The sequence below is a fragment of the Lactuca serriola genome, chromosome 9 (assembly GCF_051521515.1).
Source record: "Lactuca serriola cultivar US96UC23 chromosome 9, Lser_US96UC23_V15, whole genome shotgun sequence".
Taxonomy (NCBI): domain Eukaryota; kingdom Viridiplantae; phylum Streptophyta; class Magnoliopsida; order Asterales; family Asteraceae; genus Lactuca; species Lactuca serriola.
This window is the reverse complement of record NC_136416.1, coordinates 172,287,403-172,359,491: the sequence shown is the minus strand read 5'-3', so window position 1 is coordinate 172,359,491 and position 72,089 is coordinate 172,287,403. Positions and strand designations below refer to the sequence as shown.

Here is a 72,089-nt window from a genome sequence, read left to right as displayed (position 1 = left end):
TTCAATGAATCTTAAAAGATCTAGGAGTTTCAAATCCAATTAAAAACTAATAATACATTTCGTTTATCTTGGTGGAAATTGGTGAATCGTCATTCACCTACCTTCAAATATTTTATAGCTTGGATTACGACATCCCTCTTATAAGTTATAAAATAGTTTGTTGGGTCCTAGCCTTAATATTTCATATTGGGTGTCGTATTAAGGACTTTAAATCAATTATCTTGAATATCTCCCAAAAAGATGTCTGGTTTAGACATTTATGATCTTCCCAAATCTCTTGAAACAAGCTTTCCTAAATGAAGATGATGTCCCATGGAAATCATACTTCTTTCACCTCCTTCAATTATTCACCCAAACCCACAAGTTCTTGAAAAGTTTAAGGTCACTCAAGCCGTATTGGTAAGTAAAGGTCTATGTGTGGTCACATCTTGGAGATGTAGTCACATATTGAAAAGCCGGGAGAGTTGGGTGTCAAAGTCTTGAGAAAGTTGGTGGCTCAACAACTTTCTAAGTCACATAGTGAGTTACTTTGGGACTCCTATGAAACAGACTATGACAAGACCCTTAATGATCTTATCTATTTGCTAAGATCAACTTCCTAAAACTTTATGGGCATTGACAATGAAGACACTAGAAATATAGAAAAAGCATTCTCTTCCGAATGGAAAGGGATCGGCCATAGTCAACTCGGTTGACCAAATGGTAAAGAGAAAAGCTAAGTCTGTGATAGTCCTGCATACCATTACCAAAGGGTCCATATGTTTATATTGCCAAAGGAAGGGGCATTAGTTGCGAAGCTGCCAATTTTACCTAAGGATGTTAAAGTCAATAAGTTTGACTCTACTTTAGGTAAAGTCCACTATCTAACTCTGGTAAGTTTCTATTATGAGATTCTTGATACATGATGCGACTGGGTCACATGTTGATGTTTAAAGAATCAAAGAAAAGTGAAGGAACATAAAGAAAGAATATGTTGAATCTGATCGCGTAGATGGATTTCTATCGCATAGTTTGAAGATCGGATTCTTGAGTTACTTCTTAGGAGTTATGATACATTGCTTAGGAATAGATAACAACAAAGTTTTCATGCTCTTTTGCATTGTAAGGATAGTTTTTCCGCAAAGTTTTTAAAATAAAAGGAAAAATGATGATTTTATTTATTTTTAAAATATCCTTATAATGGCATTTGAGGGAAAAAAAATTGTTGCTTATATGATTCCATTAATAGCAAGAGTGGAAATATGAAATTGATTCTTTCATTTGTGGTAATGTCTAAATTTACCAAATAAGGAAAGATCCTCATCACCCAAGTTTCAGTTGGACCGGAACATGGAATCATGCAAGTTGTATAGCATGATGAATGAGAATTTTTCATCTTTGGAAAAATTAAGACTAGTTCCTTGTTCACATGTATATGTGAGTCAAGTGAAGGACTAAGGGATCGAGTACACATTCTTGTGCACTGGTCAAGTCCACCACAAAAGATCGATAATAGTATTCGTCATAATTTACTAAAGCTCAGTAAATATGGTTATACTTACAAGTGTAAGTGTAATTCTGAGACATTGGAAAAGGTTCCAATGTATGGCACAGCGAATAAGAAGAATCAAATTAGGTAGAAAGATAAAAGTTTCTCAAATCTGAAAAGATGGGAGAGTACTTTAGTATCATGTTTATGAGCATCTTAATGATTAAGATATCATATAACAATTGATCCTCTAAGGTCATCTTAGTGCATTCTTATGACTAAGAAGAGGAGTCATGAATTGTTGAAATGGTTAAATCAAAAAGATGAGTCACAGTTCGTTCCAAAACAATTCTTAGAGTTATACTCTAAGATTGTAACTTGAGTGATATGTCTTAAATAAGGTTTAAAACACTTGTCAAATGTAAGAGTAAAAGTTTTCTACTCTTGTACATTTGAAATTGGTAAGTTGTGATGTTTTGGATAAAACAAAGACCAACTAAGGCCAATTGTGTGAAGTGTTTGTCTTGATTAGAATCCACACTATCTCTTGAAAATTTGACAAGAGAGTCATATATGTCAAGAGGACAGTGGGAGTCTTAAAGGTCTTGAAAGTCTCAAGACCTAATCAAGAATAGAACCTGAAGTTCTTCACTAGCACACGACTTAAGGTTCATAACCTATCGTGTTGACATATTTTGTGCCCATTCCAATCAAAGTTGGCTTTGCATGTGAGTTCTTAGAGTTCTTAATTGGTTGCACAACAACTTGGAAGCAATGGCAGACCCTTGAGCTGCCAGGTGGCAAGAAATTAAGATTGAGTTCAATCCATATGAGTTTGGATTTGTCATTATCCTTGTCTTGTGGCTATGGTTTTGACAATTCACATGGATAAGAACACATACACCATTAAATCTAAGTGTCATAAGGTTTCTCTCCGATTCATGAAAATGATGGTGAGGAAACACTTTCACTAAGTATATTTTAGCTAGATAGCAATGATAATATTTGCATTCTCAAAGTCGTTAGTGGAGCGTGTGTGGTTTACTGGCACACTAACATGGACTTGTGAGAAGTGGCAAAGGTATAAACAATCAAGTCTATGATTACGACATCCCTTTTCATAGTTCTTAAAGTTGTTTAGACACACCTGTGAACTATATAAGATAAGGTGTATGGTATTGATAAAGTTTTATCAAAGCAATCTAGTATACTTTGGTAAGAAAGACAATAAAGTATTGATTTCTAGAAGTCCAACTGATTTCTGAGTACATGTCAAAGCTAGTGGGAGCATAAGTGTTATGCTAATAATCATCATGTTAGTTGGAGCATGATAATTATGATAAGTATTGCAAGTTAGCAATGTTAATTATAGAAAACAAAAGGTTTCAATTGGGAAAGAGTTGTTTTGCTATAATTAAGGGAGACGAAATTATACTTCGTCTCAAATCTATAAGCTTAGATCGTGAGATTTTAATCAATTTAGTCAAGTATATATATTAATGATATGTTGGAATGTCTCAACATAAGAAAATTCTTTATATGAGTCCATTATTTGCGTTCTAAAATTCGATTATGATTACAACATCCCTTTTCATAATCTGAATTATGAGAACTTGGCAAATAGAAATGGAAATGTTATAGCAAAAGACTGGTTTAGTCTTTATGTGAGACATCATGAATCGTGTCCCATATGCTACGAATATAGGATCGATTACATGTGCTATATTCATCCTTTCTAAAATTATCCAAATGCCTGGGGCATTTAAAAGGATAAAGGTCTAGAACTGGATGTGACTAAAATGATTAAGCAATTGTTGAGGACAATCTAAGGTTTACCAAAGATTGGTTGCTCAAAGACAGTTGGAAGTATAGTGATAATTCTGGAAGGACCATATTGACATAATCTGTAAGAAGGCAACTCTTGTTCAGAAGTGATAGTCAAAATGGAATCTGGAAATGTTTCAAAGTTGGAATTTATTCAATCTGTGTAAGATTAGGAAACTTAATGCAAGAAGGATGTTTCCAAGGAGTTGATCTCCGTTGGAATACTCTGTAATGATTGTTGCCAAGTCTGGTTGAATTTGTGCATAATCATTACAAGAGGATCAATGCATATAAGTTTAGAATCTAACAGATTTCAGTAAATGGCATGAATTTGGAATTCTTGCATTTGCAGTAAGGGTTTGGGACTGTGAAAAGATGATCATTGGAGTTATGCTCAATTGATCTATTTCACAAAGTAAAGATCATAGACAAACATAGTATGCATACTTTGTATATGGCATGACTAGTGTTTAGAAAACATAGTGTACATGCTTGGAGCATGGGACAACTATTGTTTTAAATTCAAGAATAAAGTTGATAGCTGAAACAGTATACAATGAATAATGTGTAATCATATGGTGATAAATAAAAGGTGTTTTATTTATGTTCATAGGTTTTGATACCATATTGGATTCAATTATTATTATGTTTCACTTTGCATGTTTTAACTTCCAGAATAACTAGGTCATTTCTCTGGATGACTAAGTTATTCAAACCATCCACAGTCGGTCATATGTTGGAAGTAGATATGAATCAAGATTGTTATGGGTTGTCTTGTAGATGTCTAAGATGTTGGACAAAGGGCTACAACACTCATGAGTGCTCATAAGTTCTGAGTATTGTATTCAACCCGCGCTCATTGGAATCACTTCATGGATTTTATCACAAGTGATCATGAGACGATAATATCTTATATTCTTCAAACCTAGAGATATGAGTTGTTACTATGAGTTGGTTGTACATTGATTGCACAAAAACGCATTCGGTAACTCGATGTTATAAAACGTGCCTTTGTGTATGATTCAACAAGTAGTAGAACAAGCCATATGAGTCGAAGTTTATCCATTCCTTTTACCTTCAGGATAAAAGTGATATATGTGGTGTAACACGCAAAATCAAAAAGTCCAAGAAAGGAAAGAAAACCCTAAGTCAAGGGGTCAACTCGTCGAGTCCAGGGAGGAACTCGACGAGTCTGAGTGGGATCCGGATCGAGGAGTAAGTGACCGACTCGGCGAGTCCGGTATGAAGAGAGAAACCCTAATCCCGGGGGTTATACCCTATATAAGGTATGTTATGTCCTTTCCTCAGCCTCTATATCATCCTAAGAGAGCCTGTAAATCCTGGAATTCGTGTGAGCTTCCATCATCTGAGAGAAAATAGCTTTAGAGGAGGGAATCTTTGAAAGGGACTTGAAGATCAAGAGGGTTGCTTCAAAGGAGAGGTGTAGATTCAAGAACTATTTTAGTTTGTGCTCATCTTGGAGGTAATAAGTTGTTATCTTCCCTCCTTTGCATCTAGATCTATCTTGGTTATGAGTTTTGGGGCTTTTATGCCATGTCCTTGAATCATTTCGAGTTGGAGCCCAAATCTGAAGTTGCTACTTCAGATCTAAGTGTATTCTGGCCTAGAAAATCATAAAGCATCAGTCTTTGGGTTGGTTGTTAAGCCTCTTTGTCTTAAACCCTAGTTTTTAGTGTTTTGAGCCTTGATCTCCTTAGTTATACGTAAAGTTTGCAACTTTACGTGGGGAATGGACTTTGGAAGTATGGATCTATGATTTGGAGCCCCTGCATGGCTCGAAAAGCCACTGAATGGATTAAGAACTGAAGCGACTCGGCGAGTCACATGGGTGGACTCGGCGAGTTGGATGAAGTTGGGCAGGAACTCGGCGAGTTGGAAGAACAACTCGACAAGTCTGTTGAAGATTACCTTGGACTCGGCGAGTCAAGTTGCGAAACCCCAAACCTTCGAGTTAAGACTCAGATCAGTGAGTTGAGTGGGGACCCAGTAAGTTGGACAGGTCAGGACTCGGAAATCAGTAGACTCGGCGAGTCATGGTCTGACTCGGCGAGTCGAGTCGCGAATGAAAGGGATTTCAGAGCTTATGAACTCGGCGAGTCAGTGGGCTAACTCGGCGAGTAGGGTCAACCAGGAAGGTTGACTGTGACCATGACTTTGACTTTAAACAAGGTTGACTTAGTTGACTTTTGAAGGACTGTCAGGCTAGGTATTATTTTGATATTGGTAGTTCAGAGAGCTAGAGGAGCAGCGGCTCAGAAGGTGGTCGGTTAGTAGCCAGAGGGTTATCAGCAGAGCTCAGCAGTTCAGGTGAGTTTCCTTCCAGTAGGAACAGGTCTAAGGCCACAATGTCGGCCCGTTTAGCTAGCAGTAGTTTCCGGACTTCGGTCCGATGCAGTAGTTAGTATGTTCGATGCCTTCGTGGCTCAGACACGATGTATGTGTTATGTGTTCCGGGCTACGGCCCGATGCAGTATGCAGTATACGTATGTTCATGCTAGTTGATATGTTTATGTTATGCTATGTCCAGTTAGTTTCCGGACTTCGGTCCGATGCAGGGTGTAAGGCCCCAGTTAGTCCGAACTTCGGTCCGATGCAGGGGACAAGGTCCCATTCAGTTTCCGAACTTCGGTCCGATGCAGGGGCAAGGCCCCAGTTAGCCCAAACCTCGGTCCGATGCAGTGGGCAAGGCCCAGTATGTGCTTTATATGTTATTGTATGGTATCTGGTAGTTTGGGGGAGCTCACTAAGCTTCGTGCTTACAGTCTCAGTTTTTGGTTTCAGGTACTCAGTCTTCAAAAAAGGAGCTCGGAGAGGTTGCAGTGCACACACCATAGTCAGTTAGCCTGGGAATGTTTACTTTGATAAAAAGATTATGTTTTGGATTAATACTCGGAAATTATGTTATAACTTATGATGCGGTATTATTAAATATGGTTTTATTAATGTTTTTAAAAGAAATTTTTAGTTGTGATTTTTGGGGCGTTACAAGTTGGTATCAGAGCCTTGGTTTGAGGGATTCGGACATACATGAGAGTGTGTCTGGACTCAAACTGAGGAATCGGTGAAAGGTTTTCAAAAGAAAAACATTTTTGAAAGGAATTTTTGGTAAAAAGGAGTTTGAGAAAAGAAAAGAGTTTTAGAAAAAAGCGAAAAGAATATTTAGAAATAAAAGAACTTGAAAAGAGAAAAAGGGTGTGGTGCATGCAATCAGCCGAGCTCAAGTAAGTACTCCCAAATTACCCATACAAGTTTATGATTATCAGTTTCAGTTGCAGTTTTAGTTCCAGTTTCAATAGAACAGCATGCTAGTATAGGACAAAGGATCTAGGAGGATGGCTTATGTGCCTGCTTATGTGTTTCAGCCTTATGAGAATTGTATGCTAGTATTTAGTAGACAGTAGTAGGATAGCCTGTTTAGGTTATGCCTGATAGTATGAGTTCAGCATTGTATGTGTTGAGTTGAAGACTCGTTTGAAGATTGCGTTATTGGGCTTGGCTAATAGTCCATCTATTTTGTACTCCGGTATTGGGCTGTCCAACCGTGAGTTTGCTAGGTTTATTATATAAAGATATGCTTGCATGCATATTAGGTTAACAATTGAGAAGTAACGATTACGATAGGTTTGCATATTTATTCGTTCTTGTAAACCTCCAACCCTCTACAGTTGATGTTCTTGATCGAGCTCTTCTGAGGGTTTTGTTTATAATCATTCGACTCGTTTGATTCATCGTTGAATTGTTCATACTTTTGCTTTCGTTCTTGCTGTTTAAATATTTATTTATCTGTTTAAGATCTAATCGATCGTCAAGATTAAGTTTTAATCTTATCAATTGGTATCAGAGCAGGAGGCTGTGTAATCGATACACTTCTTTTCTGTGAAAAGGTTTCAATTAGGGTTTTTCCGCAATTACTGATATTTATTGAGCCGTCATCTCATTATTGACGTATCTTGATATTTATTATGTTGCCCTAATCTGAGTTATTACAAGTCTGATCTTTGAACAGGTTTTTCGATCATTATGGACAAGTCGCAATCGAATCCCATCAATATTTCCAACAGCATCGGTTCAACCACGAAGATTCCCATCATATATACCCATGATTATGAAGTCTGGGCGCATCACTTCGAAGACTACGTTATAGGTTCTGAGGATAATGGATACCTCATATGGGAAGCAATCATTAATGGACCTTTTTCTCACTCTGCAACGTCGAGGATTATTAAAACTCAAAAGGAGTATAATGATCTGCTGAAGGATGTTAAAGATATTGCGCAAGATGAAAAGGACAAATTCCAGTGCAATATTAAGGTGTTACGATTGATCAGATTCTCCCTTCAGTCCGACACCTTCAGGTTGGTAAGCTCATGCACGACGGCAAAGGAAGTTTGGGATAGACTTCGTGAACTGTACTCTACAGACGAGGATCTTGAACACTCTATCCAAACCTTGCTCTTATCTGAGTTTGGAGAATTTAGGCAAGGAGCCGAAGAATCTGTGACCCAGACGTTCGATCGCTTCAATCATCTTCTCAGCAAGATGATCAAACATGACATCGAAAGGAAGCTTATAGAGCAGAAGGTTACGTTTCTAAATGGTCTAAGGTCAGAGTGGAGAGCAGTGGTGTCCACGGTTAAAGCCCATGAACAGTTTAAATCTTACTCTTTGGCGAAACTGGTGGGTATTCTCAAGTCCCAGGAGAAGATTGTGCTGTAGGAAAAGAACGTTGTTTCAAGCCTAGGTTCGTTGGCCCTCCTGTCAAAAAGTAAAGCTGTGATGGAGGATGAAGACTTCAACCTAGAGGAGTATGACCTCACATCTGAGGATTATGCTATGATGGTGTCTAACCCCAAGAAGTTCGTTAAGAAGAGATTCCCCAGCAACAAAAATCGAAACTGGCAGGGGAGTTATAGTTCAGAAAAGGTTAACAATGAACCGAAGGTTGAAGAGCCCAAGAAGGAACCGAAGGCAGATGGTGATTCTGGAGTGAGCTGTTACTACTGTGGTGGTAAAAACCACTATGCTAAGGATTGTGTCCTCAAAAAGATGGCTGAAAAAGATGAGGAAAAGGATGAGGAAGCTTTGCTGCAGAAGAAGCTTGATGAGATGAGAAAGAAGAAATCTACCGCTAACCCTTCCATGAATGCTCTAATTGTGCAGGGTTCGGTTGTTGATGACGAGTTCGGTGGAGTAGAAGTTTGGTCAACCGACTCCGAAGATGATGAAGTGAGGAAGCCTTCGCATGGAAAGGTGTATGTGGCTAAAGAGGAGAGTAATGGAGGCAGGTGCTTGATGGTGTCTGAAGTATCTCAGATGAGGGGATACAACACTGATGGAGGAAGCAATGAACCGAAGGAGCAACCTGATATGTGCTTTACGGCCAAACCGCTCAGCGTGCAGTTCAACGAACTCGATGAACTGATCAAGAAGGTACAATCAGTTTTTGTTTCATTTAAAGTACCACAAAGCTCCTATGAAAAAGAACTAAAAAGTGTTAATTCACGAATCTCACATCTAGACAGTAGTTTAACTCAAACTCGAGTCACCAATTCTAAACTAACTGATCAATTAAGCAAGGTGTCTTCGAAGAGTGAGGAGCGGCGCATGTGGATCGAGTTGAAGGAGTCTGAATTAGCTAAAATAAAAGACGAAAACATTTATTTACAGAGAGACAATTTAAAATTGTTAAAACAGCGTAATGTTTTTTGTTTGATTGCAAAACGTCTTTACACTAATATTACTCAGCTTCACTTGGATTGTGAAATAGGACAAAAGATCCATCGCATGATTTTGCCCTTCCTTGAGTTTAAGGAGGATGAAATCGATGCTGAAGCCTATAATTGTGAGAATGTGATATCATCTGATGACGTCAATCCGACCTACATGTATGGACTGGACAAAATTGAATCTTTCATTAAATCCAAGGACCACAAGGACATGCTCAAAAACCTTTTGGATGAAAATGATAGACTTAAATTAAGAACCGAAACCATACAAAAATTTGATTCTTTAAACGCCAACTTGAGCTCAGAAAATAAAATTGATGTTGAAAATGCATCTGAGCTTAATGAGGATCTCAACATGAGTGAAATTTCTGTAGAGGACACGGTCGACTGCTCAGAATTTGTAAAAAACGAAACTGAAAACCACAAGAATCTAATTTCTGAAAATTCAGTGGAGTTCGCTCGATTGTCCCAACAAAAGTCTCCGATCTTAGCAGAGAAAGCGGTTGTATATCAAAAGGTCAGGACCACTCCAAATCAAGTGTACAAGGTCACAGGAGTAACCGAACATCAGACTGCTGAACTCACAGCTATTGTAAATGAAGATAATGCTGATGGATGTGATGAGTTCTTTTGGTCAGCTCCAATCGACAATGCAGATGAAACGAAAGGCTTTTCAGAAAGGACTTCTTGGATTAGTAAAGGTCGATACATACCAGAACCCTTAAACAAGCCAGATAATTTCGATGTGCCAAGTGGTACGAAAGACATTCCTCAAGAGAATGGAAGTTCGGTAAAAGAAGACATTCCCTCAAGTTCCTCAGCTCAAAGTGAAACTCCCACAGTTCAAAGTGAACCGGCCAAGGAGAAACCGAAAACGAACGCCAATATCCATCATCAACCGAAGCAGATGAGGAATAAGAAACGTGAAAGGAACCAGAGATACAGGAAGAACCTCTCTGAAAGGAAACAATTCTGGCAATCCCAGAATGCTTATTTCTCACATCAAGACAAGAATCTGCAGGTTGAGGACAATCCTGTCAAAAGGCATGAGAGCCACAACAACCGAAAGCCAAGGTTCGGCTCACAGAACGACTTCAACCGAAAGCAAAGGTTCGGTTCTGAAATCAAAGGAAATCAAAACTCTAAGGTCAGTCTCACCAATGATCAAAAGCAAAAGGGTCACCTAGAGTCTCCAGCAAAGAAGTCATCTCAATCTAAGCCCACTCCTTCTCATTCATCTAATTCTTCTAATTCTTCTAATTCTTCCAGTTATTCTCCATCTTGCTCTAAAGCTCATTCTGTTCATTCTCAAAAATCTCATTCGGCAGCTGAACAAAAGAGCAAACAGAAGGTTTCTGCATCCAAACCAGATTCTAAACCGAACGCACCCAATAATAATAAAATAAAAGTCTTTACCATTAAAAAGAAAGATGAAACAACACTCATAAAACGAACATATCTTGTTGACATCTCTCTTACTATTCCTGTACCTGTGAAAGGCTCACGTGGACCCAAGAAACTTTGGGTTCCTAAATCTGCTTAATTTTTGCAGGTTATAAGTGACGAGCAGTTTGACGAAGAATGGTACATTGATAGTGGCTGCTCACGTCACATGACAGGGAGGAAAGAGGAGCTCAGGGAATACAGGTCTCTTTCAAATGGTGGCAACGTCAAGTTTGGAAATAACTCTTTCGGCACCATAAAGGGATACGGAATGATAACTAATGGTGATTTTACTATAAGGAAGGTGGCTTATGTGGAAGGACTGCAACACAACCTCATCAGTGTATCTCAGCTTGTTGGAGGAACAGGTCTCAAAGTATCATTTGACGATGAAGGTTCTGAAATTATTGAGAAGAAGACGAAGAAAGTAATACTCAAATCGGAGCGTAAGGGTGAAATGTTTCCTCTAAACCTTAAACCCATCAAGGGAAACCCAGCTATATGCTTGTTATCAAAAGCGCAATCTGACGAAAGCTGGTTGTGGCACCGAAGACTCTCGCATCTCAACTTTAAAGATATCAACAAACTTGTCACTGGAGGTCATGTTCGAGGTCTTCCATTGCTCAAGTTCGACAGAGATCATTTGTGTGCTGCATGCGAAATGGGGAAACAGAGTCGTCAAAGTCATCCGTCCATAATCAACACTAAAGTTGTTGAACCACTCGAATTACTTCATATTGATTTGTGTGGTCCATCATCTATCGAAAGCATCGGTGGTAGCAAGTATATTCTTGTTATTGTTGATGACTTTTCACGATTTACATGGGTGTTCTTTTTAAAGCTCAAATCTGAAGCGACACATAAGATGAAAGTGTTTATCAAGCAAATTGAAGTACAGCTAAAGAAGGTCGTTCGCAACATCAGGAGCGACAATGGTCTGGAATTCAAGAACAGGGAATTTGAAGAATTTCTAGCAGAAAAGGGAATAAGTCACAACTTCTCAGCTCCCTACACACCTCAACAGAACGGAATTGTCGAAAGACGAAACCGATCTTTATGTGAAGCTGCCCGAACTATGCTAAGTTTTGCTTCCTTACCTCTTTATTTTTGGGCTGATGCTATTTCTGCTGCTTGTTTTACTCAGAACAGGTCATATCTAAACAAGCGCTTCACGCTCACACCTTACGAGATTCTCAACAACAGAAAGCCCAATGTGAAATTTTTCCACGTCTTCGGCTCACGGTGTTTCATCTTTAACTCTAAAGAACACCGCAACAAGTTCGATGTCAAAGCCGACGAGGGAATCTTTCTCGGTTACTCTCTCACTTCCAAAGCATACAGAGTCCTAAACAAGCGTTCGAGGAAAATCGAAGAGACATATTACGTGACCTTTGATGATAGCTATGTCAAAAAGCTTCAGGCCAAAGAAGACACATCTGGGGAAATCTTTCCTCAAACTGGCCAAGTCACAGTCTCGATCGCTAATCTATATGAGAAGTTTATGGAGCTCTTTGACGAACCAGAGAAAGCTACTCTCTCAGAAGCAGGTGCAGCAGACAACAAGGTAGACCATATGAAACAAATTGTCGAAGATGCTGCCAGGAGAATGAACGAAGGAGGATCGAATTCTGATGAACCTCTATCCAACGATGCTTCAGTTGAGGGGGAGCCAAGCTCACATGTTGAGGGGAAGCCAAATTCTCCAAATGCTCCAGAAAGTCCAACTCCAACCGAAAGTACTTCTCTAATCGAAAGTGCTTCATCAACCGAAGGTGCATCAACGCCTGAAAGCCCAGCACCACAAGAAACCTCTGAACCTCAAGCTTCTCATAGCTCATCTATCGAGGGGGAGCATGTTGATATGTCGCTCGACTACGAAAGTCAATCCGAGCCAGAAGAAATGATCAATGTTGAACTAGACCCAACCTTTGATCCAAACTATCCTCCTCTCACCAAATGGACCAAAGATCATCCTATCTCTCAAGTAGTTGGTGATGTCTCTGAAAAGGTTCTGAACCGATCACAACTGAAGGCAAAACAGACATCCTTATTTTCTAAAGTTGAGTTTTGCATGTTTAACTCATTCATATCCAAAGTTGAACCGAAGACAGTTAACACTGCTCTCGATCACTCCGATTGGGTTCAAGCGATGCAAGACGAACTGAACGAATTTGAAAGGAACAAAGTCTGGCGCCTCATTCCAACTCCTCCAGATGCCTCGGTTGTTGGTCTCAAATGGGTCTTTAGGAATAAAATGGACAAGGAAGGGAACGTGATAAGGAACAAAGCTCGTCTGGTGGTAAAAGGATATTGTCAGGAGGAAGGGATTGATTATGAAGAGACTTTCGCTCCGGTAGCTAGGCTCGAATCTGTGAGAATCTTTCTTGCTTATGCTGCTCACAAAAACTTCGAAGTTTTCCAAATGGACGTCAAGTGTGCATTTCTTAATGGAGAACTAGAAGAAACAGTGTACGTAGAGCAACCTCCTGGGTTCGTGAACGAAATGTATCCAAATCATTGCTACATTTTGGATAAAGCTGTGTATGGTCTCAAACAAGCTCCGAGAGCCTGGTATGAAACGCTCACTAAATTCTTAAAGATGTCTAAATTCAAACAAGGTTCGGTTGACCCAACCTTCTTTCGCAAAAAGGAAGGTAACCACCTTATGATAGTTCAAATTTATGTCGATGACATCATCTTTGGCTCAACGAACCCCAGCCTAACCGCTGAATTCAGAAAGCTGATGGAGACTAAATTTGAAATGAGATCAATGGGTCCTATTAACTTTTTCCTTGGTTTAAATATTAGACAGGGACCCGAGGGCATCTTTATCAATCAGGAAGCTTACACGAAGACTCTCCTAGCAAAGTTTGGTATGATGGGAGACTCCAAAGTTAAAGTCCCAATGGCATTCGGCACCAAGCTAACTCCATCTCTAGACAAACCGGCTGTTGACATCATGCTTTATCGTCAAATGATAGGCTCACTAATGTATCTTACTGCTAGCAGGCCTGACATCATGTTTTCTGTTTGTTACTGTGCTAGATTTCAGGCAAACCATCGCGAACCTCACATGGTTGCAGTCAAGAACATTCTACGCTATCTCAAGCGAACTACCTCCTTAGGTCTTTGGTATCCATCCAAATCAGGCTTCTTCGTTCAAGCCTACTCAGATGCAGACCTTGGAGGATGTGGACTCGACAGAAAAAGCACCACTGGCGGCTGTCAATTCCTTGACGGGAAGTTGGTTAGCTGGCAATCCAAGAAACAAACATGCGTGTCGTTGTCTGCTGCCGAAGCGGAATACATAGCCGCTGCATCCTGCACCTCCCAAGTGATTTGGATCCAGAGTCAACTTCGAGACTATGGACTCAATATGAAGAAGATCCCACTATATTGTGACTCTGAAAGTGCAATTCGGATCTGTCATAACCCAGTGCAACACTCTAAAACCAAACACATAGCACTGAGGTATCACTTCATCAAAGATCATGTGGAAGATGGAAACGTTGAAGTACATTTTGTTCGAACCACTGATCAACTGGCTGATGTCTTTACCAAAGCTCTTCCTGAAGCATCATTCAACAGAATTTTACAAGGGCTAGGTATGATGGAATCAGAGTCAGTACCTCAAACTACCTCTCAACCTCAAATGTAAGAAGCGAAATTGACCGAACGTTCAGGTTCGGTTGAATAATCTGACCCGCTCACCACCACAAAGGTAGTTTTCTTGGTTGTATATGTCTTGTACAAAGTTGTTTATCTTATTGTTAAAAGTATTTTCTGATTGTTTGTCTAAATTCCTTGGTTTCTCAAAATTTTCCAAAACCGAAACCTACCGAAGGTTCGGGTTCGGTTTCACAAAATTTTCTTGAACCGAAACCAACCGAACGCTCGGGTTCGGTTTCTCGAAATTTTCTTGAACCGAAACCAACCGAACGCTCGGGTTCGGTTTTTCAAAATTTTCTTGAACCGAAACCAACCGAACGCTCGGGTTCGGTTTTTCAAAATTTTCTTGAACCAAAACCTACCGAACGCTCGGGTTCGGTTTTTCAAAATTTTCCCTAACCGAAACCAACCGAACGTTGGGGTTCGGTTTTTCAAATTTTTCCAAAGTTTTTTTTTCTTCTTACTCTTTCCAAGTCTTAATTTTTTTTCTTTTCTTACCTATTTATTATTATTTTATTATTTTTATTTCTTTTATATCTATCAAAAACACCAAAAATATTTTTCTCTTTTAATTTTCTTTGTATGTTCGTTCGTTTATGGGGATATAACTGTTGGATTACTTAAGTGTCCCTAGAAGCATGCTGCTGTATGTGTCCCAAGCCTCATAAGATTTTGAATAATAGCCTTAATGACTTGGGATAAACAAACCTTGTCTTCCCAATTAGGCTATCAAATTTATTCTAATCGTGAGCTACCTCACTCTCTTTTCACATAAGATAAGAGTTTTCTGCTTGGTCCTTATTTTCGCAGCAGAGGTACTTCAATTTCTTACACCATCTCCATTACATTTCTCCATTAAATTCGTTTCATCAACGTAACCCTTGAGACTCTCAGAAATTACCACTGAGGTTTATGGTTACACAACAACTGTGTTTATGATCTCAGTTTCGTGCCACTACGAGCTGAGTGAAACCCAAAATTCAACACCAAATCTGCATTGACGGTGAACAATAAATTTGCTCAAGTTTTCACCAACGAATTGACGGATGTATCCTACTGAAATCTCAACTTTTTATTTTTGTGTGATTCTTATGAAATTGTTAAACACCATAACATTTCTTCCCTTGGGATCCAGTTTTTAATTTTTTTTTTTTTTAAGATTTTATATTTTCCAAGCCAATTTAAAATTTATTCCTTCCTACTTGTTCAACAGACTACACCGGTCTCACAAGTGCTTTGTTCACTTTCTTTCTTATTTCAAGATTAGAATTGTTGGATCAAAGCGAAAGCCACCCTTACTTAGCCAATTAAAAGAAGCCGTTCAACATTTATTAATAAATGTTTGATCGTCATTCAACGGGAAACCACATTAACACTTTGAGGTCTCTCTTGATCTCGAAGGAAGAGATTCGTGCCCGGGATCATTTGTTTCGTGTCATTCTTGACATCACAGTCATTCCTAAAAAGAGTTGCTTTATTTCTTTTCTTTTTACACTCTTTGCACGAAAATCTTTGATTTTCCAATATTCCGTTACTAATAATTACATGCTAAATTATTGCTTTGGTGGTTAATTTTTAAGCTGTGGTCAAAGATCATCCACGTGGACATTTAATTCAAAAGCTGCCATTTAAAGGATAAGACAAAAAGTTGCTGACTCAGGCGGGAGTTAAAAGGATTGAATTTCAAACGACGGTAAAAAGGGAACGCGTGTGAATTTGGAACGTCCACACTTTTACTGACATCATGGACACGTGTGCGAATTTCAAGCGACACCTCTCTGGCACTTAAAGGCGCATGAGGATTTGAACCGGTTTATTCTGAAACGGCGCTTGGTGGGCGGCGTGATCCTAGGAATCTGACACTCTCTCTCCTACGTGATCATCGCATGCCTTAACTGTCACGCATAGAAGATATGAAACGATTTTTCTCTCTCCTTTTCCCCACTATAAAAGGCAGTCTCTACTCTCATTTACCTCTTTACTGCATCCGGAATTTCCAAGAGAGCAAACACTCCCAAAAGCTTCACTGTTCATCTTCTTCTTCTACCTTCAACAATGGCAGAATCATCCTCAGTCCATGCTACTTCACACATCCTTCCCATCCGTCCACAACAATGCTTGGTGATCGACCTCACTCCTTCGTTGTACGACTCTTACATGACGCCGATCATCGAGTGCTTGAAGTACTCTCAGATCGCTCCTGTACTCACTAGGGTTGAATCTGTGCCCATGGAGATTCTTTCGCAGGTGTATGCGACTGCTCATTACGACAAAGCAGTCGAGCGGGTATTCTTCGAGGTTGCTGATCACAAGACCTCCATTTCTCGCCAACGATTTGGTACACTGCTAGGGTTGGCTGCTAATCCTTCATGAGTTCATCCGGAGTCGATTACGCTTGGGCATCTCTACAACATGTTTTACAACATGGGGTACACGGAGGCGCTCCCCTCCGTCGCAAAGTTTAAGAAGTCCTGCCTGCCGCCACAATGGAACGGTCTGTTTACAGTCCTCTTCAAGGGCTTATCTGAACGGAGCTCAGGATCCGATGGTTCAAGTCGACTGTTCCTGTCGATCATGTATGTTGTTTACAACGGAGTCAATCTAGACTTTAGGTTGGTCATCTGGCAACAGCTCATCCAAAGCCTTTCTTCCTCTTCACAACACTCTGAGGTGTCGTACGCCCGGTTCTGGACGATTATCTCAAAATGGGCGATGGACAAATTCGACATTCCCATTGCTGCAGGTGCATCGATGTCTTCGATCGGTACGTTTCATACCACGAAGATCATCGTCTCTGATGCATCTAAGTTCTCCTTCATTGGCTCTATTCCGGAGACAATGTACGGCGATGTTCCCTCCGATAGCAGGATCATCCGGAAGATCAAGGAATTCAAGGTGTCTGGTCCTAGGGTTCTTACACAGGAAATGCTCAAGTCAATCCATGACGCTGACAAACCTGTCAACAGGGGCAAAAAGGCAGAAAAAGGGAAGCAAGTGACCAAGGCTCCTAAAGGTCCTTCTCCCAGGAAGAGGAAACAAACCAAACCGGCACAGTCCCTGCAACCGAAGAGAAGGAAGACTCAACCGAAGCGAAAGCTTGTAATAGCTTCCTCTTCGAGTGATTCAGAAAACGAGAGTTCGGGTTCGGACGGCTCTCATAGAGGCGAAACCCCTCCCAGAGGCAACACCCCACCCCAATCACCTACCCCAGACATGGAACTTCATGTCTCACCAGTTCCTTCACCTCCTCCAACCATCCCTACTTCCATTCCCACCATAAACCCCTCCACCACCCTACCTAAAACCTCTTTCCCTATACCACCACCCATTTTCACATATACCACTACCACAACTGCTAAGGTTACAACCAACGTATCTGATACGGGGGTTCATACCAGTGCAACCGAAACACCACCCATAACCGAACCACCTCAAACCGAAACCCATCATACAACCAAACACCACAACACCCCCAGCTTCACCTCCTCCACCATCTCTAGATCATGCCTCTGATGGAGATAATCCATTTCTTGGCGGAGACAACATGACCTTCGATTCGGTCTACTTTAGTCCGTTTTAGGTTCTTAGTGACGATGAGGACGATGCTCCAGTGACAAAGAAGCATCTCAAGGAGCTAAACGAGAAGGTTGACTTACTTCTTGCGTCATCCACTAACTCTCAGTCCTCTCTCTCTGAAGCCGCTCTTCAGAAAATTGTTGACGCCTTCTCCTGGGCTCAGCATGATTCTGTTGCTTCAGCCACAGCCGCTATAGACGCCTCCACAAAAGCCTGTGAGGCTGCGACCGCAAAAGTCGATAAACTATTCTCAAATGCCTCTTCCCTGTTGAAGTCCTTACAGGAGAGTGCCGACGCTACCAAGGCAACTTTGGAACCAATCGTTCAGCAATTGGCCAAGTTCGTCTCAACGGAGTTACAGTCATTCGCTACCTTATGCCAATCCATCAGCGATGACAACTCGGCCCTTCGTGCCTCCATTGACGAGCGCCTCGCTAAGCTTCAGGAGGATCTCGCAACTGAAAATTCACTAATGGACATTTTAGCGAGCAAAACCACCGCCCTTAAGGTCAAGAGCACTCAGATTTCAAACTATCAGCAACAGCTTGAAGCTCTTCGATCCGAACGGGAGGTTATAAAAACTTGTGTTTCGAATGTACACGCTACCCTATCTAACATCCTGGAAGCACACGATCCTATTCTCAATCACTCGGTGAGGCGAACCCTTGCTGAGAAACTTACTCCTGCCATGGACCTTCTTAGCAAAATCGAAGGCTTACCCAGTTTCGTGTCCAATCCGAAACAAGGGGGAGAAGGGAAGAAGCCCGGATCGAAACCACCTCCTTCCTCAACAGCTGCTCACACAACCGAACCACCTCCAACTGGTCAAACTTCGGGTTCGGGTATGAAGGATAAAGGGAAAAACATAGCTGAGGAAGAAGATGAAGATGAAGATAAAGAAACCATTGCGGACCTGTTAAAGCGCAAAAACAGTCGCAATGTGGAAGACGATAACATTCGTGTGGCGCGAGAGGCTGAAGAAGCCGAACGCAAGCAGAAGGAAGCCCACGATCTCCTCGAGAGCAGGAAGACTCTCTTCCTTGCCTGGACTTGGGAGAGAATGATCAAGGAGGCCATAGACACTCCTAGCATCCTATGGCTCGAACCGGTGATATCGTTCGACTGCAATAACTCTGTCGATTCGCAGTTCGATATGCCGTTAACTCGAAAGGCGTTTATCTTCCACGCCTTCTCCAATATTTATGAAGTCCCTCATCCGAACGCTGAGGTCGATAGGGAGCTTATCGAGTTCTATCTGAAAGCTGCTCAACCACAATATCAGACATGGAGCGCTCAGAAGATCGTGAACGTTCGGGTCTTAAAACCTTATACCGAAGGGAGATTCATCAACGTTCGGTTCAGGGTGATAAGAGGGTCTGCCAAAACCGAACATCTTATATCTTTGGCAGATTTACCGAACTTAAAACCTCATGATTGGATTGTGTTGCACAACATCCTTTTGACGAACGAAGCAGAATATGGTCCCATTATAGACCATCTCAAGAGGATGATTGTTTGTTACATCATGGAGGTTGCCCTTATGGATCAGGAGATTGCCACAGTCTTCAAGAAGAAACCGAAGATAGCTCCTGTGGGATCGGCCAGTGATCTCAATCAAATGAAGATGGGCAAGATCAATCCGAGACGTAATTCGGTCATGTTCACTAGAGCAGAAGGACATAAATGTCTCTTTGCTTTGGCGGATAAGCATCTTTACACCAACACTTGCCTTGAGCATGTTTTGTCAATCATCCGAAGGTGTAAGGAGAATGCAGCAGATGATGTCAAGTACTTCAACGACATGATCCAATGGTACATCAGATTCAGGCAAACGATACTTGCTCTGATCTCTCGTCTATTTGAGACGGTGAAGAAGAAGGTACCCGGTGTTGCTGCTGGCCCAAGTAAAAAGTGAAGATCTCGCTCCAATTGACGCAAAGGGGGAGATTGTTGAGTTGAAGACTCGTTTGAAGATTGCGTTATTGGGCTCGACTGATAGTCCATCTATTTTGTACTCCGGTATTGGGCCTGTCCAACCGTGAGTTTGCTAGGTTTATTATATAAAGATATCCTTGCATGCATATTAGGTTAACAATTGAGAAGTAACGATTACGATAGGTTTGCATATTTATTCGTTCTTGTAAACCTCCAACCCTCTACAGTTGATGTTCTTGATCGAGCTCTTCTGAGGGTTTTGTTTATAATCATTCGACTCGTTTGATTCATCGTTGAATTGTTCATACTTTTGCTTTCGTTCTTGCTGTTTAAATATTTATTTACATGTTTAAGATCTAATCGATCGTCAAGATTAAGTTTTAATCTTATCAGTATGCTAGTACAGTTTCTTGATTATGAGAATAGTTTGCCCGAGTATGTTTCCTTTATCCGAATGCTGCTTGCTCTGTGCTTAGTAGGACTCTGAGTGATGGGAGTTAGCCATTAGGTGAATACGTCACATCACATGTGACTCTGAGCCCATGGCTTTCCCACTAAAGACCATGGGAGAGCCCATGGAAACCGGATGTAAGACCATGTGGAGAGCCCATGGCTTTCATATTAAAGACCATGGGAGAGCCCATGACACTTAGGTGTAAGACCATGTGGGGAGCCCATGGCATCCTAGAGTAAAACCATGGGGACGAGCCCATGGCATACCTATATGTTGTATGCATGGCTTATGTGGTTTATGTAGCTTTTATAGCTAATATGACTATGTGATTATGTGGATTGTGTGGGGTATACTCTGGGGAACTCACTAAGCATTATTTTACAGTTTGTGGATTTGTTTTAGGTACATCTGAGCCTAAGGGCAAGGGCAAGGCTTGATGACGCGGGATGCACTCTCTCTTAGGCATTTTTATGGGACACTCTGATGTTTGGAATAATATTCTTGATGTTATGAATTCGAAAACAAATGTACTCTAGATTTTATGGCTTATTGGAAATGTTTTTGACTATTTAAAAATGAAAAATTTCTTTTGAAAAATTGGGTTGTTACAACTTAAGGACTTTAAATAGGGTGAAACACCATAAAAATTAGGGTTTAATCAGCCACCAACTCGTCGAGTTTTCCCTCACCAACTCGTCGAGTTGGTCCAAAAATATGCACGACCCAAAAGTCTTCAACACATTGATTTGAGGCCATTGCCTTCGCCTTCTCGCGATCCTCTGAGGTACCTGAAACATAATCCAAAACTATAAGCCCAAAGCTTAGTGAGTTCTCCCAAAATATAATTACATAACAAGTAGCACAAAATATAATAACAACATGCAATGGGTCCACAACTTAACATACTGGATTACCCCTGAGTCCACAACATAAGCATGGATTGCCCTCGGCCCACAGCTTATGTCTGGTTTGCTCCCCAGCCTGTTTAGTCCTTGGACTGAATACCGCTAAGCCCTCAGTACGAGTATGGCATGCCCTTCCCGACCCTCAACTTGTATCTAGAATGCTTATGAGTCCTTAGTATGAGTATGGCATGCCCTCCCTGGCCCTCAGCTCATAACTGGCATACTCTAGGGTTTGTTAGCTACAACACGGAGCAGTACAACCTCAATCCAACCCACACAATATGTCGAGATATAACAGATAATATCATAAAAAGATAAACAATCAGTATCACAAATATTCCTACAAATCTACCAGACTACATACAAGACTAGCATGCATATCTATATTATACTGAGCATATCCACAATATCAGGTTATCAAACCAGTGGGACGGCCTTTGTTACTTCGAATTGAAAGTACAGTGAGGAAAACTCACCTCACAAGCAGCTAGACTGATACAATCTAACTCTGAATCTCAGCTCCTGACTCAAAGCCTACAACCATCATGACCAACCCATCAAAACCTCAAAATACCCAAAATGCCCTCAAAGGTCCAACTTGGTCAACCATGGTCGAATTCAAAGTCAAAGGTCAAGGTCAACAGTCCATGTTCACCCAACTCGTCGAGTGCACCTATCAACTCATCGAGTTCCTTTAACACTCAGAAAGACGAGAAAAACCCCAGCCAACTCGCCGAGTTGGCAGGAAAACTCACCGAGTATTACCCTATTACACATTCAGTCCTTTTTCTTCTAGTCCAAGACTTCAAGATGTAGATCTAGCACCCACGAGCTGGAAAGTCGTGTAAAGTTGCCAACTTTACATTCATGCATACCCCAAGAGGCTCTAACTCTCAAGGAAATCGTAATAAGGGATTGTAGGCATGAAGGGGGCCTAGAAATCGATAAAGTTAGCAACTTTAAGCCAAAAGAGGCCATCAAACGTCCAAATATAAAGTGATAACTTCATGAAATACTCAACCCCATGAACAATCCAAAAATGAGTCAAATACAACAATAAACTTCCAAAGAAGAGATCTAAGCAAATAGATGAGTAGGCTTTCGACTTTTTACCTCAAAAGTGTAGCTAAACTCAAGGACATTATGGATCTATAGCTTCCCCCTTCAAGCTAGGCATCACCAACTTCAAGCTCTTTTAAAATGAGACCAAAAGAAGCAACTTTTAAGCTCACACACTCAACTTGGGGTAAGATGCACAAATTCTAGGGTTTCTGGGCAGAGGAAGTGATTAGGGAGGCCATCAATAGGAATTAAAGCCTTTAAATATGGTGCAACACCCTAAAAATTAGGGTTTCTTAATCAACCACCAACTCGTCAATTTTTCCCTCACCAACTCGTCGAGTTGGTCCAAAAATATGCACGGCCCAAAAGTCTTCAACATGTCGAGTTAAGGCCATCAACCCGACGAGTTCCAAGGGGAATTTGTCTTTTTAAGGAATAAATCGCATACCTGGAAGTCAGGATGTTACAAAATCTAAACCCGGTAATAGAGCTTACATTGTTATAAAACACACAATCAAATAAAACAGCCACATGTAATAAATTTAACGAACATTATGTGAAAAACTTAAGTAATTAAGATCTTAGACACCTTAATCTAACAAAATGATCCTTAATGGTTTTGTTTTAAAATGCTCTAAAATAAACTAGTTATTGTTATAAAGCTTCCTTTGCGATTTTTATGAAAAACACTCTATTTTATATATCAAAACCCATCAAGATGCTTATAGATCTAAACATGGGGAATATTTGACTTACACATAGATAAATGTTATCCTTAATCGGTAGTTATCTAATATAGTATTAGGTATAGTATGAATTATGTAACGAGATGTAAGTAATCAATATACAATTTGACCACCCTTTAAGAAAGATGTCTCTAGCCCCTTTGATAATTGAACCTAACAAAATCTATTGTTAGACCTATTGTTTTTCTGATTGCCACTTTATGTTGTAACCATTGCAACATGTATACTTGTTTAATTTTTAACATTACATTTAGTTCTCAACAATTAACTCGTCATTTTTGTTAGTGTCTATACAAATTTATAAATTAAAGAATAAGGGGGTGTTTAGATAGGAAAAAAAGAGGGTGCTTATTGCTTATTGTTTATTCCCACCACAATAAGCTAAGTTTAAGTCTTTGGATAAAATCATTAAAAATAAGCTTATTGTGTTAGGAATAAGCTAAGGGGTGTTTGGATTAGCTTATTGCTTATTAGCTTATTTGTGGTGGGAATAAGTAATAGGCAATAAGCAAGGAGGAGATGCTTATTAAAATTAGCTTATTTCTCTTATTCCTAACACAATAAGCTGATTTTTAAGGATTTTATCCAAACACTTAAACTTAGCTTATTGTGGTGGGAATAAGCAATAAGCACCCTCTGTTTTTCCTATCCAAACGCCCCCTAAATAAGCTAATTTTAGTAAGCATCTCCCCCTTTGCTTATTGCTTATTGTTTATTCCCACCACAAATAAGCTAATAAGCTAATCCAAACACCCCCTAAGTATATATGAAAGTAGGACTCTTTTATGCTTTAACAAAGACCCACAAACCACGATCTTGCTCAAAAATCAACATTGTACCAACATATATCCATGACTAGTAGATAGACATTATTCTTCTTTAATGAAGACAAACTATGAGATAAAAGGTTAATCATAACAAAATAGTAGCCTACCATCATCATACCATCGAGGCATAAGGGCCCTAAGTAGCAATGACATGGCCATGACTGCACTCATTTTAGCAACATTCATAAAGGACTTAAAATTGAACCCTAATAGGCTCGTATACATATCTTCAATGATAACAAATGAGTTTTCCTCTATATTAATGAGCTATTTCCTATAAAATATGTTATTCCACCCCCGTCAAACAGATAGATAGTTCCTACAAAGAGAGCTTTCAAGTGATAGTCGAAATGTCATTCCCTTTGTGGGGATTATGAGTGGCTTTGGTAAGAGCATCTCACTCATTACGAGCAAACCAATCATAAGCTTGCTTCTTCTCTGGCCTACCACTCCTTTAAGGTTTGAGGGAGTGGTGGTTTTTTTTGTTTAATTTTTTAACAACTATTAATTTTTAAACAAATATCTATTTTGTTAAAAAATATTATTTTTTAAACAAATATTAATTTTTTTTAACAAATACTTATTTTGTTAAAAAAAATATTAAAATTTTAAGCAAATATTAATATTTTAAACGGATATTAATTTTTAACAACTACTAGTTTTTAAAAACACAAACATAATAATATTAAAAATACTTGACTTATAAGATAATTGACTTAAAACTTAAGTTAAAACATAAAATATTTATAGCTAAACTTTGTTGGTGATTTTATATCACTAACATTATTTAAGTGTATTGATCAATGTTACTTTGATGATTATTGAACAAATTAGTATGGTGCGTAATGCACATTTGTTTAATTTTGTCTTTGTTAAAAGTATACTGCTATTTAGGGCGAAGCCTCTGAACTGACAAGGATTCGTGGGCAGCGCCCCCGGGAGCGGGGTCTAAGGGGCAGAGCCCCTGGTTGGGGTCGAGCTGGTTATAGACCCGTTTTTATGTCAGCGTGGAAATTTTTTATGTCTTATGTTGCTATATAAAAAAATGTCTTAGAAATCTGGTTTTTTGGAATAAACTCGGTTTTGTGACCCTGGTTATAGACCCTTTTTGTATTAGTTTGTGACAGGTAATGTGACAGTTTTTTGGACATGAAGTTGTTTTCCTGTAACTACCGTATGACAGTTTTAAGACAGGAAGTTAGTTCCTGTTAAATGATTAAGTTTGAAATTTTCTTAAGTACAGATCTTCATAACATCTTCTTCATTCTCCATTCTAGAAAACAGTGATTTTTATCCGATTAGAGATTTTTGAGTGTACCCTCGAAATGCTTTAATCTAAAAGTGTTTCACAACTCTCATTGATCAAAGTAATTATATACCCTAATTTTCTAACAAAGTTAATACTATACTTAAAACATAAATGACTTAACTTAAACTAAATAAATAACTTCGAACATTCTTATCCCAATTAAAATTTTGGGCAATATCTGCCTTCGTATTGTCCATAATCCTACAAGTCGTCTTTGACAACCTACTATCATCTTGCAAGAAGAGTTTTAGCACTTTTTTTTTGTATGATTTCATCCCTCTCCAAAATTATTGTTGATTTTGGCGTCCCACATTTGAAGTTGATCGCTTGCGGCGTCAACGTCACTAGATGAACTAACAATTTTGAGCTTCTCTTTTTTCTTTATCGCGACCCATAGGACGAGGTGACACTTTGTATGGGTCCGTATTGTTGAGGTAAAATCCGATATGGCCATCAGAAGATTGGCTATGGTTTGTCTTAGACAATTTGTTTTTCTTGAAATTGCACCCGTAAAATCTTCCGCCGATTTAAGACAAAGCCATTTTGATTTTTTGTGCATAACTAGCCAAAAAGACTCATTTGCAAAAGGTTTGTTATATTTTGCTTGGTAAATGGCATGGGCATTTGCACTATAGCCCGCTTCATTGGCACCACTTTGTCAATTTCGGAAGGTATTCATATAAATGACATTAAACTCCATGGAGTTTTTGTTGGCTGTCACACCCCTGGACCAGAACGGCGGAAACGTCCGGGGGCAGATGACGTCATTGTACAGTGTCATAACAATTGAATAGTAGCAATCAAAGCATTACAACCATTGTATTGAATATTTAATAAGTTTACAGTGTGCTCAAAACATTGTTTGCATGATATCCAATGCATATGACAAAAGTAAATACGTGATGCGACGAAGTCCCATCCACCAAAAACTCTTGTGGTTACCTGTTTACTGGTTTCCTAAGAATACAAGTGATTTTGAAAAGTGTCAACAATTAAGTTGGTGAGTTCATAAGCATTTTGTATGAGAAGGATTTTGTAAATGTTTCATGTAAAATGATAATGTATACTTCCAGAAAATCCAATATTTTCTTTAAAAATGAGATGTAAGTCTTAATTCCCAAGACTAAAAATGTAAGTAATGTTGGACTGAAAAATGGTGTTATGAAGTTTTATCTTTATATAAAACTAATTGAATGTGTGTTATCCCGTAAATCAAATGTTTTGTTAATACCCTATGTGAGTTATTATAACCATACAAATGCGACTAGTTGGCCTGCTACGACGTTCTTCAGGCATCGGAACTGTTATGAAATTTGTCACCCTAGACTAGCCGGTCTAACTGTAGCTAACAGATGAGGTGCGGGGTTGTCAATCTCATATACATCTATACACAAGTGTCACGCTCTCCCTACAAGAGACTTTGGTTATAATGCAGGACTTAATGTGTCCTCTGGTAGGTATGATGAAGCCAAATGTCTCACAACCAGTATCAACCGATTTACGTGAATAGAAACCCCTTCTTCTTGTAGATGAAATAGTTATACCTTTAAATAATTATATGTTTCTTCCGAAATGAAAATGTGGTGTTTGTGATTCCCAAACTATACCAATTATAGTTTATCATGTTTGTTATAAAAAACATTTATATAATCCTCCATATAAATACATAGTAATTATATTGTCTAGTTTCAAAATGTAAGGTCAAACATCATATTTTTGGGTTGTAACCCACAAAATAGTGAAATAATTAGAATGTACTCCTTTTTGTTAGAAAAGCTATATTTTGGTAAAAAGCCTCAAAAACCATGTAGTTTTACAATCATAATGTTCTTATGATTTTATAACATAGATTATGTTTTGTTTTTGTTAGTTTTGCATTTCAAAAATTAATATATCACAAATATTTTTATAAAAGCCAATGATAACCATATCTCATGCAAATAATGTTTTATTTTCACATAGTAATAGATCATGAAAATGTTGATGTTAAAAAGTTAACTTTACTTGTATTCCCCCTAAAAACATGAAAAACTCGAAAATGTGGGGGTATGAACTCACCTTGAGTGTGGTTGTGGGTTGTTTGAAGAGATGGTGTGAAGATCTCCAAGCCTAAACACTTGAATGAGGTTGATGAACAACCGTGGAAATGATATTATCCAAAACTCTAAGAATAAACTTGGAGGATTTGAACTTGGAAGATTTTTGGCTTGCTTCTTGAGAGAGAATGGAGTAACTTTAGAGAAAATGGAATGGGTGGGGGTTTGTGGGTGTGTTCTGCTGTAGTTAAGGAGGGAAGGAATGATATGATGTTTGCCTAGTTAATTGTTGGTTAATAACATTGATATTTGCTAGGTATTATTTTGCATGGGAAAATGGTGAAGCATCAAGTCATAAAGTCAAAATCTTTTTATCTTTATTCCCACTAAAATCACCCTAAAACTACCAAAATCCCAAGTGATTTCGGCCCACGCACCAACCCGAATCACATGTGATTTCGGTGTATGTTCCAACCGAAATCACTTGTGATTTCGGTCCTAGTGCTAACCGAAATCACTTGTTTGGTGGGGTACTACGCTGAAATCTCTAAAGCAAAGTGTAATTTATGATTGGTTCTAACTTGCTGACTTTTCAAAGGCTCCTTACAAGTACGATTTTCAAAACATATATATTTACTTATACAAATAATGTCCTTTTGGTTTTCAAAGTTTTATTGCAACAAAGTTATGTTGTGGATTCACTTGTACACGGTTACAATTTAGACCTTGCTTGTTCCAAAAATTTTCGATTGTCACATTGGCCGACCTCCATTTGGAATAAATTTGCTCATATGAGCGATACTATTTTCCCATCCGATTACAAAAACTTTTCCAAACTCTTTACTTGAAAGTTTTTCCATCTTGGTTATCGCCTCTTGTCGAATCTTCTATATGTCAAGCCAAGCTTTTGCTAACATCTTCTCTTCTATGGCGATCCAACCTTGAGCTGGGACCATTCCTTTTTCTTTTTGTTATGAGATGGGCTCCTTTTTTGGTTCTGCTAGTGGAATGGAACCTTCGTCGGAAGAATCGGTATCTTAATCGAGTAGGCGTCGCGGTTGGCTTTGGAAATTTGGTTGTGAAGCAAATTAGGTTTCGACAAACGTCTTAAATGGGTTAAATTCGATTTGGGTGGTGTTTTGGTATTGAAAACTATTTTGGGTTTGGAAAATGTTTTGTTGTGGAATTGGTATGTATTGAGAATATTGAAACATATTTGGAGCCATGCTAACAAAATGGTAATTTGTTGGAGAGTAAAGTGATTGATCATACGAAGGTTTATAAGGTATCGGTGATGCAGGGTTTAGTGAAAAGATTTGGTGATGTAGGGTTTAGTGAATGCGAGTTGTCGGATTTTGAAGAATTTTTCTTCCTTCTTGGGGTGGTTGTTTGTTTTGAGAAAGACATGATGAAATTTGAAAATAGAGATACGAGGGAAAGAATTGAGAGTTTGTTTAAAATAGAGAAAGATTGAAAATGTATTTATAGTGGTTTAAAAAAAATTGATTTGTTTTTTTATACAAAAATTATATATATATATATATATATATATATATATATATATATATATATATATATATATATATATAAGAGAATCTTTTTTTAAAAAAATTTGGTTAAATAGACTTCAATTGATATCAAATTCGGTCAAAAAGCTGCAAACATCCATCTCTCTCTACGCTACTCCACCCATGAGAGTACGAAGGCGAGCCCCCTTGGTGTGTGCCGAGGGCGGTGTAGGCGACGATGTGTCTCCAAGGTGAGCAACTAGCGCACTCCGCTTGGTTTGGTCTAATGGGAAATTAAATCCAAAAATAGGTGGCTATGTGAGTCCATTAGATTTTGCAAAAACACATCGGGATTTATAGGTGACCTCACATAATTGCAATCGATCATGGGTCTTAACTCTTAAGCTTCTTCGTGATAGCAACCAAAAAGTAAAGATGTGGTATATTCTTCTTTAACCACACCAAGTGATGTGAGATGACAATTTCACCATCAAATTGAACATAAAGTGAAAAATTACAATTCGGTCTCTCTAATTTTTGCACATTCTAAAACTAATTAAACATTTAGTTATTAAATATTTTTCTTCCTACAATAATTATAACCAACGATAAAATTTCCAATCATTCTATAGCTATTTTTTATTTTTCTATGTTACATCATACTTATCTAGATGCATGTCCATATATTTTTGGTATAATGGACACTTTAGTCTCATAGTCATCGCGTTTTTTTAAATGGTCTCCATGAAAAAATCTTAACATATTTTTTCCGTTTTAACGTGTTAGACTCTCAACGGCAGGACACATGTCACTCTTTATATGGCCCCACTCCATAAATAATTACACTATAAGTCAAATCGTATACTTAATCAAATTGATAATTATTTCCAATTTTCAATTAAGGCTATAGATCTTGATTCAAATAAAATGAATTGTATAACAATTACTTTTTATTTTTTTAGTAATTAAATAATAATAAATAATAAATACTTGTTATTGCAACAAAACAGCCGTCTAATTTTATGATGTCGTGTCGATTTAAGCAGCATTTAACCATAACACTAATCTGTTATCTTCCCAACAAAACAGTAACATGAAGATTCAACGAAAATAAAAAAATAATACGAATCAAATCGACGACCACTTTGTTTTGTTCTTCGGTCTCCCACCAATTCTTTCTTCACTGCTATAACTTTTCCCTATTATTCCTTTCAACGTGGATGCTCAGAGTCAGATTCAAACAAGGTGATCAATTTCATGAAATTATTTTTATTCGATTTTGATTCGTTTGTAATGGGTATGCGATCATTTTTGTTGTTTTGTTGTGATTCAATCTGTATGCGTTGAAATTCGATGCGTATGTTTCTGGGTATGTCTCTTTTTCCTAATTCTCTGGATTTTAAGATGCGATTTGTTCTTGTCGAAAATGTAATCTCGTTTGAAGATTCTGAATTAGTTCTGTGAATATTGACATTTTGTTCATATGGGTGTGTGATTTGATTTGATGTAATTTGATTCTGTTTTCGATCTGTGATCTGGTTTGATTCGATTTCAATCGAATTTACGCATGGAAACACGAACAATGAAAAACTAATTTTCCTCTTTTTTTTTTGTTCAACAGTGTCACAATCAATGTCTGAAGATCTTCTGAAACTTACAGGCTCTTGAATTTTCCGATCAAGATCCAACAAATAAATCGACAGATCATGCTACGATTAAAAGAAATCAAGTCATTTCATACAGAAAAACGATGGGCATTCCCTCTCGCAATAACATCGATTGTATCCTTATTCCTATTAGCGACCTGTTTCAACATGGGTCTTCTTCCACCATTGTACAAATTGAATTCATATTTCCCAATATTCAACTCTCGTATTTCCCCAAATCAATCAACAACTCCACATTTCGCCGAAGATAAATTCAAATCGCCTCCTGTATCATCCTCTCTTCCTTCCACACCTCGATTTGCTTATTTAATTTCTGGATCAAAAGGGGATTTGAATAAACTATGGAGAACACTTAGAGCTTTATATCATCCATGGAATCATTACGTTCTTCATCTTGATCTTGAATCGGAACCCAACGAGAGAATCGAGCTCGCGTCACGAGTTGAAAAAGATCCCATGTTTGCTGAAATTGGGAATGTTTATGTGATCAAAAAAGCGAATATGGTAACGTATAGAGGTCCAACAATGGTGTCGAATACTCTTCACGCATGTGCGATTCTTCTTAAAAGGAATCAAGATTGGGATTGGTTTATAAACCTCAGTGCATCCGATTATCCTCTAGTCACTCAAGATGGTTAGTAAATAGTAATCAACGAAAAAGAAAGCTTCAATTTTTATGTGAAAATGAGATTTTGATTCTTGAATTTATATGCAGATCTTCTTTCTGTGTTTCGTGGTATAAAACGAGACTGGAATTTTGTTGAGCATACTGGTCAGTTGGGGTGGAAGGAGTAAGCTTTTTCGGACTTGAAGACACGAAATTTAAATGTGAAATTATTTAGAAATTGAATTTTATATTTTTATATGCAGGGATCAAAGAGCGATGCCATTGATGATTGATCCTGGATTATATGAGAATAAGAAGTCTGATATTTTTTGGGTGCAACCAAATAGGCCTCTACCAACTGCGTTTAAATTGTTTACAGGTTAGTTTTGTTTCAATCATTAAGCAAATGAATATCATTCTTTATGGAAATTTGAATGAATAGTTGAAAACCATTGTATTTCGATTTTTGTGTCCAAAATACTGTAATTTGTTGGCTAATATATTTATGGAAATTCGAAAGTCAAAACTATGGAATCACAATGAATTCGCTAATTAATCTAATAGGCATCACACAAAATTTTCGTTTGATTTTTCCTTTTAAAGCTCGAAGTGTCGTTATTTTCTCAAAATCTATTTACGCAACATGCTTTTATTTCCCATTAACGTATTTAGCAAAGAATAAAGTAAAGGATTCCGGATTTTTAACCTACAACATACATGAAGAAGGGTATAGCTTAAAAGGGTTGTACGGTACAAACGGTAAAGCTTATAATGCCAATATGCCATGACCTTAATCGGGTTATTTAAGTTAACGGATTTCAATTTTAGACCCTATTAAACCTAACCCTGTTTATCTTATTCGGGTTTAGGTCGGGTTAATTATGTATGTTTGTTGTCCGTTGTCATCTCATTTATTGTACGATGATAATTAAATTTTATTCAGATAATAAAATCTTTGTGGAAATAGGTAATATTACAATTTTGTATGAAAAATAAAACACCCCTAAGGAATGAAAATTAGTCGTTCGTTCCTAGCCAAAACAAAGAACTTTTTTCATTAGAATGGACTGACCATTCTATTCGTTCTCAAATAAGATGATTCATTCCACTGGAAAGAAAAAAGAATTTTGTTTTGTCAGATGGAATGGAATCGATTAACCACTTTATGTTTAAAATCAACTGTTAATCTTTTTTTTTGTAGGATCCGCATGGATGGTTTTATCGCGTCCATTTGTAGAATATTGCATATGGGGATGGGACAATCTTCCAAGAACAATGCTCATGTACTACACAAACTTTGTCTCCTCACCCGAAGGCTACTTCCAAACCGTAATATGCAATGTACCCGAATTCATTCCCACAGTCATTAACCACGATATGCACTTCATATCATGGGACAACCCTCCAAAACAACATCCACATGTCCTCAATACGAATGACACGTCTAATATGCTCAATAGTGGGGCCGCATTTGCACGTAAATTTGACCAAGATACCCTTGTTCTTGATACAATTGATAATGAGTTGTTAAATAGAACCAATGGGAGCTTTACTCCGGGTGGATGGTGCAAAGGTGAACCGAATTGTTCTAAAGTTGGGAAAGTCACACGGGTCAAGCCTGGACCCGGGGCTAAACGGCTTAAGAGGCTTATAAACAAGTTGATTAAATCAGCTAAAAATGGAAATCAATGTCGATAGGTTTATATATTTTGATTTTTTGAGATAGAATATTTTGATGAGTCAATTGACATAGTTTTGATCGTATCTTATAGCATTTTTGGGTGTTGGTCATTTGTGAATATATATATATATATATATATATATATATATATATATATATATATATATATATATATATATATATATACACAAACACACACACGATCAACAAGCCCAATATCGACTCGTGATCACTTTTTGTTACATTCGTGTCATGGTATCAATATGCTTAGACAACATTTGAGATTTATTGTGTGTAGTGAATGTCGAGTTTTATAGATCTAGTAGACATTATTAATTTAGTGTATTTTAATTGTTTTAAGTGAGCTTTTATATATCTAATTACTTTAGTTGTATAGTTGAATGTGAAATGTAATAATTGTTTGAAATATATTTATAATTTTAAGTATTTTTTTAATGATGCTTGCTTATAAGTTTTTTTTTTTTTTTTTTTGAAATCTTTAATAAAATGTTTGTTTTGATGATATTTAATTTGATTTATTTATATACGAATTACTTGGTATTTTAGAAAATCTAAATAGGTTACTATAAAAAGTACTTTGAAGACAATTTATAATATCTACGAAATTTTACGATTTATACAATATTAAGCATTATAAATTTACAAATGGAATACATAACTGCTTGTAAATTTAAAATTTAAATCCAACGAAATACTAATTCTTATCTACCATAATCGTCCTCTAAAATAGCAAAAATTGTCCCGAATTTTTGTCTATATGTACAATTCTACATGTAAAACTAAATCATCTCTAAGAGCTTGATATCTCCCATGGAGTTTGCAGCAACCAAAACCGAAGATTGATTTCGCCAACAAACAGATGACACAAATTGTTCATTGTCATCCACTTCATCACCAGAAATTGGATCTATTGTGTTAAATTTGTATGAAAATGCATGCATAGGGAAAGCTTTGTGGTAGATGAAAACCTGTCACATGTTTTAGAATAATATCAACATTCAATCTAAGAAAAACTTAAAAGACAAATAGGGCCAAATCCAAAAAGGGTATTTAGGGTATCAATTAAAACTTGGAACCATCGGGTCTCTGGCCTAGTGGTATCAGGTATGTTAGAAAGATGTCTATCAGCTAGTTGGTTAAGAATTCAAGTCACGTGGTGGACAAATGGTTGGAAATAAGAGTATGATTAGTTTTATTTATTTATTTTATTTTTTAAGAAAAACTAAAACTTGGAAAGTACCTCGTTTGTTTCTGAACCGGTTGCGATGTAACCCTCGGATACAGATAAACCGACAAAGTTCTGGAGAGAAAAAACCAAAATTGATGAAAATACCCTTGATTTAGTATATGTTTGGTGGTAAAAAATCGACTCTTGAACTTTATATTAGTTGAGGGGCCTAAATGAAACTTTTTAATAGTTGAGGAGCCTAAAAACCAAAATTCACTCCCCACTACTGTAGGAAGGTTCAATCTGACCCTCAACTAAAAAAAGTTTCATATTCTTTACTACATGCTAATAAGAAGTTCAATTCAGATCCCTTTAACTATGAAAAAGTTTTACTTAGACCCCTCAACTATAAAAAAAGTTTCATTGGTGAACACAAGAAGTTCCTTTCAGGCCCTATAAAAATGTTTCATTAAGACCCCTCTACTATAAAAAGAGTTTCATTGGTAAAAACAATAAAAAAAACTAACCTTTACATTCACATGACCCGTGAACGATTGAAGCGGAGAGTCAACAACATGGGAAGAACACTCAGACAAATCCCAAAGCTTCAAAGTGTTATCGGTTGATGATGATACAAGAGTTCCGGAGTCTATAAACTTAACATAACTAACAGTTTTATCGTGTCCAACAAACGTGCAAAGTGGTCTACTTGTATTCCTAAGATCATAGTAATACATTCTATGATCCGCTGATCCAAATGCTAGTGAGTTCCCTGAATCCGGAGGGAATTGAACACAACAAACATTTGCCTTTGTCTTAATGGTCCCGACACTTACTCCCTACACATGTAAGAAAAAAACTTAGTATACATGCATCATCTACATCGTAATCTAGATAGTACACCCCATATGTTACCCATGATATGATATGATATGACATGACAAACAACTTTTGGCATGCATAGGAGCATCCGCCATAAGAGAGCTTTTCGTGATATGTAAGCGCCAACTCATCAATCAAAAAGAGCACAAGAAAACTCCAAAACTATAGAGCTATTTCATCAACTTATTTAACTTATAAGTTTACAAGATTGAAAATCTTAGAGTGGAGAAGCTCCCTAGGGAAGAGGCTTTTTCAAAAAGAAAAAAAAATTGCATTGCCTTTTCAAAATGAAAATTTCGCACAAAAGACGTGAATACCCTTCTAGTTTTCATTATTGAAAATAGCCCTAAAAAGTTTGTCCAGTTCTATATAAAAATGTGGTTTGCATTGATAATTTGATAATTGTAGTACGTTTAGTTTGAAAGCGGACATCCACCAAGTGCAAGTATAGAATTGCCTGATTGATATTCCAGAGCTTAATGGAGCCGTCATCACTTCCACTTGCTAGCAGGGTGGGATCCGCTGAGGAGAAGTCCACGGACCATGCACGACTCTCATGCTCTCGCATTTCTGTAAATACTTGATTTCGTGTAACATCCCATACCTAAAATGTTCCAAATTAGCAAATACAACAACATATTTTCATTTACTTATTTATTGTATTCGGAAAAATCTACGGTGTTATTGCAATGTCATCCATATACAAAACAATTTTAAATGTTTCATAATATAACACTCTAATAAAGAAAAAAAAAGTACAATTGTATATTTGCTAAGGTTTTTTAAAGAGTAAATTACACAAATAGTCCCTATGGTTTAGGGTAATTTGTGCGTTTGGTCCCTAACTTATTTTTTTAACTCGGAAGGTCCCTACTGTTTGTTTTTGTTACATGATTGGTCCCTGTCTTACCTAAAAATACTATTTTTCCCTTGATTTTTTGATTTATTTAAATAAACACACCCTCAATCCCACCCCTTCACCTTACCTTACCTACCTCACCATTTTTTCTTATTTAAATAATAATATTTTTAGGTAAGATAAGATCAAACGTGTAACAAAAACAAACAGTAAGGACCCAGCGCGTAACAAAAACAAACAGTAGAGACCTTTCGAGTTAAAAAATTAGTTAGGGACCAAGCATGCAAATTACTCCAAACCACAAGGACCATTCATGTAATTTACTCTTTTTTAAAATAAAAAAAATTTGAAAGTGTAAGGTACCTGTACTACACCTTCGAAATTACTGGAAGCAATCTGCCCTTTAATATATCGATTCCAACATATACTGCTAAGCTTCGAGTTACTTCCCATTTCAGCAACAGGGTAATTAATGTCACGATTCCCATTCAAGATCGAATCATATTCAAAAACTTTAATCTTCTTATTCACACCAGCTGTTGCAAAAAAGTCTCCATCGCGATCAAAACTCAAAGAACACACAAGGTTCGAAAAACTCAAGAGATCTGCTTGTTTATCGGCTTTGACTTTCAATTTACTAAAAGATAAATACTTGCACAATCCATCCAAGAACGAATTCATCCATCGATTTTGCCTACCCACAATCCGATCTCTTGATGAGAAATCATTAGCCGAAACAATCGATTCTTTACAATCGATGCTAATTGGTTTAATTTCTTGTTTAATCGCCCTGCGCCTGGTCAAAAAGTAAGCGGATTCAAGCTTCCTTAAGTTTCTCATCAATCGAGGGGTTTTAGAGATCAAATTTCCTCGATTTTCAGATGTCTGATACTCGTCTTCGTGAGTTATTGTTCTGATGCGTTTTCTTGATTCTGGGTTTGCGGGATCATCATCGTTTATAGATCGATGATTCAAATTTGATTCTAGTTTTATGTTGATTGATGATTGCAATTTCACAACTTCTTGCAAATCTGAAGTTAAAACGGAAACAGTGCTTCGCATTGAATTTGCAGCTTCTTGCTTGCGTTTTTGCATCATCGAAAGAAATTCTAGCAATAACTCCTGTTCTTCGATTCGTTCTTTTAGTTCTATTTCTGCTACACGTTCATCTAAGTTGTCTTTAAGTCCATTAAGAAACTCACTTTGTAATACTTCACTGATCGCATACATAACAAAATATCAGCACAAAATCATCCAATTTAGGTCTAAATGAAAGAAATAGCAATGTCCTTTCTATCATAGCATTCTACTTTCATTTCTTTCTATTATAGCATTATAGTTTCAATTCAAACTACAAATAAATGAAAGTAGAATGTTGTAATAAACAAATTAATGAAAGTACATTGCTATTTCTTGCATTTAAATCTTCGGTTTTGGGAACTCACTCTATTTTTGGCCTACTATCTGGCTCGGGATGCAATAACCAAAGGCAAAATAAAGCTTCTTTTGGCCATTTAAGTAGCAATTGAGGTGGAAAGACACGATGTCTCAAACTAGACATTGTCGCATTCTTCTCTTCAACCGAGCTACACGTACAATACAACTATTGACAAAAATACCCTCAACGGGTTAGTTAAAAAACTTCCATAAAAACTTGAATACTAGAATTGAACATAAATACAAACTAACCTCAAAGAGAAGAGCCCCGAGTCGATAAACATCAGAAGCACAAGAGCTTTGACCACCACTTGCCTCTTCCGGGCTCGTGTACCAATTACTTTCCATTTGTTTCATCGGGAATGGTCGGAATCGCTGATTCCGTTCCTCTTCTAAATTCTCCAAACCCGATTGCAAATCCGAAACCGTCCGCGAGACATTTACGGGATTTTGGGCGGAAAAGGAACACGATCCCTTAACATCGGAATCGGAATCAGAGCAAGCTACGGATTCGATAAACGAGACGCGGTTTAACGAAGATATGATAAAGCAAGAAGGGCGAATATTATGAACAACAATTCCTTTTGAATGTGCCAAATTGACAACTTCTACAATTTGTATGAATATATGCAAGCATTCAAAGGCATCAACGACTCGGTTTCGGTTGTCTATCCATTCTCTTAAGTTAACACCGTTGTGATTCCCCTGGAATCGCTGTTTCCATTCTCCGGTTATGATTCCGGAGTCATGACCCGTAATAGTACCGGAAGGAATTGAGTGAGGGTTTCTATTTGAAGCTTCGGAAGAATCAAAATTAGACATCTGATTACCGAATTCATATGAGTGGTCCATTATCATCCACCTTTTAAAGATCACACCAAGATCATATATAATCTTATTTTAGCTCCATAAACAATCTTCTAGAAAGTTCTAAGCTTTAGAACAATTACAAAATCCCTTTTCTCCTGAAAACATTCATATAATGAAAATCTTTGGATATAAATTATTTAACTATATAAAATTAAAGATCAGTTTTTAAACTAGGTGCAACAAAGGAAGAAGAAAGATACCACTAAATCACCATGGAAGACCCTTGAGGTTTCTTTAGCTTCTGGAAACAAAACCACAAATCACAATAGCGTTTTTCAAACTATAAAAGTGGTCTTCCCTTTGTTACCATAAAAAGAAAATAGAAGACAAAATCCCCAACAAGATTCTGAAATACCCAATTGTTTTTTCCTTAAACTGAATAAAAAACAGAAGGTGGTGATATAATATTATTTCTTTATGAAACCCTAGAAAGACTCATCGTCTCTAACCCACTTATTCTACATCAACCTACGTGGCACTTCCATGGCCTCTAACCTTTTCACCAATCGATTTTTTTAAAAGATTTCATTAACGTGTGATGACCAGAAATCCTGGTGGTGGGGTTTAATCAGATTATAAAAAATCGTATTAAAGATTTGGATGCTAGTTAAGCCAATTACAAGTGATTAACTTACATAAAACTTGATTAGGAACTAATTAAATAGAAGACAATGAAGCATGCTGAAAAAGGGAAAGGGATCTTCACCAATCACCATGATCAATGGAAACCGACGAATGTCTTTGATGCTCCAAGTTCCTTCATGAACGATGATTGTCGGCTGAACTGAAGCATGGTGTCAGAAAAAGAGACATAAAGATGATTTGATCATTCTTTGTTGTATTTCGATTGCTTGTAGAAGATCAAGTTAAGTAATTAATGCAAGAGAACTCAAAGAGTTTATCATCGTTTTGATGATGAGTTCGAAGAGGATGCATGAAATCTTTCTCTTTTACGGTTTCTAATCCTGGAAAAGAAAATCTTCGATGAGTAAAGATCTTGTTTAGACTACAACTGATTTTACAAAATCATAGGAAAAGTACATTGTGAGGGACCTTCGAGTATGCCCATCTTTTAGCACATGGGTTTGATTGTTACCAAATTCGGTCCGATGATGTTTGTATGTTGATGAGAAAATCCGTCCGATGATGTTTATAGGTGGATGAGAAAATCAGCTAATCGTTGGAATTGTTTTGGAAATAAACTTCCACCAATAAGTTATAAGTTATTATTGATATCCATAAGCGAGTGGTTGCTAGAGAGCAGAATCCAAACATAGTTCACCATAATCAGGGCAATAAGGGCGATGAATGTCGGCGCTAATAACGCATTTTGTTGATACTATTGCCTTTAGTGGAGACATGTTGTGGCTAACAGGTTTCCTTTAATGTCTTGTAGCTGTAGCATCTGGTTACTGATACGTATTTTTTGTAATTAATATTTCTTAAATTATGCTTTTTTGCCTTGGATTCGGCGAGTTGAAGAACCAAATCGCCGAGTAGGAGCGGGATAAGACGCGGGGTCTGAGCTTTGAACTCGGCGAGTAGACCCTGTTTGGGCAAAAAACCCTAACTCGGGTGTTTGCACCCTATTTAAACGCTCTAACTTGGCCTCCTTTGTCCATAACACTTCCAGAGAGCTGTAGAGCGAAACCCTAGCCCCTATATTGTTCTTGTGAGTGATTTTGGCTTTGTGAAGGAGGTTTGGAGCTTAGAAGAAGAAGGAGGAGGTTGAAGAGTACAAGGAGAGGAGGTAGATCCGAAATCTACACTGTGAGAAGCTTTCATTCAGGTAGAAAAGTTCTTACCTTGATCACTAGTTCATTAGATCCCCTTTTTGTCCCAAATTGGTGGTTTTCAAGCCCTAAAACCTCAAACTCCATGTGTTTATGCTCTATGTTCTGAAAGGACTTCAGATCTGGACCTTATGGGCATCTTAGAAGTATAAAGTCTCTGTGGTTGTAGTGATTGAGATCCCTATTGAGTGTATGACCTCATAAAGAGCTTGGATTTGCCTTTTGGAGCTTATAGGGCCATGCATGCACGTAAAGTTTGCAACTTTACGTGATAAGCATGCCCTAGGAGCATAGATCTATGGTTTAGAAGCGTTGCATGTCTCCGATTTGGTCTGTATGGGTCATAGGGACTCGGCGAGTCCCAAAGTGGAACTCGACGAGTTCTATGAAGATGGTCTTAGACTCGGGGAGTTGGATAAACAACTCGGCGAGTCCTATGAAGATTGTCTGGAACTCGACGAGTTGTTCTTAAAACTCGGCAAGTCATATGAACTGTTACTGAGTAAGAGGGGTTTAAGTGTTGAAGGTCCAACCCATCGTATCTGCACGCGGAATTAGCAATTCAACGTGTAGCAATAGTCCCAAAAGCCCAAATCCCCATAAAAGATGCTCTGGTGAGGATTTGGAAGCGAGTAAGAGATCTGCTCGTGGGGACTCGACGAGTTGTTCTTGGACTCGGCGAGTCAGATCGCGAGTCGGTCCAATCGTCCCAAGCAGTGAGTTAAGGGTGACTCAGTGAGTGGGAAGAGGGACTTGTCGAGTAGGACCGGGTTAGTAGGAGGAGGACTCGGCGAGTCTGTGCCTTGACTCAGCGAGTCCAGTCAACTGGAAGTTGACTTTGACCAAGGAGTTGACCTTGGACCAGGGGTGGGTCAGTCATTTGACCCAAGGGTATTTATGAGTGGCTAATTTATGTTTATGGATTTATAGTCGGAGGATTACCGGTGCAGCAGTCGGACGTCTAGCAGTCAGACTTTCGGTAGCTACTTTTTAAGGTGAGTTTCCTTCCAGTAGCAACGGGTCTAAGGCACCAAGGTCAGCCCGTATAGACGATATGTTAGTGTCGGAGTGTGGGCAGAGCCCACATCTCATAATTGAGTTTGATTATGATATATGCCAGTATTATAGAATTGTTTATACTCGTTGTCTGTGTGATGCTTGTATGTTATGGTTAAGCAGTTGAGTGTGGGTGAGGTCCGTATCTCTCTGATAGTGGAGTGTGGGTGAGGCCCGTATCTCTCAGATAGCGGAGTCTGGGCGAGGCCCGTATCTCCCAGATAGCAAGAGTGTGGGCGAGGCCCGTATCTCCCAGATAGCGGAGTGTGGGCGAGGCTCGTATCTCCCAGCTAGTGGAGTGTGGGCGAGGCCCGTATCTTCATGAGTGTGGGCGAGGCCCGTATCTCCTAGCTGTTCATTGTATGTTTGTATGGTATGAGGTATTATGGGGGAACTCACTAAGCTTCGTGCTTACGGTTTACAGTTTTGTTTTCAGGTACCTCTTCTTCAAGGGGAAGGAGCTGGCGCGGTAGCGGTACATCATACATGCACCTTGTTTTCCGCACCATGAGTCATTCAGGGATTTTGTACTCTGATAGTGGATCGTTTTCATGTGTCGGTTTTCAGACACGATGTATGTTATGAAATGGTTTGACCATACAGTGTTTTAATTACAATCGTTTTCTAAAGTATTGATTTAAAAAGAAAATTTTGGACTTGAAATTTGGGTCGTTACAAGTTGGTATCGAAGCCCTGGTTTGAGGGATTCGGACACACCCTCGGGGTGTCTGAACTCAAATCGAGGGATTAAAAGAATTTAAAAAAAATGTTTTCTAAAAGTTAAGAAAAGAGGTTTTTTTTAGAATAAACGAAGTGTGTGATGTACGCGACCAGCTGAGCTCAAGTAAGTATTCCCCAAAGTACCCATACAAGTTTATGTTTCGTTTATCAGTTTCAGTAGAATAGCATGCTAGAATAGGACTAAGGATCTAGGAGTGATGCCTTATGTGCCTGCTTTATGTGCTTCAGCTTATGAGAGTTGCATGCTAGTATTGAGTAGACAGAAGTAGGATAGTCTGTTTAGGTTATGCCTGGTAGTATGAGGACAGACTTGTTTAAGTACTTCCCCTGCGTCCGAATGCTGCTTGCTATGTGCTCTGTGGGACTCTGAGTGATGAGAGTTAGTCATTAGGTGAATACGTCACATTACATGTGATCAGGGTTGGATAAACTTAGAGTATTGGATTTGGCCCTATTGCGCAGCTCTCGTTTGAGTCTAACCATTGTAAGGACGGGTCTGTTACTCGAAGGATTATCTGAGCCTCATCACACGTGATGGTATTTAGGTAATGGCTAATTGACATTACAAGGAGGCCTTCAGCAGCTGAGGACCGGGCAGGGTGGAGTCAGAGATTCCCTAGGACAAACCTAGGACGAGTATAGCAGTGATTAGAAGTAGAGAAAGGGATCTGGTGGAGTCAAGGCAGTCCTTGAAGAAGGTACGGATAGATGTGGAAGGTAGTATGGGCCCGTACTACTGAAAGTAGAGGATCCGTACCCAAACTAAGGAAGGCTGAGACAAGACCGGGGAATTGAAATAGATGTGATCCCTTAGAGGTATCAGTATCACTAATGGTTGCATGTGTGTATTGCAGAATGGTGGTACTACGCCAGAGGCCAGCTGGTGGCAGTTCTGGAGAAGGATCGGGTTCGGGATCAGGTTCCGAGCCAGTAGATGAGAGGCTACACGAGTTCATCACGTCAAAGATCACCAGAGGCATCCTTGAGTCGACCCCCATCATTTTTGGGTCGATCAAGGAAGGGATAGTTGAGCTGATAGAGGACCGCCTCAGGGCGTTCAGGAGTGACATGACATCTGGCCAGTCAGGATCTCGCACACTGTCCTTTAAGGACTTCAGGGGTAATGGTGCGCCGGATTTCCACGGGGCAAAGGACCCCATTGCTGCCAGGCGATGGATTGCGGACATTGAGTCCGCACAGCTGACCAGTGTCTGCCCCGAAGGGTCGAAGGTGAGATATGCAGCAGGATGTTTACAAGACCGAGCTAGGGATTGGTGGGAGTCCGTCGGTAACTCATTGGGAGCCTCGGCTGTTGAGGCTATGACCTGGTCGGACTTTGTGACCAGGTTCAGGGCAGAGTTTGCGCCGGCTGTCGAGCTTCAGCAGCTGGCCAGGGAGTTTTTAGACATGAGACAGACTACGGAGACGGTGGCGGAGATCACCGCCAAGTTCCGGGAGAAGGCATTGCTGGTGCCCCAGTATGCGGGAGATGAGGATATGAGGAGGACCCGCTATCATGACATGCTACGGGCTGACATCCGGGAGCATGTTAGCTTTTCAGCTTGCCCTACCCTGGAGTCCATGATCGCCAGGGCAAGGGAGAGGGAGATTGATTTGGAGCATATTCGGAAGAGGAAGGCAGAGACGGGGCAGGTGGTTGGGGTTTCGGGGAAGAAGCCCAAGGGATCAGATGGTAGGCCAAAAGGCCAAGGAGGGCCAGGCCGCTGCGGGAAATGCGGCAGTTCGCACATGTAGATTGGGATCGTTAGGCTACTACAAGTGCGGCAAGACGGGGCACTTCAGTAGGGATTGTACTGCCCCTGTCTCGGTTGTTCAGACATCTGAGTTGTTGTGTTTCCACTGCAACCAGAGGGGCCACAAGAGAGCCAATTGCCTTCAGTTGACAGCAGCATCAGCACCGGTGAAGGCGCCAGCTCCAGCGACTCTAAGGATCACAAATGGCCGGCAGGGCAAGTCAAAGGCTCCAGTGGTGAGGAGTCGGGCCTTTCAGCTGACTACAGAGGAGGAACGCGCCACGCCCGATGAGGTGACGGGTATGATTTCTTATTTATGCTTTATGTTATGCTGCTGTAATTTTGATATGCTATATGTATGTGCTCTGTTTAGGATCGTTCCATGTGAACAATATCCCAGTTTAGGTGTTGTTTGATTCGGGGGCTACCCGATCGTTTGTTTCTCTTGCGCTTAGCAAGAAGTTTCCTGAGTCTTCGGGCACGTTGGATTGCCCTTTAGAGGTGGAGATTGCCGATGATCGATTGGTGCGAGCATCAGCAGTGTTCAGGGATTGTGTCCTGAGGTTGTTTGAGGAGCACTACTTGGTGGATTTGGTTCCCATTCCGTTGCGTGGGAACAAGGTGATTATAGGCATGGATTGGTTGAGCCCTAATGGGGCGGTGATAGATTATGCACAACAGCTGGTGCGAATCAGGACCCCAAGTGGGGGAGAGTTGGTGATCCACGGTGAGAGGCCACAATGTGGACCCGCGGTATGTTCAGCCGCGAGAGCTAGGCGCTACCTTCAGCAGGGTTGCGCGGGATATGTCGTGTATGTTATGGACACCTGGGAGGTGGGTAAGGCAACGGTGAGCAAGGTTCCGGTGGTACGAGACTACGCTGATGTTTTCCCCGAGAAGCTTCCGGGAATACCTCCGGAGCGACAGGTAGAGTCCAGGATCGACCTAGTCCCCGGTGCGGCTCCGATAGCCAAGGCACCGTACTGGTTGGCTCCTCCTGAGATGCAGGAGTTGTCTACACAGCTGCAGGAGCTGTTAGACAAAGGATTCATTAGACCGAGCAGTTCACCATGGGGAGCCCCAATTCTGTTTGTGAAGAAGAAGGACGGGTCGCATCGGATGTGTATAGACTATCGGGAACTGAATAAGGTAACGGTGAAGAACCGTTACCCCCTTCCGAGGATTGATGACCTCTTTAACCAGTTACATGGAGCATATTGGTTCTCCAAAATCGATTTGCGTTCGGGTTATCATCAAATGAGGGTCAAAGAGGAGGATGTGCAGAAGACCGCGTTTCGGACGCGCTATGGCCATTATGAGTTTGTGGTGATGCCGTTTGGGCTCACCAATGCCCCTGCCATGTTCATGGACCTCATGAACTGCGTGTGCAGACCTATGCTGGACCAGTCTGTGATAGTTTTCATTGATGACATCTTGGTTTATTCCAAGACGCAGGAGGAACACGAGGGGCATCTGCGAGAGGTGTTGGAGACCCTGAGGAGGGAAAAGTTATATGCTAAGTTCTCCAAGTGTGAGTTCTGGTTGCACGAGGTGCAGTTCCTTGGGCACCTTGTCAACCAGGACGGGATTTCGGTGGATCCGGCCAAGGTGGAGGTCGTGATGAGGTGGGAGGTTCCGAAGTCTCCATCTGAGATTTGGAGTTTCCTGTGATTAGCGGGCTACTATCGGAGATTCATTCACGACTTCTCTAAGATAGTCGTACCCCTGACACGGTTGACTAAGAAAGCTGTAGTCTTTCGATGAGGGCCTGAGCAGCAGGTAGCGTTTGAGGTTCTGAGACAAAGATTGTGTGAGGCGCCAATCTTAGCCCTTCCAGAGGTCGTAGAGGATTTTGTGGTATATTGTGATGCGTCCATTTCGGGGTTGGGCGCGGTACTGATGTAGAGAGGGCATGTCATTGCCTACGCTTCGAGGCAGCTGAAGCCTCACAAGGCGAACTACCCAACGCACGATTTAGAGTTGGGGGCGGTGGTCTTCGCCCTCAAGATTTGGCGACATTACCTCTATGGGGTTCGGTGTAGCATTTACACGGGCCACAAGAGCTTGAGGTACCTTATGGACCAGCCAAACCTGAACATGAGGCAGCGTCGGTGGCTTGATGTGGTGACGGATTATGATTGTGAGATCCTTTACCACCCAAAGAAGGCCAATGTGGTGGCCGATGCACTTAGCCGCAAGGAGGTGCCAATCAGGGATATCTGCATGCGGATGACAGTGGTAACTCCGCTATTGGAGCGGATTCGGGAGGCCCAGCAGGAGGCCATAAAGGAGGAACATCGGAAGAGTGAGCGCATAGTGGGTCAGGTTTCCTCCTTCGATTATGATAGCCGAGGATTATTGACACTACACCGTAGGGTGTGGGTTCCGTATCTCAGAGGCGTGCGCCAAGTCTTGATGGAGGAGGCGCACAAATCCTGATTCTCCATTCATCCTGGGGCAATGAAGATGTATAGGGATCTTCATCTAGACTATTGGTGGCCCTGCATGAAGCGGAATGTAGCTTGGTACGTTGAGCGGTGTTTGACCTGCAGGAAGGTCAAGGCCGGGCATCAGAGACCACATGGAAAGATGCAGCTGTTGGATATTTCGTTGTGGAAATGGGAAGATATTATAATGGATTTTATCATAAAGCTTCCCAGGACCGCGCGAGGGGTGGATTCGATATGGGTCATCGTGGATCGATTCACCAAGAGCACCCATTTTATTCCGATTCAGGAGAGCATCTCGGCCGAAAAGTTGGCCGACATCTATATCAGAGAGATAGTGGTGCGGCATGGGGTGCCAGTATCAGTGATTTCAGATAGGGATGTGCGTTTTACTTCCAGGTTTTGGAAGAAGTTTCACGACAAGTTGGGCACTCATCTGTATTTTAGCACCACCTTTCACCCGCAGACAGATGGTTAGAGTGAGCGGACCATACAGACTCTTGAGGATATGTTGCGGGCATGCGTGCTAGACTTAGGTGGTAGTTGGGATACCTATCTTCCTCTAGCTGAGTTCTCATACAACAACAACTACCACACGAGTATTGACCGTCCTCCCTTCGAGATGTTGTACGGGCGGAGGTGCAGGACCCCGATATGTTGGGGTGAAGTTGGCCAGAGGGTCATGGGGAATACCGAAGTGGTGCTCAAGACGACCGAGAAGATTCAACAGGTTCGGAGCAGGCTTCAGACTGCAAAGAGTTGGCAGAAAAGTTATGCCGATAAGCACCGTTCAGACTTGGAATTCCATGTCGGGGATATGGTTCTTCTAAAGGTGTCGCCATGGAAAGGCATCATCTGATTCAGGAAGCGATGCAAGTTGGGCCCAAGGTACATCGGGCCATTCAGGGTTGTAGCCCGGGTAGGCAAGGTAGCGTATAGGTTGGATCTGCCAGTCGAACTCAGCCAGATCCATAGCACTTTCCACGTCTCTCAGTTGCGGAAGTGTCTGTTGGACGACTCGGCCGTGGTGCCTTGGGAGGATATTCAGGTCGACGACAGCTTGAATTACATTGAGAGGCCAGTAGCAGTCCTCGACCGGAAGTCAAAGGATTTGAGGAACAAGAGAGTGGAACTCGTGAAGGTGCAATGGCAGCACCGGAAGGGTTCGGAGTGGACTTGGGAGCCGGTGGAAGAAATGATGGAGCACTACCACGAGCTATTTCAGGAACGAGTAGCAGACTTCGAGGACGAAGTCTAAAATAAGTGGGGGAGATTTGTAGCACCTGGTTCCTGGTACGTATTCCTTGTAGTTAATATTTCTTAAATTATGCATTTTTGCCTTAGACTCGGCGACTTGTAGGACCAACTCGCCGAGTAGGAGCGGGATAAGACGCGGGGTCTGAGCTTTGGACTCAGCGAGTAGACCCTGTTTGCACAAAAAACCCTAAACCGGGTGTTTGCACCCTGTTTAAACACTCTAACTTGGCCTCCTTTGTCCCTAACAATTCCAGAGAGCTGTAGAGAGAAACCCTAGCCCCCATATTGTTCTTGTGAGTGATTTTGGCTTTGTGAAGGAGGTTTGGAGCTTAGAAGAAGAAGGAGGAGGTTGAAGAGTACAAGGAGGGGAGGTAGATCCGGAATCTACACTGTGAGAAGGTTTCATTCAGGTAGAAAAGTTCTTACCTTGATCACTAGTTCATTAGATCCCCTTTTTGTCCCAAATTGGTGGTTTTCAAGACCTAAAACCTCAAACTCCATGTGTTTATGCTCTATGTTCTGAAAGGACTTCAGATCTGGACCTTATGGGCATCTTAGAAGTATAAAGTTTGTGGTTGTAGTGATTGAGGTCCCTATTGAGTGTATGACCTCATAAAGAGCTTGGATTTGCCTTTTGGAGCTTATAGGGCCATGCATGCACGTAAAGTTTGCAACTTTACATGATAAGCATGCCCTAGGAGCATAGATCTATGGTTTAGAAGCGTTGCATGTCTCGGATTTGGTTTGTATGGGTCATAAGGAGTCGGCGAGTCCCAAAGTGGAACTCGACGAGTTCTATGAAGATGGTCTTAGACTCGGGGAGTTAGATAAACAACTCGGCGAGTCCTATGAAGATTGCCTGGAACTCGACGAGTTGTTCTTAAAACTCGGCAAGTCATATGAACTGTTACTGAGTAAGAGGGGTTTAAGTGTTGAAGGTCCAACCCTTCGTATCTGCATGCAGAATTAGCAATTCAACGTGTAGCAATAGTCCCAAAAGCCCAAATCCCCATAAAAGATGCTCTGGTGAGGATTTGGAAGCGAGTAAGAGATCTGCTCGTGGGGACTCGACAAGTTGTTCTTGGACTCGGCGAGTCAGATCGCGAGTCGGTCCAATCGTCCCAAGCAGTGAGTTAAGGGTGACTCAGTGAGTGGGAAGAGGGACTTGTCGAGTAGGACCGGGTTAGTAGGAGGAGGACTCGGCGAGTCTGTGCCTTGACTCAGCGAGTCCAGTCAACTGGAAGTTGACTTTGACCAAGGAGTTGACCTTGGACCAGGGGTGGGTCAGTCATTTGACCCAAGGGTATTTATGAGTGGCTAATTTATGTTTATGGATTTATAGTCGGAGGATTACCGGTGCAGCAGTCGGACGTCTAGCAGTCAGACTTTCGGTAGCTACTTTTTAAGGTGAGTTTCCTTCCAGTAGCAACGGGTCTAAGGCACCAAGGTCGGCCCGTATAGACGATATGTTAGTGTCGGAGTGTGGGCAGAGCCCACATCTCATAATTGAGTTTGATTATGATATATGCCAGTATTATAGAATTGTTTATACTCGTTGTCTGTGTGATGCTTGTATGTTATGGTTAAGCAGTTGAGTGTGGGTGAGGTCCGTATCTCTCTGATAGTGGAGTGTGGGTGAGGCCCGTATCTCTCAGATAGCGGAGTGTGGGCGAGGCCCGTATCTCCCAGATAGCAAGAGTGTGGGCGAGGCCCGTATCTCCCAGATAGCGGAGTGTGGGCGAGGCCCGTATCTCCCAGCTAGCGGAGTGTGGGCGAGGCCCGTATCTTCATGAGTGTGGGCGAGGCCCTTATCCTCTAGTTGTTCATTGTATGTTTGTATGGTATGAGGTATTATGGGGGAACTCACTAAGCTTCGTGCTTATGGTTTACAGTTTTGTTTTCAGGTACCTCTTCTTCAAGGGGGAAGGAGCTGGCTTGGTAGCGGTACATCATACACACACCTTGTTTTCCGCAACATGAGTCATTCAGGGATTTTGTACTCTGATAGTGGATCGTTTTCATGTGTCGGTTTTTAGACACGATGTATGTTATGAAATGGTTTGACCATACAGTGTTTTAATTACAATCGTTTTCTAAAGTATTGATTTAAAAAGAAAATTTTGGATGTGAAATTTGGGTCGTTACAGTAGCTAAGGGCATCCATAATGCATTGAACTCCATAGAGTTCAATGGATATACACATCATCATTTTACAATCCATACAACTCTATTATATTTTTTCTCTACAATGCATTGAACTCTACAAAGTTCAATAAAATGTTACAAAATGCAATTTATAGTAAATATTTAAGAATTAAAATTTTTCTTTTTCCCATTGAAGAGTTCAATGGTCATTGAACTCCAAATCCATTGAATGCCAAGGTGGCATCTCATAATTGTTGAGTTTCATCCATTAAATGACACAGGGACTTACCACCTCATTCAAATTTTTCATTGAACTCACCATTCTGAATGCTCTAAGGCCTTCTGATATGTATACCACGAAGGGTGTTCTAGGTGGCCACGATAGTGGCTCGTGCACACTAGCTTGGACCTTCGTGCTTCTTCGTTAGCACGTCGTGCTCGTGGCCCATCATGGTCGACACCAAGGATTAAAGCGCTCAATCAAAATTCATCCATGTCTAACGGCTAGTTTGCGCATTTACTCAATATCTTTTTCTTAAATTACCTGCAAACTTTCTTATAAATACCAAAACACAATTCCTTATATTTTACATAGTTCTTCTCTCATTTTGTTCATAATCACAAACTTGTGTTGCTAGATCTTTCAAAAACAATTGCTCTGAAAAAGATGAATTGGTCAAAGAGAAGAGGAAAAAGAGAACTTAACACTAACAAGGGTGTCAGTTTCGGAAGACTCAGATAGTCGAACATCTAGTAGTTTGGGGTAAAAGTTGGAAATGGTTCCATGATTTAATGGGTTGTCGAAGTCGTAATCTTGATGCAATATGTTCGAAGTTTCGCGATATGAGGGTAAAATGTCGAGAGTTCGTTGTTATGATAATGCATCAATATGAAGACATTAACCACAGACCATTTACACACCACAAAGTTTGGCTAAAATTTAAGAATTTCTCAAAATGGAATAATTAAAAAAATAGGTTTAGAAACTGGTTTAAGTTGTTTGTGCTTGCATTTTTATGTTTTTTTCTATTTTATTTTAGTTGTTTTTTTAAAGTTATGTAATGTTTTTTAATTGAATAAAAAAACTATTTTAAAAAAAATATGTCTTTATTATATTTGCATTTTTATATATTTTTGAATTAAATTTAATTAAAAAAATAAGGTGGAATGGTATGATAGTGGTAGGTATTTCATGGTTTAATAGTAAAGATGTGGTAATGATATGGCACCTACCACTATAGTGTTAGTGATAGGTATAACAGATGATCTAATGGTCAAATGTTGCCACTAAAGTCATCCGTTATACCCACCACTAACCACTATAATTGTAGGTGCCACATCATCATCACTAACCTTCACTAAACATATGAGATACCTACCACTAAACACGTCATTCGACCTCATTTTTTTAATTAAATTTAAATCAAAAATACATAAAAATCATATAATTATTTTAATATTAGTTTTTTTTATTAATTTAAAATACCAAATTACATTAATTAAAAACTACATTAATTAAAATAAAAATAACATTAAAAATAAAAATTACATTAATTAAAATAAAAAATTAAAAATAACATTAAAAATTAAAAACCTAAAAATACCAAACTTCTAATTTGTGTTTTAAGCAAGGTTATTCTATTTTGGGGAATTCTTCAACTTTTGCCAAGCTTTAGACATGTCCAAAATGTTTTTGATTAGTGTTTTCATATTGCTCCATGGCTACATTACCCGAATCGATATCGGCTTCGTGTACGTTGTTTATAATAAAGTTGTAAATTCTATCGAACTCGGAACATTTAACGCTCATATCGCGCCAGTTGGGACTTTTTGGACAAGAAATGGTTCCTTAAAGCTAAAATGGCAAGATCTATAACATATATGCATAAAGTTTGAAGCTTTTTACCTTATGGAGCTTTTAGGGCACCAAGAAACTTCAGATCTACTAGCTTATTCTTCTTCTCCAACTCCTTGATGCAACACCTTCATCTCCAACTACTCAAAATACACTTTGTAAGCTCACACACTCAAGGAAAAGATTAGGGTTTGGGGAAAATAGCTCTAAATAGTGGAGGCTGAGGTAAGAGAGGGTTATGAGCTCATAAGATTGTTTATATTGCATCAAACCCTAAATATTAGGGTTTCCACATGACGTGAGTACGCCCAACGTACTAGGGCGCGCCTAGTACGCTCAGTGTACCTAATGTACGCTTTGTGTACTCTCTTGATTTCCAAAGTTACAACTTTAGGCCTTAGGCTTCCCAGGGGTCGACTCCTTTAACCCCCAGGGACTACAAATGACAAAATAATAACAAAAGATAGGATTCGGAAATACCTGCAAAATCTCGAGATGTTACAATTCTCCCCCACTTGACCTAGACTTTGTCCTCGAAGTCTGCAGCGGTAAACAGATCCGGGTGGTGGTTGTCGAGGCCAACAAAATTAATAACCCTAAATATTACACACTAAAATAGTGTATAGTGGTAAAGGGATCGTATCCACGGGAATTGGTTCAATTTTATAACTCTATGAAAAATCTCTTTGTAATAATACTTGTAAAATGACAATAAATTAAAAATAGGGGGTGGTCTTTTGAAATACTTGAAATAAACTAGAATTAAACTCAGATTTAATTAAACAATTTCAAAAAAATAGAGTTTGATGTAAAATCAACAAGAGAAGGATGGTTGACTTAAGGTTTCCTCACTTTGACTTTTGATGAACATATCATTAGAATCCAATGGTGCAATACTTGATATAAATCCTTAATTTGGTTATAGTAATCCAAGAAGCTTGAGATTACCTAGACTTTTCTTAGTTGTTAAAATGGTTAGAGAAGCTCATAGTAATTTACTTAGTCAAAGTCAAAATTTCCATTAAGCATGTAATTAGTGAAAGTCAACTAGCATTAAGAACCAAAAAGTCACCAAATCCAAGAGGGGTCGAATGCTTTCATCACCATGTTGGAGGAAATATTTTTATGATTGTGTGAAGCAAAAACAACACAAAAATCATTTGTTGCTTGCTAATTTGAGGATTCTTTACTTAATCAATAAATTAGCCAACTAATCACCACAAACACATTTAAATTCATGAACTAAAACATACAAGTAGTGATAAGATGTTAAAACACAAAACATTTCCATAAAGATTTAAGAACAAGTTCATGGATTCTTCAACATTCAACAAAAGATCAAAGGATTCAACAAAAGTCAACCAAGATTAGTTTAGCTAAGCATGGCTAAACTCAAAGAAACAAAGTTAGAGAAGATTGTACCAAACATTAAACAAGAATTAAGAGGTGAAAAGATGATGTTCTTAAGGTGTTCTTGGCCTTCAAAAATCTTCAAAACTCCAGAGAGAATTCCCAAAAATCGGATGTATAAGAGATTAGAAAAGTGGCACACCAACCTTCCCCATAGAGCTTAAAAGAAGAATTTCTGGAATTTCCCCTGTAGGGGGTTGTGCGACCCGCGTGCTGTTGCGCGGGTGGCCCCTGGATGTAGCATCTTTGAGGTTTGGGCCTCCATAGCTTAGCCCACTTGGCCCAGTTCCCAAACTCATCTACATTGCAGTCCTTGGTCAAGTGTGGACCACTACATCTCTCGCAACCCACTCTTATGGCATGTATTGAATGGTCCATTTGTGTTATCCTTCGATCCAAATTATTCAGTATGGCCATTACAGCTGCTATTTCTTCAGTTTGGGCCCCTCCACCGCCTTTGATTCCATCTTGCCTAGGGTTGTGGTATTCGCGAGAGTGCTTCGCGAATTCTTCAATTATCTCCTTGACCTCCCTTGGATTTTTCTTTGTCAACGGTCCTTGAGAATCAAGGAGTTGTCTTGTCATAACGTTGACCCCATCATAGAAGATTGACATCTCTTGTTGCACATTTAGATCATGCTGAGGGCAATTTCTGAGCAAGCCCTTGTACCGCTCCCATGCTTCGTATAATGACTCCCCCGGCTGTTGCTCAAAGTTGGCTATTGCCTTCTTGAGTTTGGCTATCTTGGATGGCGGGCAAAACTGGTCCAGGAATTGCTCACGCATTTGAGCCCAAGTGGTAATTGTACTCGGTGGAAGTGCTTTTAACCACTCCTTAGCAGCTCCTTTGAAAGTGATGGGAAGCATCCTAAGCAAGACTGCGTTTCTGTTGACATTTGGGACATTGAAGTAATCCGCAATGTCGTTGACTTCATCTAGATGCTTAAAAGCATCCTCATGATCTTTCCCGAAAAATGGGATGTCCTTCAGTGCAGTCAATATGTGCCCCTTCAACTCGAATGTGGCAGTGGCAGGTATTGCGGGTTGGACTAAACCGGGACCCACATCTTCTCGGATCCTCTTCTTGTAAGCTCCCATGGACATCTCTTTAATTGCTGCCATCTCGTTCCTCGGCTCGTTCTCGGGTTCGCTTGTGTGTTCTTCAAATTCTGGCTCGGTATCCCTTTCGGACTCGGTTTGGACGGGCGTATGATCCAAATGCTCAAGATTGCTCTTGTGCCTCGAGGATGAACTTGACTCTCCTGTCTTCTTTCCCGACATCCTTGAAAAAGCTGACTTCAATTCTTGTAAGGGCGTCTTTTTCTTGTGAATTGCGGACTCGAGATCTTCAAGTGGTGGCACCAAGGGTGTGTTTGAGCTTCTGGTCATGAACTCCTGTAACTTGCTAAACTAAAAACATAAAACAGAACTAAAGTAAGAAAAACTAACTAACAACTAAAATCTAGTTTTTTAAATGTCCACGTCGTGACAGGTATCTGGCCACGTCATGGGCTCTGTGACTGACAGAAAAAAATTTTATTTTGCTGAAAAATTAACTTTTTGTGGTTTTTTACTCCACAAGAAGGATCGATTAATTTAATGCAAATAAATAAGCTAAAAACTAAACCGTTCCCTGGAAACGGCGCCAAAAACTTGATGTGCACAAAAGTACCTACTAATTTTAATATTTATAACCTAACAAACTTAACTAACTATGCACTTATAGGCAGTGTACCTAGTCAGATTACAGTATAGTTTGGGTAAGTCGGGTGTCGATCACAGGGAACGGTGTTACTAATTAATTTACTTATATTAAATTAACCTAATTATTAACAAGTTTAAAAGGGGTTTTATCTGATTTTACAAGATCAGATGAACTTTAATTCAAATTCAATAAGTAAAAACACACTCTTGTTTAGTTTGAATCCACTTCTTCCTTATGGCTAGCTAATGATTACGGATTATTAAGTTGGTTTTTAGTTGTATTAGTAACTTAGTTCTAACTTTACCAATAATTAACTAATTCATGTCAAACAATGTATGTTCACACATGATTAAACACAGAACTAATTATGAATGTAAATATGCTATGTAAGATTTGTAATATAAACGCAATTATAGCCACAATACGCGTTCTCTAGCACAGATAAGCTTATTTACTTTAATTACTAACTAAGATTGGTCAATCCTAGCTCTAACAATTTAATGTTCACTAAATCATTAGGTAAACAAGTTCATGCAGTTAATGGTCACTAAGCTACACAGAACATACAATCAAGCAATTAGAGAAACAAACAATAGCATGCTAGGTTATACAAATCAAACACAAGCAATTTTTACCAACTAAACTTAATCCATAAACATTGAACTATTCATAAGTTGGAAGCTTCATCTAGTTAAACAAGAGTAGCTAGATTCAGCTGCTCATCATAGCAACTAATAAACCAACACAAATTGAAGTAATAGAAAACATGTTCTTATTTAACTAAAGTATAGACCTTTATTCTTTTTGGTGTTAAAAACCTTCTTCCAGAGCCTTTCTTTCGCTCCAAATCGTCTCCTGGAACTCTCTCCTTCAGCCAAAAGGTTCTCCCTTTCATAATAATCAGGAACACTTAAATACACTCCAAAATCCCGCGCCACGTCGTGGCTATCCAAGCCACGTCGTGGGCTTCAAGTTATCCGTACCGAGCAAGGAATCCTCCGAATCGCGATCTTTTTCTTCTAGAATCCTCATGCCACGTCGTGGCCGACTTTCCCACGTCGTGGATTTAGTAGCTTTCGTGGATTTGCTCATCTCTTGTCTTCCAAGTCTCCCATGTTCTACATATTGTCACTTTTGGTCCCTCTCTTCGAAAATCCTTTTAATTGACTGAAAATAACAATTTAAAGTCATAAGTACCATTATTCTAAACATATTATCAACTTATTAATAAAAATGTACTTAAATATTGCCTAAAAATAGGTATAAATATGGCAATATCAACCATCCTGCAGGTCAAGCATCTCTCGACATACCAAGCGATTTCTCGCTTCATGCGCAGCCACCAGTAGCTCAAACTCAAATCCTGGTACATCTTAGTGGCTTCCAGGTGGATAGAGAAGTGAGACTTAAGAGCCTCCTCCATAACTGTCTGTCTGACCCCTCCAGACATCGGGTCAACAACCCCCGGCTATCCTGCACAAATCGGGCATTTTCGCCCCTGATCCTCTCTAGCTTCCAGCTCTCTGCCCGCATGCCCTCAGCCTGAGCCTCTCTAATCAAACTCACAAGTGGCGAATCCATCAATATCCACATACACGTCGCTGGTGTGGAAGATCCAGCTGACTTGTGGCTTAGAGCGTTTGCCACCATGTTCGCTTTACCTGGATGGTAAAGGATCTCATAATCGTAGTCCTTAACTACATGTAGCCACCTGTGCTGCCTCATATTCAGGTTCGGTTGATTCATGATGTATCTCAGGCTCTTATGGTCTATGTAGATGGTGATGGGTTTTGAGCATTCTAACACTTCCTAAGTGTACATGCAACCCTAATAACCTTGGATCTATGTTTGTCTAATTATCATGCAAAGTTGAATTCCAAGGTTATATTCCTATCTAGCATACATGGGGAACAATTTTAACTTGAATCATAGATAGAATAACTTACCTTGTTGTTGCTTGTGTTCCTTGAAACCTTGTGAGCCTAGCACCCCAAGTGTGATGCCTCAAATGCTTCACACAACACCAAATGCTCTTGGAAAGACTCTTGAGATAACACACACTTCTCAAAATCGGCCAAGCCCTCTAGTTTCTTAGTGTAGCCAATTTTGGTGGAGAATATGATTCTTATATAGTGTTGACACATCTAGGGTTACACCATGTAAACCCTAATCTGTCATGACTCTTCATTTCCATGACCCATGGGTTTGTAACTCCCATGGAGCATCCATGGAGCATCCTATGGGTAGAACCCAACTTGATAATCCATGGAGCCTCTTAGCCCACTATACAAGATATGGATGATTTACATAATCAACCCATATATTTAATTAGTTATCCTTTGATCACTTAATTAATTCCAAATTAATTCTTTGATCAACTAATCAAATAATATTATTAATATATTAGAACTTATAATATATTAATAATCTCCAAGTGTTATTTCTCTCATTTAGTCTATCCAATTGCATGGTGCCATGCAACACAAATGGACCATGCCGGGTCGGGTCAAGTACAAGCCCGAAATAGTTATGGACTTAGACACCTTATCCAACAGTCTCCCACTTGGATAAGTCTAATAACTATATCTCTAGTACTTCAGGAACCGACTGGCAATCGCAGCTCTTTCAAGGTCTCTCGGAACTGAGAAGATGATGGTACACCATTTAAGATAAGTAATCATATAATCCTCCGTTCTAGATATCAGCCGGACAAATACATGGAACATTGTCTTGCTTATTGTCCAGCATTTGTTTCCCGATTTCCGATTTGTTTGACATAGAACTTAATTGAACACATCAACTTAGTTCTGACCGGGCCCGGTACATGGGTCAAAACAAAATCATCGAGGGGCCTAGAATCAGCTTCTAATCCAAGAAGGAACAGATAAACTTCGACTCATATGTTTGTTCTACCACTCATTGAATTACACACAAAAGTACGTTTTATAACATCGAGTTACCAATGCGGTTTCGTACAGTCAATGCATAACCAACTTGTAAGTAACAAATCATATCTCTAGGTTTGAAGACTTATATGATATTACCGTCTCACGATCACTCGAGATAGAATTCCATGAAGTGATTCCAGTGAGCGTGGGTTGAGTCCAATGCTCAGAACTTATGAGCACTCATGATTGTTGTAGCCTTGTCCAAGACCTCTACAACCAAACATGACAGTCTTGATTCATATCTACTTCCAACATATGACCGACTGTGGAGGTTTGAATAATATGTTATACCAAACAAAATTATTCTGGAAGTCAAAACATGCAAAAGAAATATAGTAAACGATCGACAAGAGATAGCAACACTTTACTCATAAATAAAACATCTTTTATTCATTATCTAATGTCAATTACACTTTACAAATTTCTGGGTTATCTAACTACTAAATCTAATATCATCCTTCAGCCCTATGCTCCGAGCATGCTGAAGATGCTTAACCTGAGTCAGTCCCTTTGTGAGGGGATCTGCCGGATTCTCATCTGATGATACCCTCTTTGCCACGAGGTGTCCTTCTTCGATCCGATGTCTAATGAAGTGGTATTTTCTGTCGATGTGCCTGGATCTCCCGTGATCCCTTGGTTCCTTGGCTAAGGCAACAGCACTTTCACTATCACAGAAAATTTCCATTGGCTCTTTAATAGCTGGTACAACTCCAAGGTCTCCAATGAAGTTCTTCAGCCATATCGCCTCCTTTGCTGCCTCGCTAGCTGCAATATACTCTGATTCACAAGTAGAATCTGCCACTGTCTCTTTCTTGGAACTCTTCCAAGAAATTGCTCCTCCGTTTAGGGTAAAGACCCAGCCCGACTGAGAGCGGAAATTATCCCTATTAGTCTGGAAGCTAGCATCACTATACCCTACAACTCTCAAGTCATCACTCCCACCGAGGGTAAGAACCCAGTCCTTAGTCCTCCGCAGGTACTTGAGGATATTCTTTACCGCAGTCCAGTGTGCCTTGCCAGGGTTCGCCTGATACCTGCTAACCATGCTCAAGGAAAAAGCTACATCGGGTCGAGTACACGTCATAGCATACATGATCGATCCTACAGCCGAAGCGTAAGGTGTTCGACTCATTTCTGCTATCTCAGCCTCAGTCCTAGGGCTTTGTGTCTTACTCAATCTGGTGTTACTCTGGATGGGTAACTCTCCTTTCTTGGAATCCTGCATGCTGAATCTCTTCAGCACCTTATCCAAGTAGGTACTCTGACTAAGTCCAATTAGTCTTTTACTCCGATCTCTCAAGATCCTTATCCCTAAAATATAGGCAGCTTCACCAAGGTCCTTCATAGCGAAACACTTCCCAAGCCAGGACTTTACTTCCTGCAGGGTTGGAATGTCGTTTCCCATGAGTAGTATGTCATCCACATACAATACCAAAAAGCTAACTATACTCCCACTAGCCTTGACATACACACAAGATTCATCTTCACTCCTAGAAAAGCCAAATTCCTTGACCTTTTCATCAAAGCAAAGATTCCATCTGCGAGGTGCTTGCTTCAATCCATAAATGAATTTCTCAAGCTTACACACTCTATTAGGGTACTCGTTGCTGACAAAACCCTCTGGCTGACTCATGTAAACATCTTCAGCCAACTTTCCATTAAGGAAAGCGGTTTTGACATCCATCTGCCATATTTCATAGTCATGAAATGCAGCTATGGCTAACAGAACCCGAATAGACTTAATCTTGGCTACCGGAGAAAAGGTCTCATCATAATCCACTCCAGGAATTTGAGAGAAGCCCTTTGCAACCAGTCTAGCCTTATAAGTGTGTACTTTACCATCCATGTCGGTCTTCTTCTTGAAGACCCATTTGCACCCTACTGTCTTACGACCTGGTACATTTTCAACCAAGTTCCAAACTTGATTGTCATACATGGATTGTATCTCGCTATCCATAGCCTCTTTCCATTTAGCAGACTCGGGGCCTGCCATGGCTTCCTCGTAGCTGTTAGGGTCATCTTGACTTACTAGTGTCCCATCACTAATAAGTGTCTCACCTTCCGTAGTAATATGAAATCCATAGTAATGCTCAAGTGCACTCCTAACTCTCGTGGAACGTCTCAGAGGTACAGATTTGTCAATTGGCTCAACAGGAGTTTCCTCCTCAAGTTGAGGGCTAGAGTTTGAAGTTCCTTCACCGCTTGATTCTTGAATTTCTTCAAGATCAATTTGCCTCCCACTGTCTCCTTGGTTTATAAACTCTCTTTCTCGGAAGACTCCTCTTCTTGCTACAAAGACCACATTGTCACTAGGTCTGTAGAAGAGGTAACCAAAGGATCGCTGTGGGTAACCGATGAAAATACACCTCTCGCTTCGAGGTTCGAGCTTATCATGAGTCTCGCGTCTCACGAAAGCCTCGCAACCCCAAATCTTGATGTGGTCTAGTTTAGGTACTTTACCAGTCCACATCTCGTGAGGAGTTTTGGCAACTTTCTTTGTAGGGACTAGATTAAGAATATGGGCGGCAGTCTCTAAGGCATACCCCCAGAATGAGATTGGTAGCGTAGCTCGACTCATCATGGAACGAACCATATCTAACAAGGTTCGATTACGCCTCTCAGCCACACCATTCAACTGTGGTGTCCTGGGAGGTGTCAATTGTGAGACTATCCCACATTCCCTTAGATAGTCGAGGAACTCTGAACTAAGATACTCACCACCACGATCGGATCGAAGCATCTTAATGTTCCTGCCCAATTGATTCTCGACTTCCTGTTTAAATTCCTTAAACCTCTCGAAAGTCTCTCACTTATGCTTGATCAAGTAGACATATCCATATCTACTATAATCATCAGTAAAAGTCAAATAATAACGATTAGCATCCCTTGTGGCATGTTTGAATGGTCCACACACATCCGTGTGTATAAGGTCCAACAAACCTTCACCCCTCTCACACGAACCTGTGAAGGGTGACTTTGTCATTTTTCCAAGTAAGCATGATTCACAACTATCATCTGACTTTAGGTCAAACGACTCCAAGACTCCATCCTTTTGGAGTTGGCCTATGCGCTTCTTGCTTATATGTCCAAGACGACAATGCCATAATGATGCTTTATCCAAGTTATTATTAGTAGAATCAATACACAAAACATTATTTCCTAAGTTATCTACAACAGATACAGCTTCATACACACCATCACAAGGTAATGCTTTAAAATAAAGAACATTATTAAAGAAAGCATCAATAGAACCAACTTCATTATTAAATGAAAAGGTAAACCCTTGTTTGTACAAAGCATGAAAGGAAATAATATTTCTTGCCATTCCTGGCGAGTAACAACATTTATTCAAATCTAAACTAAACCCACTACTTAGCGATAAAGTATAAACTCCAATCTTGGTAACAGGTATAGCTTTCCTATTCCCCATGATCAAGTTTATCCTTCCTTGCTCCACATCCTCACTTCTTTTTAGTCCCTGCAAGTCACAACAAATATGAATACCACACCCAGTATCAAGGACCCAAGAATTAGAATGGGGTGAGTTATTAGAAATGATAGTGTAAATACCTGCATGGTTGGGTTTAACTTTCCCATCCTTCACATCTTGCTGGTATTTTGGGCAGTTCCGCTTCCAATGAGATTTTTCATGGCAATAGAAGCATTCAGCCTCTTTTGGGTCAGAAGAAGGAGTAATGAAACCTTTCTTGGTTCCACTTGAAGAGGAGCCATCAAGGGTCCGAACCTTGGTACCCTTAGAAGAGCTCTTTCTCTTCCTCCCTCGACTTTTCCCGATTGCCAAAACCGGAGTAGAGTTTTGAGTAGGAGTGATAGCAACCGACTTCCCCTTAAGACCTGATTCTGCGGTCTTGAGAAGTCCCTGAAGTTTGCTGAGGGTGACTTCTTCCTTGTTCATGTGATATGTCATGCGGAATTGATCATAGCACGATGGTAAGGAATGCAAAATAATATCTATTGCAAGATCCTCCGGGAAGTTCACATTAAGCTTCAGCAAACGATCCACATACCTTTGCATTTTCTGCATGTGGCTCGTGACGGATTCCCCGTCCTTCATCATGGTTGTTATCATGGAGCAGATGATTTCATACCTCTCTTGTCTTGCACTTTGATGGTATCTTTCCATCAAATCTTGGTGCATGTCATAAGGGTAGAAATCCTCATAAGACTTTTGGAGTTCCGCTGTCATCGTGGCCATCATGATGCAAGCCACTTTCGTAGCATCCCTTTCATGTGCCCGAAATTCAGCGATCTCCTGAGGAGTTGCAGTGGACTCATCAATCTCCTTAAGCTCCTTGTCAAGGACATATTCTTTGTCCTCGTAGCGGGTAATCATCCTGATGTTTCTGATCCACTCATTAAAGTTGGATCCATCAAAGGTGACTTTCCCACACAAGTTCATAAGGGTAAAGGAGCCATTAGGATTAGAGCCAGAAGCATTGTTGAAAGATATCTGAAGAAAAGAGGACAAGATTAGTTTAGATATAAGAGAGTCCTTAATAAAACACCCAAATGTAATATTAAGGCTAGGATCCAATCACAATATAATATAACTTAGAAGAGGTATGCCGTAATCTAAGCTATATCATATTTGAAAGGTAGGTGAATGACGATTCACCAATTTCCACCACGAAAACCGCAATATTTTAGTATTAGGTTTTTGAATGATTCTTAGAAATTCCTAGATTCTTTGAGATTCAATGAACTTTTCAAAGGCATGTTTCAATCTCGAGTGTGCCCTCCAAGTTTTGTGACTGGGATACCGAGGATCACAAAACGAGGTGTGAAGTAACCATGCAAATCACTTGGTACCCTTAAAGTTTATCACTCAATTGATGTGCCGGTAAACCACACACGCTCCATCGATACTATAATAAACCCTAAGTCACCCTTTACCTACCTTGTTAAGTCCAAGTTAGTGTGCCGGTTAACCACACACGCTCCACCAACGACTTAATCAAAGTGTAAAGTGTAATTTCATGGAATAGCACCTTATTCACATTTTTCCTAAAGTAACTAAGATTGGGAATTTAATAAAACATTTAGTTACTTTATAATATTCATCATACTTTGAATGAGAATTAATAAGTCCTTGTCTTACCCGTTCGGCTAACGACCCTCCACCGATCAAGCAAGCGGTGGGTGAGAGTGGACACCCATTAAGTCACCATTTTATAGGCAACAACCTTATACCCACCTTATAGACCGGCTTCGTGAATGAGGCGTACTAGCGGTAAGACGACTTTGTTCTTATACATATATATATATATATATATATATATATATCTATATATATATATATATATATATATATATATATATATATATATATATATATATAATTATTAAATCATAACAATATAAGTATAAGGGTTGAATTTTAACTTTTAAAATTCTAGGGGTTGGAACTAAAGTTTTAACTTAACTTTACTTGTTCCAAAACTTGAGGGCAAGTTTTGTAAACTTTCAAAACTTTTCATTTCTTGTAACTTATGAGTTTAATAGAGTAATAAAATGAGGACTTTTCATTTTTCCTAACTCTTGTGTTCTTTTAATGGTTTTTAACCCAAGAGACTTTTGGTTTTCCATAACTTGAGGACAAGTTATGGACTCCATTAAAACACATTATGATCATGAATTAATCTACCACATAGGTTACAAATAATTCCTATGATCATCTAAACATCATAAGAACAAGAATATGAATATGAACACTTTCAAGAATCAAAATCACATTTAATCTTTGTAATTTTGATAACTAGTTGTTGTAAATGAGTTAGAAAAGACATTACACCTTCTAAAACAAGTTTTCAAGTACCAAAACATTTTAGGGTAATGATTCTAATCCATTTCCAGCAACTCAAGTCGAAATTCTGCACTCTGTCGACCCTACTCGCCGAGTGCATAAACCTACTCGCCGAGTAGGTTGAAGATACACATGAACTCGACGAGTCCTCCCCATGGACTCGCCGAGTCCATCAGTCAGACAGCAGAAATTTCGACTTTCTTCAACTTTTAAGCACAAATAACAAACAAACAAACCAGTCTCTGATACCACTGATGGGTTTTGAGCATTCTAACACTTCCTAAGTGTACATGCAACCCTAATAACCTTGGATCTATGTTTGTCTAATTATCATGCAAAGTTGAATTCCAAGGTTATATTCCTATCTAGCATACATGGGGAACAATTTTAACTTGAATCATAGATAGAATAACTTACCTTGTTGTTGCTTGTGTTCCTTGAAACCTTGTGAGCCTAGCACCCCAAGTGTGATGCCTCAAATGCTTCACACAACACCAAATGCTCTTGGAAAGACTCTTGAGATAACACACACTTCTCAAAATCGGCCAAGCCCTCTAGTTTCTTAGTGTAGCCAATTTTGGTGGAGAATATGATTCTTATATAGTGTTGACACATCTAGGGTTACACCATGTAAACCCTAATGTGTCATGACTCTTCATTTCCATGACCCATGGGTTTGTAACTCCCATGGAGCATCCATGGAGCATCCTATGGGTAGAACCCAACTTGATAATCCATGGAGCCTCTTAGCCCACTATACAAGATATGGATGATTTACATAATCAACCCATATATTTAATTAGTTATCCTTTGATCACTTAATTAATTCCAAATTAATTCTTTGATCAACTAATCAAATAATATTATTAATATATTAGAACTTATAATATATTAATAATCTCCAAGTGTTATTTCTCTCATTTAGTCTATCCAATTGCATGGTGCCATGCAACACAAATGGACCATGCCGGGTCGGGTCAAGTACAAGCCCGAAATAATTATGGACTTAGACACCTTATCCAACAGATGGTACAGCGGACCCCATAGACATAATGCTTCAAAATCTTGAGAGCGAATACCACCACTCCCAACTCCAGATCATGAATAGGGTATGTCGTCTCATGCAACTTCAACTACCGCGATGCATAGGCTATCACCCATCCTCTCTGCATGAGGACCGCCCCCAGTCCTGTGATGGATGCATCACAGAACACCACAAAATCCTCAACTCCTTCTGAAAGAGTCAATATTGGAGCCTCGAACAAATGCTGTCGGAGGGTCTCAAACGCCCTCTGCTGCTCAGGGCCCCTCCAGAAATCCACCCCCTTCCTCGTCAGACGAATGAGGGATACTGAAATCTTGGAGAAATCCTGTATGAATCTCCGGTAGTACCCTGTTAATTCCAAAAAGCTCCTGATGTCCGAGGGAGATTTCGGAACCTCCCACTGCATGACCGCCTCGATTTTGGCTGGATCGACCAAAATCCACTCTTGGTTAGCAAGGTGTCCTAGGAACTGGACATCTCGTAACCAAAACTCGCACTTCGAGAACTTGGCATACAACCCTTCTCGCCTCAGAACTCCCAATAACTCCCGCAGATGCTCCTCATGCTGCTCTCGGGTCTTGGAATACACCAAGATATCATCGATGAATACTATAACCGAGCGATCGAGCATCGGTCTGCAGACCCGATTCATCAGGTCCATAAATACTGCTGGCATGTTGGTGAGCCCAAACAGCATCACCATGTACTCATAATGTCCATAATGAGTTCGAAACACGGTCTTCTCCACGTCCTCCTCTCTGACTCTGACCTAATGATACCCATACCTCAATTCTATCTTGGAAAACCAAGACGCACCCTGCAACTGATCAAATAAATCGTCTATCCTCGGGAGCGGATAACAGTTCTTCACCGTCAACTTGTTCAACTCTCGGTAGTTGATGCACATCCTGTATGAACCATCCTTCTTCCTGACGAAGAGTATGTTGGGTTATGAGCATTCTAACACTCCTAAGTGTACATGCAACCCTAAATACCTTGGATCTATGTTTTCTCTATTATACATGCAAATAAGAACTTCCAAGGTATTATCCTAATCTAGCATACAAAAACAATGAATGTAACAAGATAGAATACATACCTCTTGATGTAGAAAGTCTTCATGAAGCTTGAATGCCTAGTGCCCTAAGTGTGACACCTCAAATGGAATCACAATCATCAAAACACTTGGAATAGCTTGAGAGAATTCTACACTTCATGAAATCGGCTAGCCCTTTCTTTTCCACACTAGTGTCTCTAGTGGCCGATTTTGGTCAAGAATAAGATGCTTATATAGTTAGGGTTACACCATGTAAACCCTAATTGACATGGCCTTTCATTTCCATGATCCATGGGTACAAATACACCATGGAGCATCCATGGACCATCCTATGGGTTTTAGCCCAACTAGATAATCCATGGAGCATTAGCCCACTATACAAGTATGGATGATTTACACAATCAACCCATATATTTAATTAGTCTTCTTTTGATCACTTAATTAATCCTAGATTAATTCTTGATCAATACTAATTAAATAATCTTATTATTCTTATTATTAATATACTAGAACTTATAATATATTAATAACCATAAGTGTCTTATTTCTCTCATTATAGTCTATCCAAGTGCATGATGGTATGCAACCCAAATGGACCATGCCGGGTCGGGTCAAGTCTTACCAATTATAGTTATGGACTTAGACATTTGGATAAGTCTAAAACTAATATTGCGTATGACTTCAGGAACCAACTGGTAATCGTAGCTCTCAAAAGCTTCCGTCGAACTCTGACCTTGTAGATGAACTCTGACCTTTGTCAATGACTTGTCCATTAGATAAGGGATCATATATTCCTCCATTCTAGATATCATATGGACTGAGACATGGATTATAATCATTCTCTCTGTCCATTTGTTGTTTCCCGATTTCCGATTTATGACGACTGACTAATTGAACAAATCAAATCAGTCCTGGCCCGGCCGAGCACTTCCATTTGTCATCATCAAATCATCAAGGGGCCCACAGATATCGCTTTTATCCCGAAGGTAAAAGGAACGGATAAACTTCGACTCATATGGCTTGTTCTACTACTTGTTGAATCATACACAAAGGCACGTTTTATAGCACCGAGTTACCAAATGCATTTTCGTGCTATCAATGTACTATCAACTCATAGTAACAACTCATATCTCTAGGTTTGAAGAATATAAGATATTATCGTCTCATGATCACTCGTGATAAAATCCATGAAGTGATTCCAATGAGCGCGGGTTGAATGCAATACTCAGAACTTATGAGCACTCATGAGTGTTGTAGCCCTTTGTCCAACATCTTAGACCTCTACAAGCCAACCCATGACAGTCTTAATTCATATCTACTTCCAACATATGACCGACTGTGGATGGTTTGAATAACTTAGTCATTCCGGAAGAATAACCTAGTTTATTCGGGAAGTCAAAACATGCAAAATGAAACACAATAATAATTGAATCCAACATGGTATCAAAACCTATGAACATAAATAAAACACCTTTTATTTATCACCATATGATTACACATTATTCATTGTATACTGTTTCAGCTATCAACTTTATTCTTGAATTTAAAACAATAGTTGTCCCATGCTCCAAGCATGTACACTATGTTTTCTTAAACACTAGTCATGCCATACACCAAGTATGCATACTATGTTTGTCTATGACCTTTACTTTGTGAACTAGATCAATTGAACATAACTTCAATGATTCTCTTTTCACACTCCCAAATCCTTACTGCAAATGCAAGAATTCCAAATTCATGCCATTTACTGAAATCTGTTAGATTCTAAACTTATATGCATTGATACTCTTGTAACGATTATGCACAAACTCACAAAGACTTGGCAACAATCATTACAGAGTATTCCAAAGGAGATCAACTCCTTGGAAATATCCTTCTTGCATTAAGTCTCCTTAATCTTACACAGATTGAAAATTCTAACTTTGAAACATTTCCAGATTCCATTTTGACTATCACTTCTGAACAAGAGTTGCCTCCTTACAGATTATGTCAATATGGTCCTTCCAGAATTATCACTATACTTCCAACTGTCCTTGAGCAACCAATCTTTGGTAAACCTTAGATTGTCCTCGACAATTGTTTAATCCTTTTAGTCATATCCAGTTCTAAACCTTTTCCCTTCTTAATTCCCCAGGCATCTGGAAAATTTTAGAATGGATGAATATAGCACATGTAATCGATCCTATATCCGAAGCATATGGGACACGATTCATGATGTCTCACATAAAGACTAAACCAGTCTTTTGCTATAACATTTCCATTTCTATTTGCCAAGTTCTCATAATTCAGATTATGAAAAGGGATGCCGTAATCATAATCGATTTTAAGAACGCAAAAATGGACGCATATACAGAATTTCCTTATGTTGAGCCATTCCAACATGAAATTCATATATATATCCTTGACTAAATGATTAAAACCTTACGATCTAAGCTTGTAGATTTGAGATGAAGTATAATTTCCTCTCCCTTAATTATAGCAAAACAACCTTTTTCCCAATTGAAACCTTTTGTTTTCTATAATTAACATTGCTAGCTTGCAATACTAATCATAATTATCATGCTCCCACTAACATGATGATTATTAGCATAACACTTATGCTCCCACTAGCTTTGACATGTACCCAGAAATCAGCTGGACTTCTAGAAATCAATACTTCATTGACTTTCTTACCAAAGTTCAGATTTCTGATACTAGATTGTTTTGATAAAACTTTATCAAAATCATACACCTTCCCTTAGATAGCACACTTGTGTATCTAAACAATTATGAAGAGGGATGTCGTAATCATAATGTTTAGACCTTTTTGCCACTTCTCACAAGTCCATGTTAGTGTGCCGGTTAACCACACGCGCTCCACTAACGACTTTGAGAATGCAAATATCACAATTGTTATCTAGCTAAAATCTACTTAGTGAAAGTGTTTCCTCACCATCATTTTCATGAATCGGAGAGAAACCTTATGACACTTAGATTTAATGGTGTATGTGTTCTTATCCATGTGAATTGTCAAAACCATAATCACAAGACAAAGATAATGACAAATCCAAAACCATATGGATTGAACTCAATCTTAATTTCTTGCCACCTGGCAGTTCAAGGGCCTGCCATTGCTTCCAAGTTGTTATGCAATACATTGAGAACTCTAAGAACTCATATGCAAAGCCAACTTTAATTGGAATGGGCACAGAATATGTCAACACGATAGGTTATGAACCTCAAGTCGTGTGCTAGTGAAGAACTTCATGTTTTATTCTTGATTAGTTCTTGAGACTTTCAAGACCTTTAAGACTCCCACTGTCCTCTTGACCTATAAGACTCCCTTGTCAAATATCCAAGAGATAGTGTGGATTCTAATCAAGAAAAACACTTTACCCAATTGGCCTAAGTTGGTCTTTGTTTTATCCAAAACATCACAACTTACCAATTTCAAATGTACAAGAGTAGAAAACTTTTACTCTTACATTTGACAAGTGTTTTAAACCTTCTTTAAGACATGTAACTCAAGTTACAATCTTGGACTATGACTCTAAGACTTGTATTGGAACGAAGTATGACTCATCTTCTTGATTTAACCATTTCAACAATTGAAGTTCCTCTTCTTAGTCATAGGAATGCACTAAGACTTCCTTAGAGAACTAATTGTGCTATGGTTTCTTAATCATTAAGATGATCACAAAACTGATACTAAAGTACTCTCCCATCTTTTCAGATTTGAGAAACTTTTATCCTTCTGCCTAAGTTGATTCTTCTTATTCGCTCTGCCTTACATTGGAACCTTTTTTCCAATGTCTCAGAGTTACACTTAAGCTTGTAAGTATAATCATATTTACTGAGCTTTAGTAAACTATGACGAATAGTCTTATCAATCTTTTGTGGTGGACTTGACCAGTGCACAAGACTATGTACTCGATCCCTTAGTCCTTTACTTGACTCACACATCCATGTGAACAAGTAATTAGTCTTAATTTTCCAAAACTTGAAAGTTCTCATTCATCATGCTATACAACTTGCATGATTCCAAGTTTCGGTCCAATTGAAACTTGGGTGATGAGAATCTTTCCTTATTTGGTAAATTTAGACATTACCACAAATGAAAGAATCAATTTCATATTTCCACTCTTGCTCTTAATGGAATCATATAAGCAACACTTTTCCCTCAAATGCCATTGTAAGGATATTTTAAAATAAATAAAATCAAAAAAAATTTCCTTTTTATTTTAAAACTTTGCGGAAAAACTTATCCTTACAATCCATATGAAAACTTGTTGTTATCGATTCCTAAGCAATATCTCATAACTCCTAAGAAATAGCTCAAGAATCCGATTTTCAAGCTATGCGATAGATATCCATCTACACGATCAGATTCAGCATATTCTTTCTTTAAGTTTCTTCACTTTTCTTTGATTCTTAAAACATCACCATGTGACCTAGTCATATCATGTATCAAGAATCTCAGAATAGAAACTTAACAGAGTTAGACAGTAGACTTTACCTGAAGTAGAGTCAAACTTATTGTCTTTAACATCCTTAGGTAAATTTGGCAGCTTCGCAACCAATGCCCCTTCCTTTGGCAATATAAACATATGGACCCTTTGATAATGGTACACGGGACTATCACAGACTTAGCTTTCTCTTTACCATTTGGTCAACCGAGTTGACTATGGCCGATCCCTTTCCACTGGGAAGAGAGAGCTTTACTAGATATCCAATGTCATCATTGTCAATGTCCATAAAGATTTAGGAAGTTGATCTTAGCAAATAGATAAGATCATTAAGGGTCTTGTCATAGTCTGTTTCATAGGTGTCCCAAAGGAACTCACTATGTCACTTAGAAAGTGATTGAACCACCAACTTTCTCAAGACTTTGACACCCAACTCTCCCGGCTTGTCAATATGTGACTACATCTCTAAGATGTGATCACACCTAGACCTTGCCTTGCGAATAGGACTTGAGTGACCTTAAACTTTTCAAGAACTTGTGGGTTAGGGAGAATAATTGGAGGAGGAGAAAGAAGTATGATATCCATGGGACATCATCTTCATTAGGAAACCTTGTTTCAAGAGATTTGGGCAGATCATAGGTGTCTATACCAGACATCTTTTGGGAGATATTCAAGATAGTTGATTTTAAAGTCCTTAATATGACACCCAATATGAAATATTAAGGCTAGGACCCAACAAACTATTTTATAACTTAGAAGAGGTATGCCGTAATCCAAGCTATAAAATATTTGAAGGTAGGTGAATGACGATTCACCAATTTCCACCAAGATAAACGAAATGTATTATTAGGTTTTAATTGGTTTTGAAACTCCTAGATCTTTGAGATTCATTGAACTTTTCAAAGGCATGTTTCAATCTCGAGTGTGCCCTTCAGGTTTTGTGACTGGGATGCCGAGGATCACAAAACAAGGTGTGAAGTAACCATGCAAATCACTTGGTACCCTTAATAAATTACCCCTCAATCGATGTGCCGGTTAACCACACACGCTCCATCGATACTATGATAAATATTAATTTACCCTTTGCCTACCTTGTTAAATACGTGTTAGTGTGCCGGTTAACCACACACGCTCCACTAACCGACTTAAACAAAGTGCAAAGTGTAATTTCATGGATTAGCACCTTATTCACATTTTTCCTAAGTAACTAAGATTGGGTATTATTAAGAGTTTAGTTACTTAGTATTTATCATTAATACTTTTAATGAAAGGAGAATTATAGTCTTGTCAAACCCGTTCGGCTAACGACCCTCCACCAGTCAAGCAAGCGGTGGGTGAGAGTGGACACCCATTAAGTTGCCATTTTATAGGCAACAACCTTATACCCACCTTATAGACCGGCTTCGTGAATGAGGCGTACTAGCGGTAAGACTGACTTTACTCTTATACATACATATATATATATATATATATATATATATATATATATATATATATTAACTTATAATATTATAAAGTATAAGGGTTGAATTTTAACTTTTAAAATTCTAAGGGCTAACTTGGAATTAAAGTATTCATAAGGAAAACTTTTTCAAATTCCAAAACTTGAGGGCAAGTTTTGAAACTATTCAAAACTAATTAATTCCATAACTTATGTGTTTAAAGTAGTTTTAATCCAAAAACTCTTCAACTTCCATAACTCGAGGACAAGTTATGGAAGACTTTAAACTAATAAAAGAACTAACTTTTTCTTTATTTTATAACTTATGGATTTAATTATGGTTACATATTTATTCTTTTAATGAAGTGACTCTTGAACTTCCATAACTTGAGGACAAGTTATGGAGTCATAAAAATTATTCAATGACACAAGACTTGTAACGACCCGTTCCCGGTATGTTAATTCATTGGTAATTGTTGTAAGTTTTGCAAGAGGAACTCGGCGAGTTCATAGCCTGACTCGCCGAGTAGGGTCGCGGCTGCGAGCACGCGTGAGCCGGGGACTCGGCGAGTCCATATCCTGGACTCGGCGAGTCCATCCGTCTGGGTGAAACCCTAAATCCCCGGGTTGCCCACTATTTAAACCACCTTATAACCCCATTCTCGCCTCCCTCACCCTGTGAACGCAGTGAGAAAACCCTAATCCTCCCTTGAGAGCTTATAAGTGTTTTTGGTGCCATTTTGTGAAGGTGTGAAGAAGGAGAAGAAGAAAGAAGCAAGGAGAAGAGTTGTAGTGCAAAGATCCAAGGGCAAATCTGAGTTATTTGAGGTATTTTCGGAGTTCCCTCTTGTTATATGCTTTAAACTTCCATTAGGGCTCTCCTAAGAGCTAGTTGATGCTTGTTCCAAGCCTTATGTGTGCATGAATGCCTTAATAAGTCGAGATATCTTTAGATCTGAATGATGGGGTGTTGTAGAGCCCAGATCTACTGTCTTTTTGGAGTTACTTTGCATATTAATCATAGATCTACCCATTTTATGCATCTTTTAGCCTTATTTCCCTTATTCATGAGGTTGTGCACGTAAAGTTGGAAACTTTACGTGGTAAATCAGCTTATTGGACTCAGATCTATCAATTGTATGTGTTGGATTCAAACAAAATCGAGTAAAAATCAGTTGCATGGCGGCAACTCGGCGAGTCGGGAAGAACGACTCGGCGAGTTGGGTCGCGAGTTCCCGAGTCCTTCATTTTGGTCAGTGTCGAGTGAATCCAGTGAGTTAGAGAGTGGATTCAGCGAGTTGAGGGTAGACTCAGTGATGGAGGGACTCGGCGAGTTTGTTCATACAACTCGGCGAGTCCAAGGCAATCTTCTTAGGATCATGAACAACTCGTCGAGTTTGTTCATACGGCTCGGCGAGTCGGATGAAGATTGTCTGAGTTCTTGGATCAAGAGGGTACTCGTCGA

The 72,089-nt window shown here is 39.4% G+C and overlaps 2 protein-coding genes and 1 non-coding gene across 7 annotated transcripts; 2 read left to right on the top strand and 1 right to left on the bottom strand.

The window, feature by feature from the left end:
- Positions 1-29,559: 29,559 nt before the first annotated feature.
- LOC145073061 (beta-glucuronosyltransferase GlcAT14A-like) lies at positions 29,560-32,547 on the top strand. Of its 2 annotated transcripts, none has more exons than XM_079019604.1 (5): positions 29,560-29,754; positions 30,131-30,810; positions 30,892-30,967; positions 31,047-31,162; positions 31,985-32,547. In XM_079019604.1, the coding sequence occupies exons 2-5, from the start codon at positions 30,216-30,218 to the stop codon at positions 32,479-32,481; spliced, it is 1,284 nt and encodes a 427-aa protein (XP_078875730.1). In that variant the 5' UTR covers positions 29,560-29,754; positions 30,131-30,215; the 3' UTR covers positions 32,482-32,547. The 2 variants fall into 2 exon arrangements, with proteins under 2 accessions (XP_078875730.1, XP_078875731.1); XM_079019605.1 differs by having other exon boundaries at positions 29,744-29,878.
- Positions 32,548-33,058: 511 nt separating this feature from the next.
- Positions 33,059-38,942, bottom strand: LOC145075229 (protein SPA1-RELATED 4-like). Of its 4 annotated transcripts, none has more exons than XM_079021530.1 (9): positions 38,743-38,936; positions 37,902-38,666; positions 37,084-37,796; positions 36,840-36,997; positions 35,758-36,610; positions 34,993-35,139; positions 34,181-34,492; positions 33,726-33,785; positions 33,059-33,453 (listed from the first exon to the last, which is right to left on the bottom strand). In XM_079021530.1, the coding sequence occupies exons 3-9, from the start codon at positions 37,687-37,689 to the stop codon at positions 33,265-33,267; spliced, it is 2,325 nt and encodes a 774-aa protein (XP_078877656.1). In that variant the 5' UTR covers positions 37,690-37,796; positions 37,902-38,666; positions 38,743-38,936; the 3' UTR covers positions 33,059-33,264. The 4 variants fall into 4 exon arrangements, with proteins under 4 accessions (XP_078877656.1, XP_078877657.1, XP_078877655.1 ...); XM_079021531.1 differs by having other exon boundaries at positions 38,755-38,936; XM_079021529.1 differs by having other exon boundaries at positions 37,902-38,936.
- Positions 38,943-52,790: 13,848 nt separating this feature from the next.
- On the top strand, positions 52,791-52,897 carry LOC145077439 (small nucleolar RNA R71). The gene has a single exon (XR_013693184.1). It is a non-coding gene; the product is annotated as a small nucleolar RNA R71 (small nucleolar RNA).
- The last annotated feature ends 19,192 nt before the right edge of the window (positions 52,898-72,089 follow it).

Excerpts from the sequence above, each read along its gene's own strand:
- LOC145073061 (XM_079019604.1), top strand. The coding sequence starts at position 30,216 with ATGCTACGATTAAAAGAAATCAAGTCATTTCATACAGAAAAACGATGG. Across the intron at positions 30,811-30,891 it reads TCCTCTAGTCACTCAAGATG|ATCTTCTTTCTGTGTTTCGT; the intron begins GTTAGTAAATAG and ends ATTTATATGCAG. Across the intron at positions 31,163-31,984 it reads TGCGTTTAAATTGTTTACAG|GATCCGCATGGATGGTTTTA; the intron begins GTTAGTTTTGTT and ends TTTTTTTTGTAG.
- LOC145075229 (XM_079021529.1), bottom strand. The coding sequence starts at position 37,689 with ATGATAATGGACCACTCATATGAATTCGGTAATCAGATGTCTAATTTT. Across the intron at positions 36,611-36,839 it reads GATAGTAGGCCAAAAATAGA|TGAAGTATTACAAAGTGAGT; the intron begins GTGAGTTCCCAA and ends GTATGCGATCAG. Across the intron at positions 33,786-34,180 it reads CGGGTCATGTGAATGTAAAG|AACTTTGTCGGTTTATCTGT; the intron begins GTTAGTTTTTTT and ends TTTTCTCTCCAG.